Here is a 63,487-nt window from a genome sequence, read left to right on the forward strand (position 1 = left end):
TAATAGGATAGTATTTACTTCTCCTAATTTTTTCAGATTATTATATAAATATTAGTTACTTTAAAATAATCTTTCACAACTTTAATGAGATATTATGATCTTAATTAAAAAAAATGAGATTTAAATCCTATATTGATGCCTTAAAATTTAAATTGACTCCTGAATTTATAAGAAAATTACATTAGAGCTTTAATGCTAGTAAAATTACATTTTTTTTTTAAATATTTCAATTTGTAAAGCCGCAGCTATTGAATTAATTTTACACAAAATTTTAATTATTTGATATAAATTATTGAACGAGAATTTTCATATTTTTTAATATTAAGTATTTGGTAAGTATAATTTTTTAATGTGAGTGCTTAATAATTGTAATTTTAATTATAAATTAAAATGTTCGATAACTGTAATTTTATAAATTTAAAGATTAATTAGGTCAATATAAAAGTTGGAACTGCTACTAAACTTTCCTTATAATATTATGGATTAGTTCATATTTAAAGTATGTGAATTTGAAATTACATAAATAAAGGAAGAAGTGATTCTTTATTTTATTAATACGAAATGAGAAAGGAACAAATGACTTTATTTATATTATTGCAAATTTAATATTTTATCGTATATAAGGCTTGATTGTTGTTTCTGTCGTTGATTCATGAAAATAATGAACAATTAATATAATATATTCCATGAATTTGTAATTCTATTAATGAATTTTTATATATCTCATTGAATTATTTCTCTAATATATATTGATTTCAGGTAGAAATGATGATGGTGAAGTACAATTGAATATCTAAATCCTGTAAAATCATATACTTAATGTTCTATTAGGTCCACGATTAGCCAAGCATCTACAGATTTGGGTACTAAAGATGAAAAATGTAATCCAGTTAAGAACCTAACAAGCAGAAATTTTTATTTTCAAAGCATTCTGAAATTGTGAGGGATATGATTAGAAAAAAAAGTTTCAACCTCAACATGTTTGGCATGACGAAGTTCATGAAAAAGCTCGCGATCTCTCAATGACAGATCTAGAGGTGATCGGCAATGGTAGCCACTCCCTAATTTAAATTTTTTTTTTTTAAATTTACCTTATGAAATATAGAAAATCGAGTCGAGACAAATCAATAACGTACAAATTAACCCCTTCAAAGGTTTGTTCTAACCTTGATTATTATATATGAGAGTATTATAAAAAAATTTTAAAAACTATTTTAAAATTAGAAATGAAATTATTACTTGACACCAGAAAAACAAAGATAGACTATATATATATATATATATATATATATATATATATGATTAATGGTTAAATAGTTTCACTTAAATATTTGTTGTTGTTGACCAAATTAACAGGTTTATAAAATATTTGTCAAAAATAATAGCTATAAATACTTGATGACGAATAGAAACTTGAAATTTCTTAATTAGAGAGAGTATTGCATAAATTGAAGACCAATTATGCAAAGTACATTAAAATTCTTATTATTTTGTGAGTGGCACATTATAAGCAATAAGGCTCATAATTATCCTCACCTTTCACACATTAAAAAAAAACTTGAGTGGTTCCTCCCCAAGTATTACCATATCCACCTTGAGTATTACCATATCCAACTAGAGTATTTCCTCCTTGAGTGTTGCTCAATCCTCCACCTTGATTATTTCCACCCTGAGTATTACCATATCCTCCACCTTGAGTGTTTCCTCCTTGGGTGTTACCATATCCTCCACCTTGAGTATTTCCTCCCTGAGTGTTACCCCATCCTCCTTGAGTGTTTCCTCCTTGAGCAGACATTCTTCCACTAGAGAGACTTGAACTTTGCTAGAATATTTTTGTGAAATATTTTTGTGTCTGCAAACCAAAGGATTGTGAATCCTTATATAGACATATAGGAAATGAACTGTGACTTAGAATATTCTTATATGATTCATTGCTGATTAGATATGAGATGAAGAAGAGGTATAGTTAATTATTTAAGAAAGACTAAGACCTTACCAATGTTAATATTAAAATTTACTTTCTTTTATGGAGGAAATTGAATAATTATCTCAAAGTCTTTTTTTTAAAGGAAAAAAATTCTCAAAGTCTTGGTCTACTTATTTTTATTTATTTATAGATCATATATATTTACAGGCTAATGGCTCTCTCATTGCCTCAGCCATATTGTTATCCTAATTATTCCAAATTTGATTGGAGATAATTTCCAGAAACATGCATTCACCACTCAAGCGTGGGACCCATGCGCTTTTGTTTTCTAAAAAAGAAGGCTGTTTGTACGCTTTTTCTTCTCTTATAGATAGGATTTGATTTTCCTAATTTTTTCAAATTATTATATAAATATTGGTTACTTTAAAATAATCTTTCACAACTACAATGAGATATTATGATCTTAGTTACAAAAAAATGAGATTTAAATCCTATATTGATGCCTTAAAATTTAAATTGACTCCTAAATTTATAAGAAAATTACATTAGAGCTTTAATGCCAGTAAAATTGCATTTTTTTTTTTTAAATATTTCAATTTGTAAAGCTGCATCTATTAGAAATCACAATCCGAGAAGCTTTTATCATATCTTAATTAAGAATTGAAGTATAAAATGAAAGATAGACTGTTACTTTAGAATGAAAAGACATTATTACAATATTTGACATTTTATGAGAAGTCATTCTTTATTTGTTACTATCTTAATGGGTTATGCTTAGAAGGAATTTAACAATGTCACTTTGCAAAGTCTTGGTCTACATTTTGTAGATAATTATCATTAATGTCTGTATAAATAAAATTAATTAATTTTCACTTTGCAAAGTCTTGGTCTACATTTTGTAGATAATTATCATTAGTATAGTCACAGAAAATCAACTCTACTTTTAATGAAAAGACTTGATTAAGTGTGATGTTTGAACATAATTTTGGACGGTGTGATTATCTTATAAAATCTAAAGGGTAGTTTGTTTAGAAAGATTTAAAAAAATAAAATAAAATAAAATTTGACATTTTGAGTTCATTTGGTTCCTAAATTTGTTTAGAAAGATTAAAAAAACTATAACTTTTTAAATTGATTTAGCGCTTAAACTTATTTAGGAGAATTAATAAATTCCTTAATGGCCATACAAAAACGTTAAACGATTTATATTTTGAAAGAGATGGATTAGTAAATACTAAACATGATTAGGCAAAGTAATTGCTTTAGTCGATAGCCATCTACAAAATAGGCCGAGTCAATTAGGACAAAAAAAAAAGTAGAGAAAGATCGAGAAAATGTTTAATGAAAAGACTTGATTAAGTTAACATTTGCAGAAAATAAAAATGAGGTGATGTTTGAAAATAATTTTGGACGGTGTGATTATCTTATAAAATCTAAAGGGTAGTTTGTTTAGGGAATAAAAGTAACTTGTTTAGAAAGATTTAAAAAAAAAAAATCAAATTTGACATTTTGAGTTCATTTGGTTCATAAATTTGTTTAGAAAGATTAAAAAAACTAGAACATTTTAAATTGATTTAGCGGTTAAACTTATTTAGCAGAATTAATAAATTTCTTAATGGCCATATAAAAACGTTAAACGATTTATATTTTGAAAGAGATGGATAAGTAAATACTAAATATGATTAGGCAAAGTAATTACTTTAGTCGATAGCCATGAACAAAATAGGCCGAGTCAATTAGGACAAAAAAAAAAGTAGAGAAAGATCGAGAAAATGTTCAATGAAAAGACTTGATTAAGTTAACCTTTGCAGAAAATAAAAATGAGGTGACGTACGAAAATAATTTTGGACGGTGTGATTATCTTATAAAAATTAATAAAAAATTATAATTTAATCAATAATAAATTCTTGTAAAATCATCTCAAACCAGCACTAACAGCAAACTAATACTATTTTAGTTTAGTACAAATATCTAGAGAAGGATAAAGTTAGAAAAAAATAATTACTATTATTTTGTTTTTCTAAATAGAAAAAAATTAGTCAAAAACTGTCAAATTTATTACTCTATCAAGATAAAATGGAGTATCTTATTATTGACCTCTTTGCTTCTAAAATTACTCTCTTTGCTTTCTAAATAAATTCCCTCGTAAAATAAATTTGTTTAGGCAAAAAATTTTGCAGAATTTGAGAGGTTTATATATATTTTTTTAATGGTTAAATATTTTCACTTAAATATTTCTTATTATTGACCTAATTAAGTATTTATATTTCTTAATAATTATAAATACTTGATAAGGAATAGAAACTTGAAATTTTTTAATTAGAGATAGCATTGCATAAATTGAAGAGCAATTATGCAAAGTACAATAAAATTCTTATTATTTTGTGAGTCACACGTTATAAGCAATAAGGCTCGTAATTATCCTCACCTTTCACACATAAAAAATAAAAAAAATAAAAAAAAATAAAAAATAACACCATTCATTCCAGTAGAAATTACTTAAACATAGAAAATAAATATGCTTATTTTTTCCTTCCCCAGTATTACCATAAATACCATCATCTTGAGTGTTTCCTTATAAGTATTATCTGTAGCACCTCCGGCCTCCACCTTGAGTGTTTTCACCCTGAGTATTTCCCTTTCTTCCACTTTGAGTGTTTCCGCCCTGAGTATTCCCCCCTTCTCCGCCTTGAGTGTTTCCACCCTGAGTATTCTCCCCTCCTCCACCTTGAATATTTCCTCCCTGAGTGTTGCCCAATCCAGCTTGAGTATTTCCGCCCTGGATATTAACATATTTTCCACTTTGAGTGTTTCCTCCTTGGGTGTTACTACATCCTTCACCTTGAGTATTTCCTCCTTGAGTGTTTCCTCATTGAGTAGACATTCTGAGAGACTTGAACTTTGCTGAAATGTTTTTGCGAAATATTTTCATGTCTGCAAAACAAAGGATTGTGACTTGGAAATTTAATATTTTATAGATCATATATATTTATAGTCTTTATTTTATCAATACGAAATAGGAAAGGAACTAATGAATTTATTTATATTATTGCAAATTTATTTATATTGTTGACTGATGACTTATGTTTGTCTTGACCTATTATAGTTATTTATTAGTTAAACTTTTATTTATTAGTTAAACCTAATTAAGAGGTTTATATAGTTATTGTCGAAACTAACAGCAATAAATAATTATAAATAATCGATGAGTAATAGAAACTTGAAATTTCTTCATTAGAAATAGTATTGCATAAATTGAAGATCAATTATGCAAAATACACATAGTACATTAACACTCTTATTATCGTGAGTCGTACATTATGAGCAATAAGACTCACAATTAACCTCACCTTTCACACATAAAAGAAAAAAAAAAAAAAAAAAAAAACAACAACACCATTTATTCCATCCAATTGCAATTACTTAAACATAGAAAATATGCATATTTCAACCCTGAGTAGAACCACCTTGGGTATTGCCACCACCTCCGCCTTGAGTGTTCCCTCCCTGAGTATTGCCACCACCTCCGCCTTGAGTGTTTCCTCCTTGGGTATTGCCCCATCCTCCACCCTGAGTATTACCACCCTGGGTATTACCATCATCTCCACCTTGAGTGTTTCCTCCCTGAGTATTGCCACCCCATCCTCCTTGAGTATTTCCTCCTTGAGTCGACATTGTTTCACTAGAGAGACTTGAAGTTTGCTAGAATTTTTTTGTGAAATATTTTCGTGTCTGCAAACCAAAGGATTGTGAATCCTTATATAGACATATAGGAAATAAACTGTGACTTGGAATATTATTAAATTATTCATTGCTGATTAGATAACTGAAGTAGAAGTTATAGTTAATTATTTAAGAAAGACCAAGACTTTACCAATTGCAACATTAAAATTTATTTTCTTTTATGGAGGAAATTGAATAATTATCTCAAAGTCTTTTTTTTAAAGGAAAAAAATTCTCAAAGTCTTCGTCTACTTATTTTTTATTTGTTTATAGATCATATATATTTATAGGCTAATGGCTCTCTCATTGCCTCAGCCTATCTATATATATATATATATATATATATATATATATTGCTATCCCACTTCTTAAAGTCATAGGCAATATTTCAATTTGTAAAGCCACATCTATTGAATTAATTTTACACAAAATTTTAATTATTTGATATAAATTATTGAACGAGAATTTTCACATTTTTTTAATCATTAAGTATTTGGTAAGTATAATTTTTTTAATGTGAGTGCTTAATAATTGTAATTTTAATTATAAATTAAAATGTTCGATAACTGTAATTTTATAAATTTAAAGATTAATTAGGTCAATATAAAAGTTGGAACTGCTACTAAACTTTCCTTATAATATTATGGATTAGTTCATATTTAAAGTATGTGAATTTGAAATTACATAAATAAAGGAAGAAGTGATTCTTTATTTTATCAATACGAAATGGGAAAGGAACTAATGAATTTATTTATATTATTGCAAATTTAATATTTTATCGTATATAAGGCTTGATTGTTGTTTCTGTCGTTGATTCTTGAAAATAATGAACAATTAATATATATATATTCTATGAATTATTTTTCTAATATATATTGATTACAGGTAGAAATGATGATGGTGAAGTACAATTAAATATCTAAATCCTGTAAAATCATATTCTTAATGTTCTATTAGGTCCATGATTAGCCAAGCATCTACAGATTTGGGTACTAAAGATGAAAAATGTAATCCAGTTAAGAACCTAACAAGCAGAAATTTTTATTTTCAAAGCATTCTGAAATTGTGAGGGATATGTTTAAATGAATTTAGTTGATAAGAAAAAAAAGTTTCAACCTTAACATGTTTTGCATGGACGAAGTGCGTGAAGAAGCTCGTGATCTCTGAACGACAGATCTAGAGTTGATCAGCAGTGATGGTCACTCCCTAATTTTTGTCAATTCGTCAATGCAGTAAGCACATTTTTTGCGATCTCAATGTTCCCTCTTCCCTTTTTCACTTTTAATTACATGTTGTTTTCTTAAGAAATTAAAATTTAATTTATTTGTTGATTTTACTTGTTGCAAGTAAATATAATTTAATTTATATAATATAATTTTTATTAATTTTTGTTATAAATTATAATATTATGAACGGTTTCTATTATTAAATATAGAAGTTTTGTTCTATTTTAATAAGAAATCACAATCCGAGAAGCTTTTATCATATCTTAATTAAGAATTGAAATATAAAATGAAAGATAGACTGTTACTTTAGAATGAAAAGACATTATTACAATATTTGACATTTTATGAGAAGTGATTCTTTATTTGCTACTATCTTAATGGGTTATGCTTAGAAGGAATTTAACAATGTCACTTTGCAAAGTCTTGGTCTACATTTTGTAGATAATTATCATTAGTATAGTCACAGAAAATCAACTCTACTTTTAATGAAAAGACTTGATTAAGTGTGATGTTTGAACATAATTTTGGACGGTGTGATTATCTTATAAAATCTAAAGGGTAGTTTGTTTAGAAAGATTTAAAAAAAAAAAAATCAAATTTGACATTTTGAGTTCATTTGGTTCCTAAATTTGTTTAGAAAGATTAAAAAAACTAGAACCTTTTAAATTGATTTAGCACTTAAACTTATTTAGGAGAATTAATAAATTCCTTAATGGCCATATAAAAACGTTAAACGATTTATATTTTGAGAGAGATGGATTAGTAAATACTAAACATGATTAGGCAAAGTAATTGCTTCAGTCGATAGCCATCTACAAAATAGGCCGAGTCAATTAGGACAAAAAAAAAAAGTAGAGAAAGATCGAGAAAATGTTTAATGAAAAGACTTGATTAAGTTAACATTTGCAGAAAATAAAAATGAGGTGATGTTTGAAAATAAAAAAATAAAAAATAAAAAATTTTATGCAGGACAAATGAGTGGTAAAAATAATATTTAGTGACAGAATTTCAGCATTTAGTGACAAAAAATTCTATCACTAAATACTGAAATTTTGATTTTAAGCACCAACCCTTTATTTTTTTCTCATCTAACTTCTCGTTCATGTTTTTTTTTCTCCTTACCTTAGCTTTCTTCTCCTTAACTTAGCTTTCTTCCTTTTTTTTCCCTTCTTCATCATCATCTTCCTTTTTTCTTTTTTTTTTTTTTTCTTCTTCAATACCATCTTGTTTATATATAAAATTAGACATAAATATGAGTCGCGTAAAAGTTCTTTTAACTTAAAAGGTTTAATTGTTGCAATTCTAATATTACCTTCTTTATTCTCACTTGTATATATAGTAGTATTTAAGAAATAGTATTGCATAAATTGAAAATCACTAGAAATACAAAAAAAATTTCACTAGAAATAGTATTGCATAAATTGAAAATCACTTAAGCAAAGTATACAAATTACATTAAAACTCTTATTATTTTGTGAGTTACACATTATTAATAATAAAACTCCTAACCTACCAGTTGTGGCTGCCTATGTGAGAATAGCTATTGGGTTCGATCTCCACTAGACACACCTGCAGGGAAGGGTTAACTGTAATTAAGCTCCGAGCCAGATTAGGCGTCTCTCGTAATAGGGTTCGACACCGGTGGTTTACAAAAAAAAAAAAAAAAAAAAAAAAAAAAAAAACCTTATTAATTGCATCTAAATGAAATTGCTAAAACACTAATGGAAGACAACCGCAAAGTCTTGATATTGATCTGAGAAGTGATACAATTTGACACAAAATTCCTTCTTGGGCATTTTCACCTTGTAGATTCTTACTTGGGGTATCTCCAGCTTGAGTGACTTGAGAATTTCCGCCGTGAATGTTTCCTCCCCTAATATTACCACTTCCGCCTTGTATATTTCCTCCTTGAATATTACCGCTGCCTCCAATTTGAGTGTTTCCTTCCTGGGAGGCCATTGTTTCACTGAGAGAGAACTTGGAACTTTTGTTAGAATGTTTTTGTGTAATACTTTCGTGTCTTGGAAGTGAACTGTGACTAATCAGAAAATTGTGAATCCTTATATAGGCATATAGGAAATGAAGTGTGACTTGGAATATTGTTATATTATTCATTGTTGATTAGGTGACATGTGTACAAGGTATTGTTAATTATTTAAGATAGACCAAGACTTTACTGATATTAAAAAAAGATTCAATACATAAATTCACCATGGACTTTTTACGAAACATTTTGTATCACTCTTAACTTTTACTTTGACTCATTAAATACTTTAAATTATAAAATTAGACTTATAAAATATTTTATTGGATCAATTAAACACTTCATTTTGTAAAATTATATCAATTAAACACTTATTGAATACTTTAAGTTATAAAATTAGACTTATAAAATATTTTATTTGATCGATTAAAAACTTCAAATTGTAAAATTAGATCAATTAAATACTTATCGGATAGTTGAAAACTGTAAAAAATCATTGTTATATAAAATACAGGAAACGTGATTCGCAACGGAAATGTAGAAACCGACAGAACTGTTGCTAATAGCAACGGATTAGAAACAGTTTAGAAACGGAACAACACTTGCATGTTATAAAGCTAGAAACGAATTAGAAAGAGATTTAGAAACTTTATTTAGATACGGAAACAAATTTAATATCCTCCACCTTGAGTGTTTCCTCCTTAGATGTTACCATATCCTCCACCTTGAGTATTTCCTCCCTGAGTGTTACCCCATCCTCCTTAAGTGTTTCCTCCTTGAGTAGACATTCTTTAACTAGAGAGACTTGAACTATGCTAGAATGTTTTTGTGAAATATTTTCGTGTCTGCAAACCAAAGGATTGTGAATCTTTATATAGACATATAGGAAATAAGCTGTGACTTGGAATATTATTAAATTATTCATTGCTGATTAGATAACAGATTTAGAAGTTATAGTTAATTATTTAAGAAAGACCAAGACTTTACCAATTGCAACATTAAAATTTATTTCCTTTTATGGAGGAAATTGAATAATTATCTCAAAGTATTTTTTTTAAAGGAAAAAAATTCTCAAAGTCTTCGTCTACTTATTTTTTATTTATTTATAGATCATATAAATTTATAGGCTAATGGCTCTCTCATTGCCTATATATATATATATATAGGCAATCCCATTCATTTTCAGGTAATTTAAGCTTGAGAAATAAACTGGAGTTGGGTAGAGGAAGAAGAGGAGAATACTCTGCTCCTGCTTCCATGAGAACATCTCCAACAAATAGTGGCCTTCTTGTAGCAACAGCGACACTTCCTTCTTCCACTAGTGATAGCACTATGGAGGAATTGCAGGCTGCAATTCAAGCAGTAATTGCTCATTGCAAGGACTCCATTGCTGCTGAAGACAAGATCAAATGCTAGTTGTTTAATGTTAGATTATTTTTCCTTTTTCCAATTTTTTCGTATTCGATTTGTATTATTATTAATTATTTGTACACCTGCGTATAATTGAAGTTGTATATATAAATCTATGAGATAAATGAATTTGGAATATATATTAAATCAAGATAGTTTTGAAAGGATTAATTAGTATACATCTTCATGAAAGAATCAAGTCTTATGCTTTGTTGAGTATTGATATTTGAATTTTGAATGTTTAATCATTTTGACCAATTGATTATATATATGGTTTGGTTCTTTTACATGTATAATAAAATTAGAAATTATTAAATTAAAAAGAATGGTAGGAATTTTAATTTCTAACTTCTTATAATATATCATTTATACCTTGATCTAAATAGAGGTTACAAATTACATAGAAGTGAAGAGAATGATATCAATCAAAACATCAGCCTTACTATTTATATAAGACATCATTATATTTATGGTCATCTCATTATGCCATAGAAAGTTTTTAATGCTTAAAAAGTCTTTTCATTGTTGTTTTTCATTATGGTCATCTCATTTCGTATTGCTATCCCACTTCTTAAAGTGATAGGTATAAACTTAACCTAATTATTCCAAATTTGATTTGAGATAATTTCAGGAAACATGCATTCACCACTCAAGCGTGGGATCCATGCGCTTTTGTTTTCAAAAAAAAAAAAACAAAGAACGCTGTTTGTATGCGATTTCTTCTCTTATAAATAGGATAGGATTTACTTCTCCTAATTTTTTCAGATTATTATATTGGTTACTTTAAAATAATCTTTCACAACTATAATGAGATATTATGATCTTAATTACAAAAAAAATGAGATTTAAATCCTATATTGATGCCTTAAATTTTAAATTGACTCCTAAATTTATAAGGAAATTACATTAGACCTTTAATGCTAGTAAAATTACATTTTTTTTTAAATATTTCAATTTGTAAAGCCGCATCTAATGAATTAATTTTACACAAAATTTTAATTATTTGATATAAATTATTGAACGAGAATTTTCACATTTTTTTAATCATCAAGTATTTGGTAAGTATAATTTTTTAATATAAGTGCAATTTTAATTATAAATTAAAATGTCCGATATCTGTAATTTTACAAATTTAAGGATTAATTAGGTCAATATAAAAGTTGGAACTGCTACTAAACTTTCCTTATAATATTATGGATTAGTTCATATTTAAAGTATGTGAATATGGAATTACATAAATAAAGGAAGAAGTCATTCTTTATTTTATGCTTAGAAGGAATTTAACAATGTCACTTTGCAAAGTCTTGGTCTACATTTTGTAGATAATTATCATTAATGTCTGTATAAATAAAATTAATTAATTTTCACTTTGCAAAGTCTTGGTCTACATTTTGTTGATAATTATCATTAGTATAGTCACAGAAAATCAACTCTACTTTTAACGAAAAGACTTGATTAAATTAACCTATGCAGAAAATAAAAATGAGGTGATGTTTGAAAATAATTTTGGACGGAGTGATTATCTTATAAAAATTATAATTTAATCAAGATAAATGGAGTATCTATCACATCTTCCTTCTAAAATTACTCTCTTTGCTTTCTAAATAAATTCCCTCGTAAAATAAATTTGTTTAAGCAAAAAATTTTGCAGAATTTGAGAGGTTTATATATATTTTTTTAATGGTTAAATATTTTCACTTAAATATTTCTTATTATTGACCTAATTAAGTATTTATATTTCTTAATAATTATAAATACTTGATAAGGAATAGAAACTTGAAATTTTTTAATTAGAGATAGCATTGCATAAATTGAAGACCAATTCTGCAAAGTACAATAAAATTCTTATTATTTTGTGAGTCACACATTATAAGCAATAAGGCTCATAATTATCCTCACCTTTCACACATAAAAAAAAATAAAAAAATAAAAAAAGAAAAAAAAAAAAAGAACACCATTCATTCCAGTAGAAATTACTTAAAACATAGAAAATAAATATGCTTATTTTTTCCTTCCCGAGTATTACCATAACTACCATCATCTTGAGTGTTTCCTTATAAGTATTATCTGTAGCAACTCCGGCCTCCACCTTAAGTGTTTCCACCCTGAGTATTTCCCCCTCCTCCGCCTTGAGTGTTTCCACCATGGGTATTCCTTTCTCCTCCATCTTGAGTATTTCCTCCCTGAGTGTTGCCCCATCCAGCTTGAGTATTTCCACCCTGGTTATTAACATATCTTCCACCTTGAGTGTTTCCTCCTTGGGTTTTACCACATCCTTCACCTTGAGTAGTTCCTCCCTGAGTGTTATCCCATCCTCCTTGAGTGTTTCTGAGAGACTTGAACTTTGCTCGAATGATTTTGTGAAATATTTTCTTGTCTGCAAACCAAAGGATCGTGAATCCTTATAAAGACATATAGGAAATGAACTGTGACTTGGAAATTTAATATTTTATAGATCATATATATTTTAATATTTTATAGATCATATATATTTATAGTCTTTATTTTATCAATACGAAATAGGAAAGGAACTAATGAATTTATTTATATTATTGCAAATTTAATATTTTATCGTATATAATTTCATTATTAACGACTTATCGCATTATTTTGTTGATTGATGACTTATGTTTGTCTTGACCTATTACAGTTATTTATTAGTTCAACTTTTATTTATTAGTTAAACCTAATTAAGAGGTTTATATAGTTATTGTCGAAACTAACAGCAATAAATAATTATGAATAATCGATGAGTAATAGAAACTTGAAATTTCTTCATTAGAAATAGTATTTGCATAAATTGAAGATCAATTATGCAAAATACACATAGCACATTAACACTCTTATTATCGTGAGTTGTACATTATGAGCAATAAGACTCATAATTAACCTCACCTTTCACACAAAAGAAAAACAAAAACAACACCTTGGGTATTACCACCACCTGAAATTACTTAAACATAGAAAATATGCATATTTCAACCCTGAGTATCACCACCTTGGGTATTACCACCACCTCCACCTTGAGTGTTCCCTCCCTGAGTATTGCCACCACCTCCACCTTGAGTGTTCCCTCCTTGGGTATTACCCCATCCTCCACCCTGAGTATTACCACCTTGGGTATTCCCATCACCTCCACTTTGAGTGTTTCCTCCCTGAGTATTGCCACCCCATCCTCCTTGAGTGTTTCCTCCTTGAGTCGACATTGTTTCACTAGAGAGACTTGAACTTTGCTAGAATGTTTTTGTGAAATATTTTCGTGTCTGCAAACCAAAGGATTGTGAATCTTTATATAGACATATAGGAAATAAACTGTGACTTGGAATATTATTAAATTATTCATTGCTGATTAGATAACTGATGTAGAAGTTACAGTTAATTATTTAACAAAGACCAAGACTTTACCAATTGCAACATTAAAATTTTATTTTCTTTTATGGAGGAAATTGAATAATTATAAGTCTTTTTTTTAAAGGAAAAAAATTCTCAAAGTCTTCGTCTACTTATTTTTTATTTATTTATAGATCATATATATTTATAGGCAAATGGCTCTCTCTCTCTCTCTCTCTCTCTCTCTCTCTCTCTCTCTCTCTTTCTCTCTCTCTCTCTCTCTCTCTCTCTCTCTCTCTCTCTATATATATATATATATATATATATATATATATATTGTTGGCTCAAGTGTCAATTTTATCTTGAGATTTTGATGATTATACAAAACAAAATTTTACACAAAATTTTAATTATTTGATATAAATTATTTGATAGGTGTTATTGTTATAGTATTTTTAATATAGTTTTTATTAGGAATTTTAGTAGTTTTAATTACTTTAATTCATTTTATTTATGTTTTTGTGTAAAACATCCTTGAATCATAATTACTTTAATTAGTCGGATTTTCTCCCAGGAAGTATATATAAAGAGAAGGGTCATTCATTGTATATTCCATCTTTTTGTCCTATTGTTTTCTCTCTCTCTCTCTCCAAAACTTCAAGCATTCAAGATTTGTGTGAAGATTCAAGGAAGCCGTCCACATTATTTGTTAACTAGTTTTTATCTCTAAACTCTTAATCTTGTTTTTACTTTTCATCATTCATATTGATTATGGAATTATTATCAATTTTAATTGAGTTTTATTTAATTGCTATGTCAAACTAAACTCTCATACTAGGGATTTGATGTAGCTTAATTTTGATTCCAATTTATAATATTAGATTTGCTTTTCCTTGTTCATGATATAATTTATTATTGAACTTAATGCTTCCAGGCAGAGTTTCTCCCCTGGATTAATTTATTTCATTAATCACTATCGGGAGAATGGTTTTTGATCTAAAAAGGCAACAAATTACATGAGAATAATAAAATTGATGCGGAAGCTATATGGTTTGACTCATGGTGGGGTTTTCATAAGTTAATGACCTTAGGTTATGAATTCATAAAACAAACCATAAAACTTAATGATTTAATTCATGTTTGATTGCGCTATTAGAAGATAGGTTATTAGACCGGGTTAAAATAGCTAACAATACATCGGAAGAACTTGTTAGTGATTTTAGGGTTGTTTTCCCTACTTGAACAATTAAAATTGATTAACGAACTAATAAAATAAATTTTATAGAATTAAGTGAAGTTAAAATTCCTATTAACTTTAAATCCTTAATTTCTTTTAATCAAAAATTGCCTTACTTGATTTCTTGTTATTCTATTTTATTTGTTTAATTTAATTTCTTGAAATAATTTCCCTTATTGCTGTTTAAATAATAATAGGTTAATACAATTTTGGTACTTTGTATACAATCCCTGTGGATACGATACTCTATGTAGAATATAAGTTGAGACAAAAGAGAGTTTGAAAGAGGGAGAATACTTTTCTCATTGACAGTGTACCAATATATACAGCGGAAGCTAAAACTAATTACCTACAAAACCTCTAGTTGTTACAACCAAATCTAATTATACAATTCAAAATACAAACAATACTATGAATTCAAAATACAAAGTGTACAGCTGAAAGAAGAATGATCTAAAATATCTTTGCCAACATTCCCCCCTCAAGATGGAGGTCGAGAAGAAACTCCAATCTTGTCTCGAAAAATCTGAAATTTTGAACCCGTTAGAGACTTGGTTAAAGCATCAGCTAGTTGGTCATGACTTGAAACATGAGAAACCCGAAGATAACCATTTTGGACAAGGCCTCTCACAAATTACAAACCCAAATTATTTCAGCTGTTGTTGCCGTAACTGCCCTCTATTCCGCCTCGGTAGAAAAATGAGCTGCTGTTCGTTGCTTTTTAGAGCACCATGAAATTGGATTCTTGCCCAAAAAATAAAACATCAACTGTTGTAGAGGACCAATCATCTCTATTGCCACCCCAATCGACATCAGAAAAAGCATGTAATAATGACAGAGGTGATTGATTACGAAATTGAAGACCATGATCAATTCTACCTTTCAAAAAACGAAGCAACCGTTTGACCATGGACCAGTGTTCAGATGTTGGTGACTGCATATATTGAGATAATCTATTTACTGCAAAAGCCAACTCTGGTCTTGTGATTAACAAGTACTGCAGATTCCCTACCACCATGCGATACTCTGTAGGATCTTCCAATGTGGTGCCTGAATATTTAGTGATTGTGAAGGGTGAAGGTAAAGGTGTTTTGACTGGTTTGGAATCAAGCATATTGGTGCATGTGAGAAGATTCTTAATGTATCGTTTTTGAGACAACAACACCCCCAGCTGATTTGGAACTACTTCAACACCAAGAAAATATGAAAGGAAACCCAAATCTTTGAGAGAAAACTTTTCAGAAAGATTCTTAACAAACTGATCAACAAATGTGGGATGAGATCCTATGAGGATAATATCACCTACATAAACTAATAAATATAGGATGATATCGCCCTGATGAAAAATGAAGAGAGAGGTGTCAGCAAGTGAATTGTGAAACCCATAATCAAGCAAGTATGTTCATAGTTCATGATAACAGGCTCTTGGAAACATGACGTGGAAAATCTTTATCAATGAAGCCAGCTAGTTGAGACATATAGACATCCTCCGTTAAAGTGCCCTGTAAAAAAGCATTGTTAACGTCCAATTGACAAAGAGTCCATTTGTTGCTTAACGCCAGACTAAGAATAATCCGAACTGTAGTTGGCTTAATCACAGGGCTGAAAGTATCATGGTAGTCGATGCCAGGACGTTGATTGATGCCTTGTGCCACCAACCGTGCTTTGAACCTGGCAATAGAACGATTACAATTTCTTTTGATTCTGAAAATCCACTTATAACCAATAATATTTTGACTAGAAGCAGCAGGAACGAGGTCCCATGTGCCATTACCGACAAGAGCATCAAATTATGCACTCATGGCCTTACGCCATTTGGGATCAGAGAGGGCCTGTTTCACCGAATTTGGTTCTAGATCAATGGTGCTTTTGGTCAACTGAGCTGTGAGATTGAGTTTGGTTATGGGTTTCTTAATGTTGTTTTTGGATATTGTAGTCATGGTATGAAGGGGAGGAGGTGGTCGATTGGATTGGACAGTGTTGGGTGTTAAAAAAGTGTTGGTGGTGGTGGTTGTGTTGAAAGGGGGTGGATTCGGTGAAGAAATCATATACACGTCTACTGTGTTGTTGCCTTCCAAGGATGGAATGGGGATAGCTGTAGTCACGGAAGGAATTTTAATAACTGGTGGAGTCCAATTAGCGAAAGAGATGGATGGAGATTCTAATTTCTTCAAATGAGATATGGAAAAGGGATACATGGACTCCACAAACTGAACATGTCTGGACACTATTATGTTGGACGTTGGAATATGGTAACACAGGTAAGCACTTTGAGTGAGAGAATATCCAAGGAAGACACAGGGTTTGGACCGAGGTTCTAGTTTGTGAGAGGCATATGACCAAGTCCAAGGATAGCATAGACACCCGAAAATCCTAAGTTTAGTGTAATTGGGTTTGCAGCCAAAGAGTTTTTCAAAAGGTGACACAAGGCTCAAGGTTTTTGTGGGCATCCTGTTTATTAAATAAACTACAGTATTGAAAGCATATGACTAGAATTGTAGGGGAATGGAGGCTTGATGTAAGAGGGTTAGACCAGTTTCCATAATGTGTCTTTGCCTTCTTTCGGAGAAACCATTATGTTGAGGTGTATGTGGTGGTGTGGTTAGGTGAGAAATTCCATTGTTGGCCAAAAAAGATTTTAAGGCAGTGGACTCTCCTCCATGATCAGAGCACAATGTTTTAATTTTGTGCTCAAAGTGCTTTTTCAACAATTGACTTGAATCGAATAGAAACATCTTTAACTTCAGATTTGGCTTTTAATGGGTAAAACCAAATATATTTTGTGTGATGGTCTATAAACACAACATAGTACTTGAAATTATCAATTAATAAACAAGTGATGTCCAAACGTCGGAAAAAATAATTTCAAGCGGTTTAGTAGTAGACAGAGACGATTGCAAAAAGGAAGTTGATGAGCTTTATTGCAAGAACAAGCATTGCAAGAAAAATTATTTGAAACATTGGACTCTAAATTATTAGTTTGAACAATATGTTGAAGAATCAAAAACACAGGGTGACCTAGACGTTGATGCCAAGAAGAGGATGAGGCTTTGAAAGTTGAAAAAGCTAATATAGGTTGGGTGGTCGGTTGATTTGAAATAGACCATTCATAAACTCCATCCTTCATAGCTCCTTGGTGTAAAATTGTTTTTGTGCATAGATCCTTCACCTGAAAATGTTTAGGGCAAAGTTCAACAGAAACCTAATTAGTTGAGCAAAATTGAGAAATGAAGATTAAGTTTTTCTTTATGGAAGGGACACAAAGAATATTATCTAATTTGAAAGTGAGTTTGAGGTGGGTAAAGAAACAGAACCAGTGTGGCTTATAGGTAAACCTGTGCCATCTCCAATTGTGACCTCATCTGATCCTTGATAAGGTGAGTGTAAAGTAAGATTACTCAGGTCAACAGTAGTATGGTGACTCGCTACACTGTTTAATAGCCAACTTTGATTATTATTGGTTGTAACTACTGCATTTGCTTGAGGCTTCCATGAATTTCTTTGTTTATTTTGTGATGCAGGAAGAGAGTTAACTTGGTTTGGAATCAATTGGAAAGAGAGACAACGTTTTGTAGTGTGACCTTGCATGCCACACAATTGACAGTAGCCAAGATAGGGTCTAGGGGTTCTATTGTTTCGATTGGAGTAGGATCGGTTGTTTGGATAATTATTAGTGTTGTTGGTGGATCGGTAATTAGGTTGATTGCGGTTGTTGGTGATTGGTTTAGTGGCTACGTTTGCTGTTGCGGGGAAGTGAGATGATTCAGTATTGGCATTGGTAATTTCAAAGGTGAGAAGTTTTTCGTGAAGTTCTTCAAAAGTGATGGATGATTCTCGAGCTTGAATGGCTCGAGCAAGTTCTTTGTAAGCATCACCTAAACCTACAAAAACAATGTCAGTAACATCTTCAATATCCATTGGAGAACCCAATGTGGCCAGCTCATCTACTCGAGCTTTAATGGTATGTAAGAAATCTGTTATTGTCATGGAGCCTTTGGTCAAGGATTTTATTTGTGTCTTGATGTGTTTGATCCGTCCTCTGGATGGTTTGGCATAGGCGGCGGCTAATATATCCCAAGCTTCTTTGGCGGTAGCCGAAATGGCTATGAAAGGTATAATGTTGGGAGAGAGGGAGCCAACTATGGCATTGACAATTAACTGATCTTGTCTAATCCAAGATTGGTGAGATGGGTTGGGAGTGATATCCTCATTAGTTGTTGTTGTTGATGGAGGGCAAGGTTTGGATCCATTGATATAACCAAGACGATCATATCCAGTAAGAAGGGTTTGAAATTGAAGTTTCCATGAAGGATAGTTGCTGTTTATTAATTTGATTGGTGTTTGTATGGCAGTGTTAATGATGATTAAATTGGTTAAGGGGTCAGTATAATTTTGCACGCCATTATTGTTCCTGCTGTTAGCCATTGTGAGCCAAAAGGACAAAAGAGAAGAGAAAAAAAAATTGGATCAGTAGCTATTGTGCTCTGATACCATGTAGAATATAAGTTGAGACAGAAGAGAGTTTGAAAGAGAGAGAATACTTTTTTCATTGACAGTGTATCAATATATACAACGGAAGCTAAAACTGGTACAATTAAATCTAATTATACAATTCAAAATACAAACAATGGATACTATGAATTCAAATAACAAAGTGTACAGCTAGAAGAAGAATGATCTAAAATATATTTGCCAACACTCTACTCATTCTATATTACTTGTTATGATCTTGTACACTTGCGAAAATCACTATCATTATTGAACGAGAATTTTCACATTTTTTTAATCATTAAGTATTTGGTAAGTATAATTTTTTAATGTGAGTGCTTAATAAGTGCAATTTTAATTACAAGTTAAAATGTATATTCTTATATTATTCATTGCTAATTAGATAACAGATGAAGAAGGTATAGTTAATTATTTTAGATAGACCAAGACCTTACCAATGTCAATATTAAAATTTATTTTCTTTTATGTAGGAAATTGAATAATTATCTCAAAGTGTTTTTTTAAAGGAAAAAAATTTTTATCTTCGTCTACTTTTATATATATATATATATTGCTATCCCACTTCTTAAAGTGATAGGTTGTCACGACCCGAATCCATGGGCCGGACCGGCACTAAGGCCCAGATAAACTTAAGGCCCCCAAGGCCCGTAGTAAGCCTGAAACACTAAAAATTTACTATCTCAATATAATTTTTTTAACATTCAGCCCATACTGATTGGAAAATAAACCGCAAGATTCTATTAAACCTCGGCCCAAATTTAAAACATCTTAAACATTTACAAATTACCCTGCTTACAATACAATATTTATAATATATGCTCACAGAATGATTTCATCTATAATAATATACGACTAAAAATATACAAATCCTATAACTGCGGAGTTCACTAACAAATGAATACAGATAAGTCTTCGGACATTTATCTATTTAATAGATCGATACTAAAATTAGAGAACTCTTTTCTAACAGTGAAAGAGTAGAGTTATAGCTGGGATTTAGAAAGAGCTACTTCCTGAAAGATTTAAACAAAAGAGATGTGAGTTTGTTAAAGAATAATAATTATTGCACAACACACGCATTCACACAAATGTATAAATATATCAATCTAGTCATCCGACTAGTTATATGTTCACACAGCCAGTCACACAATTGGCATATCACCAGCACTCACAATTATTAACATCTTCACATAATCACATCACGTGGAAATTGGTCAGTGGAGTCACCGTAACCCCCGATGAGCTGTCCTCCCACATGGCTCATCCTCTCACGTGTGCACCAGGGAGCCGATCCCCCATACTGGCCGACCGGTCTAATCCTCACTTGACCAGCCCTCTCATTGTTTTTCTATCCTCTCTTTTCTTTTTCATACCAACAGGAAGCAACCCGGTGGTCTCCATCCAATCTAGATCATCAAGCGCTCACAACAGGAGGCCACCCTGCGGGCAGCGATCAAATCTAGACTGTCCGGTGCGCAACGACGAGAAGCCAACCTGTGGTTAACGGTAACGGTAACGGTAGGTGCACACGGGGGCGCCGATCTCCCATTTACCCGGCTAACTGTAATGGATCCATGAAACGGTAACGGTATATATAACGGTAACGGTAATCAGGATCCACATAACGGTAACGGTCTCACAAACCCATGGTGACCCACCTCATCCCAACTCCACACAAACAAAGCATAGCATTATCACAACACATCTAATCAAACATTGCAATTCAATGCAGACATATGATCAGTTACATATTGGAATGCAATGCATGATTAGACATTCATACTCAAATGCAAGCAAATAAATAAATAAAATTAACAATAAACGGCAACGATAGAGCAAATAATAATAATAATAATAATAATAATAATAATAATAATAATAATAATAATCAATAATAACAACAATAAATAAGTAATTGTATAATTAAATAAATAATGATGATAATAAAATAATTAGAGCACTTTATTTATTATGAATTAAGTTATAGAATTAATCTAAATAAACTTATTAATTATATTGTTAATTAAAACTAGTCTAAGTTTTATCGAAATTTCGGCAGCACCTCCCCTAAAAATTGGACTATCTACCTGCTCAAATATCACAATATTATATATATTTATCATTCAATGCACACAGCCCATCCGTCGGGCGATCAAACAGTTGAATTTCCCTTCCTCCTTAAACATCAACATTAACACCCCACTATCTCAACCACAGGTTTATAAATATAACGAAATTCAACCTGTTCCAACAATACTCATACAAGATTATTTGTTAAATCATAAGCTAACCAAACTAATAACTTATGATAATTAAATTGTTAAGTTGTTAAAACTCACTTTTAACAATAACTATTTGTAACTACTGTTTATTTAATTTCGATCATCTAATTATCTGACTAATTACTTCCAATTTGTCCTTCACGTTTCGACTTACGACAATTATTCCACAATGACTTATGTCCTAGAAGTTCAACATTAAATATATTAATTAGGTTGAATAGTGATTTTTAAATTATGTACTTAACTTAATATAATCACAATTTCTAACAAATAAATCCTAAGTTCCAATTCTCTTATGAATTTCCCAATTAAATTCACAAGCTTCCAACCTAATATATCAAAGTCCTTCGATTAAATACCTATTCGAAGTTAACTAAAATGTCCCATAAATTTAAATGTTGACATTTATAACACAATTAAATTTAATAATCAATTGATGCTTTATATGCAAAAAAAAAAAAAAAAAAAAAAAAAATTGAGAATTGAGTCTTGGAACGTACCAATTGAGAATCGGGTGACGATTCCATGCTCAACGCGAAGAAAAGAGAATTCTGTCTCCCGGGCCTCGCCGGAGTGTCGCCGGCCGGTCACCGGACCGCCGCCGGCCGGCCGCCGTGCACTAAACCGCCCAGAAAATTGCAAGGTCACCACCACCTGACTCCAATTTTCGCGAGGAGTCCAAATCTACCATCGGTTTGATGAGGCAGTGGCTCGTTTGGCCGGATCGACCTCCACAGCCACCTTCAAGCCGCCATCCATGGTGGTTCATCAAAACTCAAGCAAAATCACGTACCAATGGAGGGGAATTGTTCACGTGGAGGAGAGGAGTCGATCGAGACCATCTCTAGCACCTGACGTTGACAGAATCAACGGGATTCGCCGAAAAATCGAAGAGTAGCGCTGTCGGAGCAAACGAGCTCGATCCGCGCCGCTGGAGCTCCGTTCGTGCGAGAGGAGGCAGGAAAGATGATCCGCAGTGCCAGGTGAGTCGACCACCACCTCGTTCTCGCTGAACGGTGGCCGGAAACGAGACGGAGAGGAGGGGGAAGATGAGAGGCTGTCGCGCGCGAGAGAGAAGGAGGGAAAAGGAAGGAGAGAAAAGAAAGGAAAAAGAAAAGGAAGGAAGGAAAGTGGGCTGGGCCATTCCGGTTCGATTCGAACCGGTTCGGTCCGATTAGTGATCTGGTCTCATTTGTTCGGTTTTCGAGTTTTTCCTATTATTCGTGTGGTTTTCGATAAATCGATTAAATTTCCAGGTCCGGTTTGATTTATTTTAATTATTTTTATTATGTTTTGCAACCTTTCCTCCACTTACTTAATAATACAAGTATTAATAGTAATGATTTTAAATTTAGAATAATTAATTCATATATATATATATATATAATAGATTAATCCTGGTGTTTCACGTTATTCTCGAAAATTTTTAACTGTCCTCAAATCGAAAATTCCCGAATGAACTGTTTTGGGCTTAGGCCCAATTCGAAAATTTGGGCTCGAATTGGGACTATGTTACAATTGCAACCCACGCGGCCAAAATTTGCGATTTTTGATTTAATAAAAATTTAAAAGTTTTGAAAATAAAAATTCAGGGTGTTTCATAGGTATAAACCTAACCTAATTATTTCAAATTTGATTTGAGATAATTTCAAGAAACATGCATTCACCACTCAAGCGTGGGATCCACGCGCTTTTGTTTTCAATAAAAAAAAAACAAAGAACGCTGTTTGTAAGCGTTTTCTTCGCTTATAAATAGGATAGGATTTGCTTCTCCTAATTTTTTCAGATTATTATATTGGTTACTTTAAAATAATCTTTCACAACTATAATGAGATATTATGATCTTAATTACAAAAAAATGAGATTTAAATCCTATATTGATGCCTTAAAATTTAAATTGACTCCTAAATTTATAAGGAAATTACATTAGAGCTTTAATGCTAGTAAATTACATTTTTTTTTAAATATTTCAATTTGTAAAGCCGCATCTATTGAATTAATTTTACGCAAAATTTTAATTATTTGATATAAATTATTGAACGAGAATTTTCACATTTTTTTAATCATTAAGTATTTGGTAAGTATTAATTTTTAATCTAAGTGCTTAATAATTGCGATTTGATATCTGTAATTTTACAAATTTAAGGATTAATTAGGTCAATATAAAAGTTGGAACTGCTACTAAACTTTCCTTATAATATTATGGATTAGTTCATATTTAAAGTATGTGAATTTGAAATTACATAAATAAAGGAAGAAGTCATTCTTTATTTTATTAATGCGAAATGAGAAAGGAAGAAGTCATTCGTATATATATATATTCCATGAATTTGTAATTCTATTGATGAATTTTTATATATCTTATTGAACTATTTCTCTAATATGATTAAAATCATATTCTTAATGTTCTATTAGGTCCATGATTAGCCAAGCATCTACAGAAATAGGTTACCATATGAACACATTTTATTTAGATCTACATCTAAATTATTTTTTAATTTTCACTTTGTCAATGCTTCTTTTTAAAGAAATAGAATTATTACATTGTAACCCTCATTAACTCCTCTAAATAATTTAGTTTACCTAAATTTCAGCTCTAACAATGTACAGTTAGTCTAGAGTTAGTTAACATGAACTTCATTTTTACACTAAATAATAAGCTAAGGTTAGAATTTGTAATCAATCTTCTTTAATTTTCATTTCAGTCATATAATTAAATAATTTAACTAAAATACTCTAACTAAATTGCAGTTATTCTTTATTTTATTGTTCCTCCCAGTTTACTTGTTACAGAGCCATTACAGATTTTCAAATATGAATTACTAACGTTACAGACAGAAACAGAGCCAAAACAGAGCATGAACAGAGGATTGAGAAATAAATAAGAATTACTAACCTGAAATCAGCATCGTCAAAGATCTTTTGCACTCTCCATTTCTTAATTGGCCATTTGGACAAGATAGCATTGCCATACCCGGGTGTCCAACTTTCAGCAAAGACATAATTCATTCCTAAAGCAGAGGCTAAATCCGAAAGAGGCTTCATAGCTTTCTCCTCCTCTGCTTTCACATCTTGCAAAGCCAATATATCAGCATCATAAAAAGAAAGATTTGTGTACTAAAGATGAAAAATGTATTCCAGTTAAGAACCTAACAAGCAGAAATTTTTATTTTCAAAGCATTCTGAAATTTTTAGGGATATGTTTAAATGAATTTAGTTGATTAGAAACAAAAGTTTGAACCTCAACATGTTTGGCATGGCAAAGTTCATGAAGAAGCTCGTGATCTCTCAACGACAGATCTAAAGGTGGTGGCAATGGTAGCCACCCCTAATTTTAAATTTTTTTTTTTTAATTTACCTTATGAAATATAGAAAATCGAGTCGAGACAAATCAATTAGGTACAAATTAATCCCTTCAAAGGTTTGTTCTAAAGTTGATTATTATATATGAGAGTATTATAAAAAAATTTTAAAAACTATTTTAAAAATAGAAATGAAATTATTACTTGACATCAGAAAAACAAAGATAGACTATTATTACAATATTTGATATTTTTTGTAAACCAAATCTAGTACATAAAATATAAAAAGACTTGGATTGCATTTCACTGCAATTACAGTGATATCCAATGGAAATTTAAACAAAAGTAAGGCAACTTACATATATATATATATATATATATATGATTAATGGTTAAATAGTTTCACTTAAATATTTGTTGTTGTTGACCAAATTAAGAGGTTCATAAAATATTTGATAAACCAATTTGATAGGTAATGTCAAAACTGATAGCTGTAAATAATTGATGAGTAACAGAAACTTGAAATTTCTTCATTAGAGATAGTATTGCATAAATTGAAGATCAAATATGCAAAATACAGTAAAACTCTTATTATTTTGTGAGTCGCATATTATGAGCAATAAGGCTCATAATTATCCTCACCTTTCATACATAAAAAAGATAAAATAAAAAAAAAAAAAAAGAAAAAACATCATTTATTCCAAGTGAAATTACTGAAACAAACATGCATATTTTTTTCTTTCCCGAGTATTACCATAACCACCATCATCTTGAGTATTTCCTTCATAAGTATTATCTCTAGTACCTCCAGCCTCCACCTTGAGTGTTTCCACCCTGTGTATTACCATATCCTCCACCTTGAGTGTTTCCTCCTTGAGTATTTCCCCATCCTCCACCTTGAGTGTTTCCACCTTGAGTGTTGCCCCATCCTCCACCTTGAGTATTTCCGCCTTGGGTGTTGCCATACCCTCCACCTTGAGTGTTTCCTCCCTGGGTGTTACCCCATCCTCCACCTTGAGTGTTTCCTCCCTGGGTATTACCCCATCCTCCTTGAGTGTTTCCTCCTTGAGTTGACATTTTTCTCTCAGAAAAACTTGAACTTCGCTAGACTATTTTGTGAAATATTTTTGTGCCTCTCGACTTACGTGCTAATCAAAGAATTGTGAATCCTTATATAGGCATATAGGATATGAAGTGTGACTTGGAATATTGTTATATTATTCATTGTTGATTAGGTGACATGTGTACAAGGTATTGTTAATTATTTAAGATAGACCAAGACTTTACTCATATTAAAAAAAGATTCAATACATAAATTCACCATGTACTTTTCACAAAACATTTTGTGGCACTCGTAACTTTTACTTTGACTCATTAAATACTTTAAATTATAAAACTAGACTTATAAATATTTTATTGGATCAATTAAACACTTCAACATATAAAATTAGATCAACTAAACACCTATTGAATACTTTAAGTTATAAAATTAGACTTATAAAATATTTTATTTGATCAATTAAACACTTCAAATTGTAAAATTAAATCAATTAAATACTTATTGAATAGTTGAAAAATGTAAAAAATCATTGTTACATAAAATACAAGAAATGCGATTAGCACGGAATTTTAGAAACCAAAAGATCTGTGTCTAATATGCAACGGATTAGGAACAGTTTACAAACGAAACAGCACTTGCATGTTATAAAGCTAGAAACGAATTAGAAAGAGATTTAGAAACTTTATTTAGATACGGTAATATCTGTTTTTGAAATTTACTGGAATTCAAACGGTTTAGAAACGGAAATGTAAGTGTTTCTAAAGTTTTTCGGTTAAGCTTCTCCCATATATATATATATATATATATATATATATATATATATATATATATATATATATATATATATATATATATATATATATATATACACAAAAATATAATATAGTAGTACGCAAAATTCAAATGTAGTATACAAAATATAATATACAAAATGACCAGATGTAGTATACAAAATATAAAAAGACTTGGATTGCATTCTATGTAAATTAATTGCTATGAGAAGTCATTCTTTATTATATTTGCTTCTATCATGATGCAATGTGAAGGAAAACGAATGGGTTGTTTGCATTAATTAAATTAATTAACGGTAGGTATGTAATTTGTTAAATGGGCCGGTGCATTACTAATTAATTAACGACTTTTTTAAAGATAGAATTCAACATATGCGTCATAATTTAGATTTTTTTTTTTTTAGAAATTAAATTTATTAATAATAAACTCAAGTGTTACAAATACTGGATTAGATCAGACATAAAAATTACTATCATAATTAATAGAAAGTTTGTTGATCCTTTAATAAATCAAATGAATTATTGTTATTCTTTTAAATAATAAAATTAAAATTAAAATAAGCAATATTGGATTTTTCTGCTTAAAGATGACCTTGACCAATATAAATTTTCATAGTAGCAACTGGTCCTTTAATTGATTTGAACAATAAAATAACTTCTCCGAATCTTCTATGCTTGAATTGTTTTTCCAAAAACTTGTTGCATATGATGTACACAGATGAGTTCATGCCACTATGTCTTAATAGCAACAATATAGGAAGAAGTCGCACTACCAGACTCCATTAATTGAAGATACAAACTAGTAAAATAAGATCTAAATTCTCTAATCAAATAAAATCAAATATCATCACAAAGAAGGAACTAAATCCTCACGAAAGAAGGGACAAAAGAACTCCAAATACGGAGACAAATTAATAATAACAAAAAACAAAGAAAAAACAGATCTATTAAAAGAAAATAGATCTCAATTTAGTAAAAACAAATACAAAATTAGGAGCGAGAAGAAAAAAAAACATAAAAAGTAGGTTGTTCCACCACTTCCTGTGCCACCAGTGGATGTTCCACCGCTTCCTGTGCCACCGCTTCTACTACCACCAGATGTGGATGTTCCATCACTTCCTGTGCCACCGCTTATAGGATTAACTTTTTATGACACACTGTTTTAATCTCTAAAAACCAATTAAATCACTAAAAACTACTTAAAAAACTATTACCGATCACAATCTAAACGTGTAATATGGTTAATTATATTATATTATCCAATATTTTAATTCCTTGTGTCTTTGACAGCCTGAGGATTGCACATATCATTCAGAAACTCTGAGTTATGATTTTGAGACATACGTGAAGAAAACACCACTAAACGAAGTTAGGGAGCTAGTAAAACGACAATTAGAATGTTCAATATCAGACAATTGTAAAGAAAATTATCCAGAACACCTGCGTGGCTTACTTGAGGTTGAGGATAAGTTTAAGGATATAGTTCAATCTACAGTTGATTCAGTTAAGCAAGAACTGTCTGAAATTCGAGAGGAGATTCAAAAATCAAAGGAAGGAGAAGGTAAGAAATTCTATTTCAATGTGCTAAATCTTTTAACAGAAAATTATATACATGATATGTTTCATAATCTTTTATTTAATTTTAATTTTCTTTTGTAGGGTCTCCCAAACCAGAATCTGTGACTGAGAATTCTGGATGATGATAAAAAAGGGACATATACGTATTTGGGGGTGTATTTAGATTTCATTTAATTAAGAATACGTATGTTTTTTATTTTTCTGCTATCACTCATTCAACATATGTTTTTAGAAAGAAATAAAATTTAATTGATTAACGTGAAATATTTTTATTATGAATATTTTGTTAGCTTTGATTCTTGAAAATAAAGCAAGCACTAGGAACTGTTCAAGTGTGGATGGGCTTGGGTTGGGCTCAAATCCAGCCCGTCTTTATGCCGGTTCAAATGGGTTTGGAACCAACCGGATTTAAACATCAATGACCAGAAGCTGTATCCAAACCCGTACCTTATCTTTTTTTCGAATTCGAATATGAAATCTTTCAATAAAAAAAATTGAACACAGTTACTCAAAATTATTAAAATTATTTCACATTTAGAAGTGAAAGAAGAGTCTGACTATAAATGAGAATTTTTAATTATTTATCAATCTTTTAATCTTGGCATGAATAATCTGAATTTAATTGGACTTGAAAAATGAAATTCGTATGGATATATAAAAATTATCCTATGATATTATCTTTTTTTTTTTTTTTTTGAGTATTGGGATAGAGAGTATTCAAATCCAGATCTATTACTAGATCATATATGCACTTACCACTAGATTATGTTTCGGTGTGCAGCATATTATCTAATGGTTAAATCAAAAAAAAGAAATGGAACTTTTTATTTTCCAAATTTTGTTCAATCAAGATATTTTTATACCACTAAGGAGAATCGAACCAATATATGCTTTTAAAATTTTAAATTATAATCATTTCACCTTAAAAGATTTACCGAAAGGGATAAAAGTTTTTAAGAGTATAAAGCACTCTTCTTGATTAGCAATTGAAATTGAAGTCACAACAAAAAGATGAAAGAAGAGAAAAATTGCACACCACTCTCCACATTATATGATCAATTTTTTTTTTTTTAAATAAACATTTGAAATTAATTTATATATGTATAGAAACAAAACAATTCAAGAATTAAAAAAAAAAAGGATAGTTGGGAACACTGGACTTGGATATGAAATCAGAAATTGCCCAATTGTTGTGGGCCCATTGTTTTCACCTATTCATCAGCTAAATCCTAACCACTCATCAAAGGTTTCAACCTTTGGGCCCATTGGCACATGGGTAATCTCACAATAATTCAAAAATCACTGCCAAAATTCGTGTGTACCAATTTTTGTTCCAAGGAATTTAGCTTATGTCAAGGCTAAAATATAGCTAGAAAAGACCAATTTGAGGTTAAGAAGGTATTGTTTCGTAATAATGACAATTAAGTTTATAATTGCAAATCTTGACCACTAATTCTTGCCTCATACTACTAAGATTTTGGAAGCAACTCAAGTACAAAACAAAAGAAGGATAGTTCACATCAAATGGATTGGACCCCATAACCTCAATCTCAATAAAAGTTTAAGATTTAAATGTTTAAACAAATACATATAGATTGGATAATTAAGGATTTGTTTGAAGAGTTTGCGTAATTGTAATTGAAAGTATTTTAGTATATTAACGGGGTTAATTTGAGTAGAAAGGAGTCAGATTCCTTAAATAAGAGGTATGATTGATTATCATAAATGAAGAAAAAAACGCTTCCATCTTATGGGCTGATGTGACGCAAACAAGATTACACTTAGTCCAATAAGCTAAACAGGCTAGAAAAACCTATAGTACAAAAAAAAAAAATTATTATAAATGAAAGCACTATTCCATATTACTTAATTCACGTCTGAGCGTACTTCCGTTAAATTATCAAACCACACTAGTTGGTTCAGTTTTTAATATAAAATTTGATTTATACAAACTAAATTCTTTTTCGATTTAGTTTAATTTTTACATAGCTCAAAACCGTAAAAAATGATTAAAAACTAATTAGATTAGTTTGATTCAATTTAATGTTCTACACTCTTTAGTTTGATTAGCTTTTATTTCAAAATTTTTAATTTATCCATTTGTTTCTATTTGATTCAAATTTGAACCAAAATAACCATTCATATACCCTAATTTTCTTTCATAAAACAAAATATTCTCCATGTTCATTGTCTAATAAATTTAGCATATACATAGAAAATTCTCAAGAGGGGGATATGGGGGATGTCCTCTTCATTTCTATTCCAAATAATAGAAAATAGATTTTTTTTTTGACCCCATTCATGAGAGTTCCATATAAAATAAGGAAATCCCACCTCATTGTTTCATCCCTATCTAAAAATGGGAATTTTTGCAAATTTTGTAATGGGGAGGTGGGGTGTATAGGATCCTTCTTCCCAACAAGTGCATGTGGGTTAACATAATATACCTTGCTAAGGGGTCCACTAATGTGCAGATGTATGTATTATAGTGTTGGGTGTCTCATTCAAAATGATCTAATTTTTCTTAAGCTTTAATCAAACATAAGGGGATGCACATGCTGCTTATCAATGACTACTGGTCCCCAGGTTTTGAAAGCTACTAATAATTATCCAAATGGCAACAATATGATTTCAATGAACGGAGTTGGAAGTTTGAGTTCGAGTTGTTTCGATCAGAAGTTTTATCAAATTGATAATATTATTTAAAAAGAAGAACTATTCATATTATGTAATTCATAATTTTATTATTTCGGCTATTTAACTTCTATTTAGGAGTATTAAAATGGATTGGCATGTCAGGTTCAACATGAATCACCAAACATGCAATATGATTAGAGTTAATACGAACACGATCCATATAATAATTGTATCAAATATTTAAACAGAACACAACATTGGAAATTAAACGAGTGATACAAACATGATATACATAATCCGTTTAACCGAATGGATTATAAATAGATAAAAAAAAAAAATGCAACTAGTTTGATTAAATGAGTTGTATACAAGTCCTTGATATATTATTATATGTGAAATTACCATTTTACCCTTAATTAAACTGGTTAAACGAATTACGCGAGTCAACCCACGACACAACACGTTTAAACTCATTTAAAACATAAGAATCACTGGTTTATTATATGAAACCATTTAAACTTACCATAATCCGTTTAATTTTTCTTTCGGCAAATCATGTTAAAGTGAAATTATCATTTTTGACACCTCTAACTTCTAATAAATTGGGAACAAAATTTATTAAATATTCATAAAGAGTAATTCAAGAGATGAGGCACTCTTGAATTTAATAACGATTTAATGAAACAACAGTAAAGTAGCAAAACACCTTAAACGTTATGACCCACATGGATTAATGGTGGGGTTAACATAATTTATTTCATAAAACAGAATCTGACCTGCCTAGGTTGAATAAATTTAATCACATTTAATTATTAAGAAGATGTTAAGCTTTAGATTAGATGCAATGCAACAAACCAAATAACATAGGTCATAAAGAGAATTCCAACCAACCCTAAAGGGCACTCTCCCAAAATGGAGGACCAATTTTTTTTTTTCAGGGATGACATTTAGAAGAAACAAAATAGATAAAGAAGAAAATATTATTGATATACCACAAATTATTATTATTATTATTATTATTATTATTATTATTTGTTAAGTATTGATATATAAATATTATATGTTATATTAGAACTACTTATTCACTCTAAAAATTTTCAAAAAATAATTATTTTAATCTAATTTATTATATTTTCAAATCTCTCCATCGGGTTGAGTCAGATTGTAACCGCTCGTGTGCAGTTCTACGTCAAGTGTAAACAGAGTGCTGAAATTACAAAAGAGCCACTCCCATGAATTATGGAGCTTGGAAAAAAGGTGTCGGTTATAGGAAAACAGAGAGATAGAGATTGAATAGAAAGATGAATCAGAGCAGTAGCTATTGACCTAATTGTAGTGAAACGTGATTTCAGCTAAGCTTCTCTTCCTCTTTTCTGTTTTCTCTTTATAATAGCCAGCCCATTCTCACTTACTTCACCCTATTTGTCCTTTTTCTCATTATAAATATCAGTCAGTTCTAGCTCCCTTACTCTTCCAAATCAAACTCTGTCTCCTCTTCTCCATCTGAGCTTCTATTCTAGTCATTTCCTTTCAATAATGGCTATGAGGGTTTCTCTTTTACTTGCTCTCTTCTTGCTTTTCAATTTGTCTGTTTTTGCTGCTCAATATAGGGAAGGTAAAGTTCACACCTTTAAAGTTCAAAACCTCACTATCTCTACCGCCTAAAGATCTGTTTTTTTGAGTTGGGTTTTTTTGCTTTTTCAGTTTTGCTATAGGGAAAATCTGATCTGGGGTTTTTTTTTTTTTTTTGGCTTCTACATTCTTAATTGTATTCTGATATTTACTTCTCCTGCTTCTCTGTTTTAGGATTTCTTAACAATGGCAACTTTGAGGAGAAACCAAAACCCAGCGACATAAACAAGACAGTACTAAAAGGAAAAACTGCACTTCCTGGCTGGGAAATAAATGGACGAGTAGAATACATTTCTGCTGGGCCACAACCTGGTGGGATGTATTTTGCAGTGGCACATGGTGTTCATGCTGTGAGATTAGGAAATGATGCATCAATTTCTCAAACAATAACTGTAAAGCCAGGATCTTTATATGCCCTGACATTTGGTGCTTCAAGAACTTGTGCACAGGAAGAGGTTTTGAGAGTCTCTGTCCCTCCTTTGTCTGGAGACTTGCCATTGCAGACATTGTATAGTAGTAATGGTGGGGATACTTATGCTTGGGGATTTATAGCCAAATCTACTGTTGCTAAAGTGATATTTCATAATCCTGGTGTACAAGAAGACCCTGCTTGTGGACCACTTATCGATGCTGTTGCTATTAAAGAGCTCTTTCCTCCAAGGCCAACTAGATGTAAATTCATTACCAACACTCTGATTTGATGATTTATTTTGAGTGACTTGATTTGTTGTGGTATTTCCATGGTTCTGAAATGACCTCTTGCAGATAACTTGGTAAAGAATCCCGGATTCGAGGAAGGTCCTCATCTCTTTGTGAACTCATCCAATGGTGTTCTTCTCCCTCCAAGACAATTGGATCTCACATCTCCACTTCCTGGTTGGATCATCGAATCGCTTAAAGCTGTGAAGTTCATCGATTCGAAGCACTTCAATGTTCCTTTCGGACTTGCTGCAGTTGAGCTTGTTGCAGGAAGGGAAAGTGCCATTGCCCAGATCCTTCGAACAATTCCTAACAAGGTCTATGGTCTCACATTCTCTGTAGGAGATGCAAAAAATGGCTGCCATGGATCGATGATGGTCGAAGCATTCGCCGCTAAAGACACCTTTAAGGTTCCATTTGAGTCTCAAGGAAAGGGAAAGTTCAAGACTGTCAGTTTCAAGTTCAAAGCAGTTTCAGCCAGGACAAGAATTACATTCTACAGCTCATACTACCATACTAGGATTGATGACTTTGGATCCCTTTGTGGCCCTGTACTTGATCAAGTTAGGGTTTTCCCTATTGCTTAGATATTAAATTCTATTATCAGCCAAACTTTTATAATTATAGTGGGAGTCTGTAAAACGGTCTTTTGATCCAAAATTTTTTGTAAATTTGACCGTTTGAGACATATGCTTTGCTTTTGTATCCATCTAAAACATGTATTTTCCTAAAGGTTTGATTTTAAGTGAATGAGAGAGACGTCATTTTCTTACTTCTTTCTGTTAATGAGAAACAACGCACATTTCATATATAACAAAAATGGTATCCAGAGCATAAATTTATATTTTCCCACTGTAACAATAGCATAAAAAAAATTTCATAGATATGCATCATCTGATTCTTATTTCAATTGTCAATCTACTACAACACATTGAACTTTGTCATCAATATCAAGTGCATGAATTGACAATGGCCAGACCTTATGATGTAATTGGCCCCCCTAAAGAAAAAAGAAAATGGGAGAAAGAGAGAAGATGAAAAGAAAAAGATATCACTGCCATTGTAACTTTACACTATAGAAAAGCAAATAATGGATGACAGTTTGCTTAGTATGGAAAAGGTGAGAAAAGAACCAATTATGAAATATAGGAATGTAAATGTCTTCACTGACTCTCGTCCAAAGTACCCACAAGGCACTTCTCCAGTAAAAATTCTGCATTCACCCAAGCATGATATTTATCTGAAATGAAGCTAAGGATTGCAATTTATGCAATAAATTTCAATATCAAATGTCTACAACTAGAAGATCGGACATTCGGGCACAATGCGGGAGTAGATGCTGAGTTGTTGATGCTAGTTAGTTGATGGGACAAAAGATCACTGCTGTGTTATTGAGCATCCAATTCAAAAATAAAATTTTTAAAGACAATCCAAAATGAAATGTATATTTTCCCCTTTTAATCCTCCAACATTTTTGTCCTGCATATAAACCGTGACATTGGAAAAACCTTTGGCATGTGACTTGAGGTTAATTACTGGTAATAAACAGCTTCAAATTCAATAACCATCAAAAAGTAAATCCAGAAAAGGATACTGAATAAAGATGTACAATCTTTTCCCACAGCCTTCATCAGCATATCAACACCTGAAAAAGAAGAACCCATCAAAGCAAGCCATTAAACCTGCATGCAGGTTATATCATGAAACAAGTCTAAAACCATTGTTAACAGCTTTTGGAATAAATGGTGCCTCTACGGTTCTACCACTAAATTATATTTTCCGGTTTACTCTAGCATAGCTGACATTATGCATACTTTCATTGCCTACACAAATTTAAGCTAACTCATTAAAGACCATAAACAAAAGCATACACATGTATGACGAAGTATTGACAGAAAGGATCACAATCCCATTTGATAAAATGTTAAACACCACAAATCAATACAGCATAAGATCATGTCATACCTCCAGGATGAAACTTCATGTATGGAGACAAATTATACACACGGCCTTTTAGAACGGTCCACATGGAACCTTCACTCTGGTGTTGTTTAACTTCATTAATAGAAATAAGCCTTTTATTGGACTGTCCCTTCAATCCTGGAATTTAAGACAACAACAAAAAAGAAAGAATTAGAGCCATGGAGGAAAAGTTGAATAATACGACAATTCCCCCACACGTGACACCATAATCAATCAAATGTTCACAAGTTTACAACATTAAGCATAGCAGTGAACATATTCAAACACAGGGGAGAGTAGAAAAAGCAGACCTGTGCTCCTAAGAATTAGAAAGCACATTGAAAATTTTGAAACGGAAAAGAAAGGTGCATAATTTATTAAAAATTTAACCAGACATACATATTTGTCTATTTACACAAAAAGGTGCTGTTTCATACATACAGAAAGAACCTTCTGAACCGTATACTTGACAAATTCATAGTTGGTGCACTACAACAACTACAACACATAAGTTAAAAGATTTTGAAATATCGAATTTCTGCTCAACTCCTTAAGATACATTTCAATATGTAACATCACTCTGTATGCACACCCATGCAAGTTGACAGATAAAGAAGAGAAGCACTTGTGTCCACATAATGTTTTATTGGATTCATTCACAGCCTAAATTTGAAACAAAATAGCCTATACTTCATGTTCCAATAACAGACATGAATGAGATCTGTGACATTTCAAAGAAACCAACTTAAACTTAAAATGACTCTCAAGTTCATAATATCCAGGAACAAAAAATGGATATAAAAAAAAAAAAAAAAAAAAAAAAAAAAAAAAAAAAGAGACCAAAGTTTGCTACTATAAATGCATTGGAAGTATCAGTAGCATCCAGGAATGAAGTAACCCATTAAAAAGAGTACACGAGCATAGGAAAACTAAAAGTAAAAATGACAGAAATTTTATCAAGAAAACTGTAACTAAGTACCTGCAAGATCAGGATGAGTTTGAGTAAGCTTGAGCCAATCCATTTGGCTATATCCCTTTTCAAAGGGAACCTTGGCTCGAGCTGCAGGTTTCCTAGCAGAAATTTTCGTTTCTTGTGACTTTTTAACTGAAGTTCCAACTTCCTTAGATGCTGCTTGTCTGGACAATTCACTAGAATTTTTTAGAGATGCCGTATCAATAACATTGAAAGACAAAGATCCAACAGCTTCCTCCTTGGAAGAAGCATTATTTGGCAATCTTTCTTTCCAAAGGACACCACCACTGCTAATATCATCTGTTATAGCCATACTTCTGATATTCGAGGCAAGCTTCTTTGCTTCAAAACCATCTTGAGCAGTAGGCACATCCACCTAAATGCCCAAAAATGTCAGCATTAACACAATTTCATGAAAACAGATCTTGAAATCAGATAAAATGAAGTTAAGAGAAGCAGTTCATTATATTCAACTTACCTTGCAAAAAGTGAAATCATAGTCATTGTCCTTGTCCTTATCCATTCCACAATAAAATAGACTTTCAAATTAGTTCAACCAAGCTTCTTTCCCAAATAACACAACAATCAGCCACTCTTGAGCTCAACTGCTGCAATCAATGAACCCATATATATTCAATAAAAAATTGATGCTTTCTTCGAGATAAATTAAAAGGAAAAAGAAAAAGAAAAAAAAAAAAAAAGACCCTTTTAAGCATAAAGATGCAAAATTTAACCTTTTTTTTTTTTTTTTTTTCAATCGTGAAGAAAACAAATTGTCAATACAATCACCCACCTAATTCACTAATATTATTATCCATAACAAACACTATAGATAATTAGCAATAAGAGATCCAAAATTATATACAAAAGATCAATTCAAAGCCACTGAGGAAAGAGAAAAAGTGAGCAGGATAATTGGGGTTTAGGCTTTACTTACTGGTTTAATGCTAGAGAGAGAGATGAAAGAATCTAGAGTTGGAATTGGAGCTCTGATCGTGAGATTTAGAATGGGACGAAAATGGAGGTTTGAAATTTGGAACTGAAAAGTAGGCTATTGTACGAAGGGGAAGAGATTGGACCACGCCGTCGTTTTAGACTACTTTGCGTTATGGTAGGCATGCCTCACTGTTCGGTTTAAATCGAAACCAAATCGGTCAAAACCATGGCGTTAAACAGTTATGGTTTGAAAAGTGTATATTTATGGTTTGGTTCCGGTTGATTCCTTTTATCGAAACTCCTAATTTATTTTATTATAATTTGTTTTAAATAAATTTCAAAACTTTTTATTAAATTATTTTAGTATTTTCAAATATACAACTAATTATTATTATTTATTCAAACTATAAATCTAAAATAAAATTTTAAAAAGCTTGAAAATAATTATTCAATTTCAGTTCTAAATTAGAATAAAATTGAAATCGATAGTTCTAAAACCGTTTCAAATATCAATTTAATTTTAATCTTACATTTTTCATAACCAGAATCCATGATTTTGCATACATAATATGTATTTCATCTTTTTTAATATATTATTTAGTCCCTATTCATCAACTATTCAATTCTTCCATTCACTTTTTTTTATTTTTTCATTAAAATTTCTTATAAAAAAATGAAAATACCTTGTTTATTCATAAGGCTTAGATATAATATTTTCGTCTTTACAATTTATTTTATTGGAAACGTACAAAAAAAGTGAATAGAAGACTATTTTATTCATAGAAACAAATAATAAAATGAAAGCAGTGCATATCTAAAAACAATTATGACAATATGACGAATTTCGATATAATATAAAAATATAATGGTAATTTTTCTTTTCATGATTGAAGCAAAAAATCATTTTATTTTTTTTTCTTTTAGAAAATATTTTCTTTACATTTTTTTTGCTAAAAATTTTTCAACTAATTTATTTTTTATTAATTGATTACAAAATTATTAAAATATTTTTAATTATAAAATTGTAATAAAAAAATTTCAAAAATTTTGTTTAAAAAATGTATAAAATTTATTAGCCATCAAACAATGTACTAAATTGGAAACTTAGTACAACCTGATCTCTCGCTCACGCTAGGCCTTATTCTACCTTACCTTTTACTGGACCTAACTAGTTCGTACGTGGCAATGACTTCGAACGTTGACGCTCTGCTTTCCACGCTATCGTTTCCTGTTTTTTTCCCTCCTTCTCTCTCCACCGCTGTTCCTGTTATGTTTGTACCAATCTTAGACGCTGTTCTTTTTTTTTACTTAAAAAGAATTTTAACCTTCTAAGCAAAACTACTTTTTTTTTTTTTAGGTTGAGAAACTGGATTTAGAATCCGGATCTAGTGTCGGATCGAATGTACTTACCATTAGATTATATTTTAGTGTGCTTTAAGCAAAATTTTAAATGGAATACTAATCTATTATTGTATTATTATTAGATTTTTTTTTTTTTGGTAAACCACTCGGGATACAGCCGACTAATCCGGATTCGAGTTCTGCAGAGACTCATTATGGAGGTGACCCTTCAAACCCAATTCTCTCCATTCATAATGGAAGAATTCGAACCCTAGATATTGCTTCACGGATCGAGCACTTCATCCCACTGGACCAACTGGTAGGTGATATTATTAGAAAATTTTTACTATCAATTATTATTATTATTATTATTATTATTATTATTATTATTATTATTATTATTATTATTATTATCATATATTAAATTAGAATCAATTTAAAATTCAAATGAATCTCTATTTTAAATAGAGTTTAATATTTCTACAAAAGGTAAAGTTTAATCTAATCCCAATTCAAAAAAAAAAAATTGTACTTATAAATATTATTACTAGCATTTGTACTTACAAATATTGATTTTCTAACAAAGTATTTGGTTCGATTTGTAAAATCAATTTCACATTTGATTGACTGCGTTTGGCAATAATTTTTTAAATAGCTACTTTTAGTGTTTTGATTTGCTATTTTGTAAAGTGTCCGATAATATAGCATTTGAATTAACTTTTATATATTAAGATAGTATTTTATAAAAAGTTAATCGTTATAAAGTTTAATTTTTAACGTTTTATAGAAAACTATTGACTACTCAGCCCGTTATTTTGGTTGAAAAACAAAAAAATTAAATGCATAATTCACCAATGTACTTTACATAAAAAAATTTATTGTATTTTTAACTTTTATTTTTACTAATCAAGTACTTCGATTTATAAAATTGGATTTACTGGACACTTTAATTTGCAAAAATTTTTCTATTATACAACCTAACTTGTAAAATTTAATCAATTAAGAACTCACTAGGTAATTGAAAAATTTTAATAATCACCCATCAAATTAATATTTTATATATAAAAATTAAAAATAACAAAAAAAAAACTATTGTAACTAGTATATAAAAATATATAATATTATCAAAATTTATAGATTTAGATATAAATTTGGGATGCCACATGGGTGGGACCTTTGCACTTGCATCTGTCTTTGCCAAACTATTTAAAACCGTTTCCGAGGCTTTTTTACCTGTCGTCCTATAACATTTTTCTCTCCCTCTTAAGAGAGAGCCTCCAGCCTCCATCAAGCATACAATACAGGACCAGTCCCTTTCTCTCTTCTCTCTTAGCTTAGCTGAAGATTCTCCTTCTTCTTTTCATGTAAGTCTTTGCATTCACATTCTACATTCCTTTCAGGACTTGTTTTCCAGGAATTAGTTTCCTGTTGATTTCTGAACTGGAATTTTGAACTTCTATTACCTGATAATTCTGCTTAATTTTTTTTTTGTACTCTTATTTCCTTTAGATCTCGGTGAATATTCTGTTTCTTCAATATCTAAGATGTCGAAAGCCGGCGCATTCGATCTCGCTTCCGGTCTCGGCGGAAAGATCGAGAAAACCGAAGTTCTCTCCGCCGTCGAAAAGTATAGTCTCTTTTTCTATTTTTATATATCTAAGATAAAGCATGAAGTTTCAAACTGTATTGCATTATGTTTTTCTCTCTCTAGAATCAGAATCAGCATCGGGTTTCATTTTTTTTTCCTTAAAAAACTTAACTGTCTCTTTCTCTCTCTAGAATGTGGCAGAAACATGAATCACTCTGGTTATTGCTCTATAATAAGATGTTTGAATTGCTTTTTCTTTTTTTCTTTTTTTTTCTCTCTCTCTCTCTCTCTCTCTCTAACTGGAATAGGATTTGAAGTTCTTTCCTGGATTATGCTTGAATCTATGGCTCTCTGCTTAATTATACTTGGATATCTCCATATTCTCTTTGAATAGAATTAAATGTGTTTTTTTTTTCTTCATACAGTGATATTTCAACAGTCGGATTTCGCTATTGCATCTAGGGAAGTTTGTGTTCTCATGTCTAGCTGGAGTTCTTTTGTTTTCTAGATTAAGCTTAATTTTCCCTGAAAACAAAACCTTTAAATGTCTCTTTCAGTGATAATTGGAAAGAATTTATTTATTTATATATATATATATATATATATATATATATATATATATATATATATGAGTCTTTTCAAGTATTTATTCCATTCCATCGGAAATGAATGGTGTGGAATAAATACTTGAAAATATATATATATATATATATATATATATATATATATATATTTAAAATTTCCAAATGAATGGTGGAGGAACTGATGGAATGGAATAAATACTTGAAAAGACTCATTGATACAAAAGGTGTAGTATGGTCCCTAGCATGTTGGACGCATCATTTACAATGATTTCACGATGTACCTAAATTGTAGAGTGTTTATCTACCTAATCTAATAATACTAATGAGGTATCGCATTTTAATGTCTATTTGGGTATTTGATATTTCACTCATATTATATCTAGCGCCAAAGAACAAAGTGATGGTTACATTTACTTATGCCAAAACATTAAAGAAAAATTTGTTAGCCAGTTTCCTTTTTTTTATTTATTATTTTTGGAAAATAGACATTTACAGAAGAAAACATATGTGCTAGGGGCTTTAATGCTGGCAATACTGAATGCTTTATTTCTTTTTTATGGATTGCGGTAAATAGATGGTAGACTCTATTTCAGTGAAACAGAAAATCAGGGTTATTTGGTGTCATATATTTAAAAGGAAAATTAGACTTTTATTTATTTTCCCCCTCCTTTAACTTCTATAGTGTAACAGGTAGTTCAGTAGTTCATTTTCTCTTCAAAATAATCTTAATATGCCTCTGATTTTTTAAGAAAAAAATTAAGGCAAAAAATATGTCGATGTTATTTGTTTAAAAAAAAATCAAATTTCGTAATAGCAAATGAAATAAAAAAAAAAAAAAGAAAAGAAAAGAAAAGAAACTTTTACATGATTGACTGAAGCTTTGAAATAGCAATTCTCAGAAATATCTCCACAAAAACTCTGGCACTTACATATTCTTTTTCCTCTTGTCATATGTGATATTTCTTTTCCTATCTTATTAACTCAATTTCGATGAGAATTTTGTTGAGAGCTGTTGATCTGTCAAATGTAAAATGAAATGCAAAAGGCAAAATTGGCAAACGGTTGTTTCTGTTAAGGACTGTAATTTTAGTTTAATGGTGGCATATTATTCTGTTGAAATGTTCTTATGCACAAGTTTAAGTAATTTTCGGATTGAAAATGAAATTTTGTATATCATGAATTGGTGAGATGCATTCATGACCATTTAACTGCATGGCATCAATGATCATGGTCTGAATTTTATGGTAAACTTACTGCATTTTCCTGTGTGGCCTTTGATGATAGTTCAAGTTTTCAGTGCCTGAATTTTCTTAAAACTATTCAATTTGTATGAAAATCTTGTTTAATGGTTCAGATATGAGAAGTATCATGTCCATTATGGAGGTGCTGAGGAAGAGAGAAAAGCCAACTATACTGACATGGTAAAGAAGATCTAGCTAACAATCTCTCCTAAACTGACCTATATGTATAAATTAAGTTCCAGTAAGCTGCATTTTATTTCCTGCTGGCTATGTTATTTTTGGAATTTTTATTTTTATTTTGATTCTGATTTTTATATTCTCAATGCAATCATGTGATTTGAATCTTTGCATTGGATTGCCACATGTTAAATAGTCAGTTGATGACGTAGGCATGTAACCTTCTTTTATTTACTTCCCTTTTTATCTCTTGATAAGATGATCTAACTTTCCTAATTCCTATGCATTTATGCCATCCTGAAAGCAGAGGCCAATTCATAGCATGTACCATCCTGATTTTTTTTTTTTTCATGCTATACCTTGTACTGGTTGCTGCTCAAACAAACAAATTTTCTTCCAGATAGAACTCTGATAAAAGTTCATACATTACAACTGTTGATTTTCTTTTTGGTGCTAACCTTGATGACCTTTCCAAACAATAAAGTAAACACATAACTGTTGCCTCTTATGGCTTTCAGGTTAATAAATACTATGACCTTGTTACTAGCTTTTATGAGTTTGGCTGGGGGGAGTCTTTCCATTTTGCACACAGGTAACTTTTAATGGTCTTCTCCATTTATTGCTCAATTGCATGATAGTTATTTCATTAGTTCAACCTTATGAAGCTAAGCAAGTACTTATTATTTCAGAGTTAAAGGGGAGTCTCTTCGAGAAAGCATCAAGAGACATGAGCACTTTCTTGCTTTGCAGCTTGGTCTGAAACCTGGACAGAAGGTTTATATCCTATTATGGAACACGAGGAATTGACAACAAATAGATCCTTCTCCATTCAATTGGATTGATTTGTTGATTAGACCTTTCCTTTTTGTATAGGTCTTGGATGTAGGATGTGGAATTGGTGGACCACTGAGAGAAATTGCTCGATTCAGGTCAGAGGGCAAACAGTTTCCTTTCTCTAATATTGACAGTTAAAAATAGGTTCCACATAAAATCATTAACTTGAAAGCAAGTTTAACTGCATTCGGCTATGTGCATCAACTTGGATATTACTTTGTAATTGAATACCAGCATGATATCAGGTTACTATGATTATAAAACAACAGTGTCTCTTTTGTTACCAATTTTAGTGGAAAAAAGTAGGCATGTGACCAGTAGCACCTGATTAAACAAATAAACAGCTTCCCTTGAAGTTGCAAAGCTATTATTACTTGTTCTGTCAGCTCCCTACTATTATTCATACTTAGAAGGATAATTTCCTCTAGAATTTTTAAGAAACTTTCATTTACAAGAGGCTTTTGGCATCATTAATTTCTATGGTCATTTTTGTTGCAGCTTGACATCTGTTACAGGGCTTAACAACAATGAATATCAGATATCAAGAGGGAAGGTACATGCATATCCTTTCATTTATATGCTAATAAACAATGGTGCAGTCGTAGTTTTTGGAATTTTTAACTGGTAACTTTTTAAGGTGGATTTGAATTTATTGCATATGTTGTTTCACAGGAACTGAATCGGATTGCAGGAGTGGACAAGACCTGTGATTTTGTGAAGGTTGGTTCTACTCTCAGTCAAGTTCTTCATGGTGACCCAGATTTCAAAGATCCATAACTATCTTTGCTGCTTTGTGAATATTTTTTTCATTAGTTAAAACTTTATAAATGGTCATGAAATGAAATATTTTGAGATATGGTGAAATCCTTATTGTGAATCATTGTTGTTGCTGCTTCCTGATTATGCAGGCTGACTTCATGAAAATGCCATTTCCCGACAGTAGTTTTGATGCAGTTTATGCGATTGAAGCTACTTGCCATGCACCAGATGCAGTATGTCTATTGAAAACATTTTTAGAACAAAAGTCTTATAATTATTGCCCGTAGTTTTCTAAATGAGTATAAATGCTTGTCTTCTAAATTTTTGTTATGTTGTTGACAGTATGGATGCTACAGCCAGATTTACAGAGTATTGAAGCCTGGACAACGTTTTGCTGCATATGAATGGTGCATGACTGATTCTTTTGATCCCAATAACCAAGAACATCAGAAAATTAAGGTCAGGCATCTTAAATGTATTAAAGATATCCCTTGTTTCTACTGTCCTTTTAGATTTGCTTTCTAAATGATTTTTAATATGATGAAATTTTCATTTGGTAAAGGCGGAAATTGAGATTGGTGATGGCCTTCCAGACATTAGGTCAACTGCTCAATGCATTGAAGCTCTCAAAAAAGCTGGTTTTGAGGTGTGTTACAAATGTCTCTGCTCTCCGTATCTCATCAAGTTTTCTTTGTACTTGAGACAGAAAATCATGAAGTAGCATACCTTGCATTCGCCATTACATCTGATCCTCTCGAGAACCTGCAATAGCTCATGCATTAAGAGACCCTTTGTGTAAAATATCAAATAAATTATAAAGAAGTAATGGTAATTTTATTTTCTTTCACATGAAGGTCATTTGGTCAAAAGATCTTGCAACAAGCTCACCTGTGCCATGGTACTTGCCCTTGGACAAAAATCACTTTTCTTTCAGTAGCTTCCGATTAACAGCTCTTGGGAGGTTTTTCACAAAAAACATGGTAAGGACATAAAGTTTTGCCTGGTTCTAGTAACATTTGTTTAAACCATATTTTTTTTTGGAATTGACGAACCATATACTTCCTTCTTATTTGTCTCAAATCTCAGCAATTGTAATCTTGCAGGTATTTAACTGGTAATTTTTCCCCCTTGCAGGTGAAGGCCCTAGAATTTGTGGGACTTGCTCCAAAGGGAAGTCAAAGGGTTCAAGATTTTCTGGAGAAAGCTGCAGAGGGATTAGTTGAAGGTGGAAGGTGAGTTTTCCATTGGTCATATTTTCTTTGTTTTTAGATTCTTTTCTTTGTACTCTGTCTCTGTTTGTGTGGATGTGGGTTTGCTAATTGATGATATTTTTAAGCCTTCCACCGGAAGTATTGCTTTTATTTTCTCAGTTAGTTTTGTTCACAACATAGCATAGATATCGACAGCTAGGATCACTCCACACCAAGCTTTTATGAGCTAGGCCAAAGGCTGTAAACAAAATCCTCCTAGTTCTATGGTCTTACTCCTTATTTGGCATAAATGAATTTGAAGTATAGAATTCATTCACAAATGATAAAATTTAGTACAATTATATCATATTAAATAAAATTTAGTTTTGAGTGAAATGATTATATTTTCACACCAAACATGAGAACATGAAATTTTTACAAAATTTTGTAGAACTCATTTATACCAACCAAGTCTTTACACGAATGATTGATCATTTTTTGGCAGCAAGATAAGAGGCTTCCATAGTACTCTCCAATAAATTAATAAATGACTCTAAAATATTTTGCATATTCAATGGAAATTTGCTAATACTTCTCTCTCAGATCAATGACAGAATTGCTTTACTGTCTCTTTCAGGAGGGAGATTTTCACCCCAATGTTTTTCTTCTTGGCTCAGAAACCACATTCAGAGAGTCAGTAAGCTTTTATTCAAATTATGCAGCCTACTGCTTTAACTATTAAACCTTCCTGGTTATTCGATACTTGCTATGACAATGATAGGCAACTTCTATGCAATGATCCTGCGCGTTTAATTTCTAGCATCGGTTTGTTCCTTTTTTTCTTTTTTTTTTTGGTGCTATTTGCATGATATTCCATTAGATTTCTGTTTCAATGCGTGTTTATTAACCAGTGTAAACGATGTTATTTAACCATTTTAAGCTATTAAAATTTCACATTGTCGCTGTAGCCAGCATTTTTGTCTATATTTCTGTGTTCCCAATCTTTTATATATGAACATTTTTTTGTCTGTGAGTCATATGCTAGAATGTGACTCATTGGAATTTATTTTTTATTCTTCTGATTCAACTTGCCTCTGAGCTCTGATTACTACTGTCCATGAGTTTAGGAATTGACAATTTGTTTTTTTACTTCCATTTGGTCCTCGGGTGCCATCTTTGTCGCTCAGTTAGTTGGACTATATTCATTTCATGTGAATGTTCTGGAATATTCTCTAATAATGCAAATTGAGATCATCTTGATTTTATTTTTGATGTTGATGCATGTGATAGATCTTGGACGGTTGTGAACCTTTTGAACTTATCATCGTCTCTAGCAACTTAGTAAAGCCATACGGTAATGCCTTAGGTATATATAATTTTTGGTAATCATAAGATAAAAGCAAATATTTCCCTAAATCAGCTTTTATCGATTCACCTCTAATTCATATTCGTATTTTAGTTGCAAAATAGAAATGGGGTTGACATAATTCGTATTTGATTCGCACCGTTGCAAATTCTAATTCATATTCTATGGAAGAGAATGTTTTTATCAAATAGATAATCCTTGCTTAAAATCCATCTGTATAGATCATTTCTCACATGGATGCGGTAAATCTCATCATGCAAATGGATTTCACCTTATGTGATTGTGGTTTCTAGGTGTGCAAACGAGCCAGCTATATAAATGAGCCAGCTCGCTGGCTCGCAAATTATTCAAGCTTTCATGTAATTGTGGTTTCTAGGGTGTAAATGAACTAGCTATGCAAATGAGTTGAGTGGGCTTGTAAATTATTCAAGTTCAAAGTTTGAAAAAGCTTGGCTCAAATCGAACTCAAGCTCGAGTCGACTTGCTTAGCAAATAAGCCAAATATGAGCTTAATAATATTTAGTTCAAAAGCTCGTTGAGACTACCAAGCTTTTATTTGTGTGTGTATATATATATATATATATATTATTTTAGGCTTATTTGAGCTTTAAATTCAAAATTTTTTTAATTAAATTCGAGCCTCAAATTAAACTCAAGTTAAAATTTTGGACTTACTAAATTTCGAGCCAAGCTCCGAGCTCAGCTCGACTCCCTAGGTTTCAACTTTCAACATTACCTAAGCATCTTTGTCTTGCATTTACTTTGTGCATCCTTCACAAGACTTTGTCAAAAAAACAGAACTCAGGAAAGTCATAATCTTTTAAAAAAGAACGGGATACGTGAATGCCAAAGGAAAAGAAAAAAAAAAAAAAAAAAAACGAATCCTTTTTTATGTAAAGATCCGCAACCGCATACACACTTTGTGGACTCCGTGGCAGTAGTGGGGAGAAGGAGGGTTTCAACTACTTAAGGTCCACAATCGACAGAATCTGAAAAATCATACCAAGATTTTCTTTTCTTTCTTAGCCCCAAATGGAAGATCTCAACCATTCAAAAGTTATTAGGTATAATTATGAAATCCAAAACCATTTGACTAACTTTCAAAAGAAGAAAATAACAATAGTAATGAAAATTAAAACTCTTAATTATATTCATTCTTAATTTTTGAATGGAAAATAAAATTTTACAACTACTGAACAGAATATTGTTTGTGGCAATTTGAGTTCAGATTGCCTTAATTTGCACATCCTAAGATTTTCCTTATGTAATTAATTATTAATTGAAATAATTAAGAATTCTTATTGAACAACAGAGAAATATGAAGAAGAAAGACATGGAAATATGACATACTTTTATGTGAATAATAATAATGATAACAGAAAAAAAAAAAAAAAAAAAAAAAAGAGATTAAGTTATGATCACATTTGAGATTAGACAACAATAAGAATTTCATTAATCAAAAATCCCAAAACCTAGATTTGAAAAATTAATCTTTTTTTTTTTTTCCTCTCTTCTTTTTTGCATATCTAATTTTTTCTCCTCCTCTTCAATTTGCTAGACTGCATAAAAAATGAACTCCTTTGCATCCACCCTTATAGTAGCTTTTGGATTAGTGCTAAGGCTGGTGGTGCTTCCATGTTGGTGGTGGTTGTTGTGGTGGTCATCGGAGTTCGCCGGAGGATGGTAATACATGCGAGCAGTCTGAGGGCAATGAGAGTGAAATCTTGCAACTATTCTTACCCCAGCATCCAACATCTCCATATACTTTCCCATATCTCCGTTTCTCTCTCTATATTATTCCAAGAAAATAAAAATTCTTTCCTTTCCTTCAGTTTCTTGGAAAAAGAAACACAAGGGAAAGGAAAAGAATCTCTATTCTCCTTCTCTTCACGAAAATCTTCTTTTCTTGAATCTTTATTCTCTTGGAAAACAAACAGAGAAAGAAAGAAAGAAAGAAAGAAAGGAAAAGATAGACAGAGAGAGAGAGAGAGAGAGAGAGAGGGAAGAATTGCTAAAAAACGTCAAAAACGTAAGCTGCCATGAAAATGTGAAGAGAGAATTAATGTTTTGGTCAGGGAAAACAGAAGCCACTTCTTTATATATAGGACGTAGGAGCTTTTTCTACCTAAGCTTCGCTCTTTCCTTTCACATTTATTGTAATTATTTCGTTGTTTACTTTTTTCCTGTTCACATTTTCCATATTTGCTGGCTTGATTGTTAGGTAAACCCATTAGTTTGCATATTGTGACTTTGTACTTAATTTAGGCTAAATTATTAAAAAAACCTCAAACTTTGTGAATAATTTCAATTTTACCTTAAATATTATGAGGGAGATATTTAATAACCTAATTTATAAACGAAAATCTGATAAATAGATTCCAAATGAAGGGCTTCAACGCAAAACTTCTAATTACCACTTACTTCTTGAAAAAAGCATGTAAGTTTAGGGCGGCGGTGCCGGTGGGTGGTCCGGTGGGGGCTACGAGGCTAGTTTTATTATTTCTATTATGCCCAATAAAAAATAATAGTCCTTTCATAGTTCCATTTCCATATATTGCAAATTTGAAATTATTTCATTTTTTATTTTTTGCAAGAGAAAGTATAATAAATAATTTGAAAATGGAGGACCTCAAAGCAAATTGCAAAACTTCCGATAACCGCGTTACTTCTTGCAAAATGCGCCTAATATTAAGTTGGGGCATCTATTTATATATATAATTCTGGAGAAAAAAATGTGAGTTGGCACCCTATTCTTCAAGCATTCTATTTTATCTTTTTTTAGAAATTTTTGGATTTTTTTATTTTTTTATGTTTTGATTGGATGGTTATATTTTTTTAATTTTAAAATTAATATTTAGATAATAGCAATATATTTTGTAATCTAATCTAATTTAACAATTATTTTATTTTATCTGGTATTTAATTTTCATTTTTCAAAATTTAAAATTTTTTAAAAATAATTTGGCTTTTGAAAATTTTTAATTGGAATTTTTGGATTTTTTTTCTTTATTTTTCTATATTTTGATTGGATGGTTATATTTTTTTAATTTTAAAATTAATATTTAGATAAAGGCAATATATTTTGATATCTAATCTAATTTAAAAAATATTTTATTTTATTTGGTATATGATTATTTTTTAAAATTTAAAATTTTTTAAAAATAATTTGGCTTTTGAAAATTTTTAATTGGAATTTTTAAAATTTTTTCTTTATTTTTCTATATTTTGATTGGATGATTATATTTTTAAATTTTAAAATTAATATTTACATATAGCAATATATTTTGAATCTAATCTAATTCAAAAACTATTCTATTTTATTCAGTATTTGACTTTCATTTTTTCAAAATTTAAAATTTTTAAAAGGTAATTTAGCTTTTGAAAATTTTTAATTTATACCTATGTCCTTATCTATATATAATCATAGTTATTGGCTTAAATGAACAAGATAATTATTTTTGCATAAAATATATAGTTAGTTTGTTTTTAATTGTAGACCTATATAGTTACTACTTTGCTTTCTTTCTTTTGTTAGTTTGTTATATGTTGAATTTTTTTTTCTTTCTTTTGTATAGGCATCGGTTAGCGTATATTTCACACATTTTTGCTTATAGCGGATAAGCATCAATCCTCATACTCCTTATTGGACTCAATATCTATTAGCATCATACATTTTCAAGAAGAGCTTTTTACTTTCGTCATCGTTCTTACCCAGAAATGATATTCAATTGTGTATGATTGAAGTTATATGCTTAAAATGGTTCCACTTGATTTTGAAACTGGCGATTATTCTTTTTTTTTTTAAATCTTAATATGTACCGTTGTTTTAACATCAATTTATCTTTATTAATTTATGTTAATATTAACTTTTTTCCATTTTTCAGTATAGCTTCAAGCAGAAAATAAAATGTTAGGTTGATACTAATAAAAACTTTCGCGTTTACAACATTGTTTTTTTTTTTATTGTGGTGATGTTAAATGATTTAATTTTATTGGTGTATAAACCTAAACTTACAAGATTGGCTAAATTTCTCAAACCGTTAAATGAAAATGAAGTGATCATTGAATGCAAAATTTGGTCATTATTATATATATATTCTAGATTTTATATTTTTAAAAGAAACCATTAAACAAGATTCTTAAAATAGTTTTTCATTTTTAAAACTGTATATGTATGACTATATTTATTGTTCACACTTAATTTAAATTTTTGGACTTTATTTTGTAATTAAGAGATCTTTTTGTCTTTGTTAATTTATTAGTAAATGCAATTTATAAATTATAAATTTATATACATTAATAAAACAATCCTTTTAAAAAAATAATAATAAAGCAACCCGCGCAATGCTCGAACCTTCGCCTAGTTCTTAAAATGTACTCTTTGCCTCATCTATTTATGGCATTAAATAATTTTTTTATTTTTTGTGTTAAGTTAATTTGAAAATACAATTTATTTTATTTTTTAATAAAATAAAATTATAATTTTGCTTGAATGAATGAATTTTTATTTCATATGAAATAATTCATTGATTTAGCAATAAATTTTGAACTTTTGAATTACAAAATTAATGGAAAGAAGAGGTGAATTATAATTTAAACATGAAAATAATTATAGATTTTGCTGATTAATTACAGGATCTTTTCATTTATTATGAAATTAAATAGATATAATCTAACCATTCTTTGGAAGATACGAAAATTGACATTAGATATTATTTATTTCATAAAATGAGCAACCAATAAATAGATTTTCATTATTATTGTTGTTATAAAGTCGTTATTATTAAACGGATTTAACGGTAAATTCTCCACCATAGGAACGTATCTCCCGCCTCTTTCTATTTCCTCTAGAATCAGCTCTTGGGCATCTCACAGAAATCAAACCCTAACCTCTAATTTGTCACTCCACCCTTTGCAATGCAATTGCACACTCTTTCCTTTACAAACCTTTGCTGGACATATTCGATTTCGGTACCACTCACAACCCATTCGACAAAAATCCTCAAAGAACCCAACTTTCGATCAAACGCACCATTTCTCACTGTCCAGTCAGCGAAATTGCTTCCTGACTTGGTCTATGAGGGTTATCAGAGAAAACGCGAGAAGGAATTATCTCGGTTTTTGAGAACAGATGCTGCTATAAAAAATATAGACAACAAAACCCACTCCCAGAAGTATAAAAAGCTTTGGCCTAGAGCTGTTTTGGAAGCTCTTGATGTTGCAATAAGAGAGAATCAATGGAGATATGCTCTTAAGGTTGGTGGTTTTTCAGTTGCTTGGCTTGGTGTTTTTTTTTTTTTTTTTCCTCTTTTTTTGGGAGAAGGAATTTTATTGCTTTTGTTGCTTTGTTTGTATTAAAGAAGTTAAGCTCGAATTAGTATGTAGAGAAAGGTAAGTTGCATCGAAAATACATCGATGGTTAGTAAGCACTTTTTATTGTGGGTTATAATGTTTTGATGGTTAATTTGTCTCTTTGCTTCTGATCTTTTCTTATTATGCTTCATTTCAGATGCTTCGATGGTCAATTCGCAGTGTTTTCAAGTGTTTTGGAAGTTTTTCTTGATTAATTTTTGTGTTAGTTATGGGTTTCTGGTTATGGTCAGTGATGCAATATTTCTTATGGAAATCTTCATGCTTCTGGTTCTCTTTCCATTTCTCAGTGTTTGCTACTACATATAGACAGCGCCAAATTGGAGTCTAGAAAAAAAAAAAAAAAAAAAAAAAAAAAAAAAAAAAAAAAAAAAAAAAAATCAAAATATGACATGTATTATTCGACCCAAAAAAGAGTTGAACTTTCCGTGGTTATTGTGTGATTGCTATATTTAACTTCTGCATCTAGCAATTTCTTGCTAATTCTAAGAAGTTGATTGCTGCCATTTAATTTATGAGTTGCAACATTTTATCTTAGAACGTATGAATGCCTTCTGAAACATTTTCAAGTCCCTAACTACTTTTCGAATGACAACGTACATCTTATGTTAGATATTTGGGCTTCTTCGTAAGCAACTGTGGTATGAGCCAAGATGGAAAACATACACAAAGTTATTGATGATGCTTGGCAGATGCAAGCAAACTTGGGAGGCTCGCTTGCTTTTTAGGAGCATGAAATCAGAAGGCCTCCAACCCACTGTTGAAGTTTACACTGCTCTTGTAAGTGCTTATGGAGAAAGTGGGCAATTTGACAAGGCATTTTCTACTGTTGATGAGATGAAGACAGTCTCTGACTGCAGACCAGATGTTTATACATATTCTGTCCTTATACAATGTTGTATTAAACACTATCGTTTTGATCTGATTGGAAGAATTCTTGCTGAGATGTCTTATCTGGGAGTTGAATGCAACACCATTACATTCAACATTATTATCGAGGGATATGGGAAGGCTGAGATGTTTGAAAAAATGGAGAACTCATTGACAGATATGGTTGAAAGTGGCAGCTCCATTCCAGATACTTCCACATTGAATTCTGTCATTGGGGCCTATGGTAATAGTGGACAGATTGAGAAGATGGAAAAGTGGTATTCTGAGTTTCAGCTGATGGGAATACACCCAGACATCCAGACATTTAATATCCTGATGACTTCTTATGGGAAAGCAGGCATGCACAAGAAGATAAAGTCTATCTTAAAATTTATGGAGGAAAGGTTCTTCACTCCAACTATTGTTACTTATAATATTATTATTGAAGCATTTGGAAGGGTTGGTGATATTGAGAAGATGGATGAGTACTTCGAAACAATGAAACACCAAGGAGTGAAGCCTAATGCTATTACCTACTGTTCTCTTGTTCGTGCTTACAGCAAAGCTGGGCTTATGACAAAGGTTGATTCCATTTTGAGACAGGTAGTGAACTCCGATGTGGTATTAGATACCCCTTTCTTTAACTGCATCATCAGTGCCTATGGTCTGGCTGGTGATATAGAAACTATGACTGAGTTGTTTCTGGCAATGGAGGAAAGGAAATGCAAGCCTAATAATATCACTTTTGAAACCTTGATCAGAGCCTTTAAGGCCCAAGGAATGACTGAAGTTGCTCAACAATTCGAAAACAAGATTCTTGCAGCAAAGGAAAATTCAGGTATCTTGTGATGCGTACATTCTATTGTATCCCCATTCACCTCAATTAATTAAGTGTTCAAATTCTTTTCTTTTCTTTTCTTTCTCGTATTATATTTGGTGTTTCATACTGTGAGCATTAATGTCTGTTCCAGAAGTATGCTACTAGAAGTATCCCCATTCAGCCTGAAAATGCTCGTTTCTATATGGGATTTTAAAATTGTGATGACTGAATTTCTTACTGAAGGCAATGTTATTGTGTTTGCTCAGGTAGGAGGCGTTATTATGTTTACTCAAGTAGAAGGATGATTGAAGCCTAGCACTTGCATTATCACAATAAAGGTGAAAATCAAACCTTCAAATGACAACAGTTCAAATAGCTGAGATGAGAACTTGGAAAGCAATTTTCATTACTTGTGGCCACTTTTGTCGCTGGTAAGACCAGGGCGGAAGTTGCATGAGCTGAGGTACTTTGATCAGAGATGCTCAAGATGTGTTGTTACTTGATAGAGGAATTATCAGCTAGGACAGGAATTATTCAAATCCGATAGAAATGAGTCGGTTTAGCTCGGTTTTCAGTTAAAAACTGAGAATTGTCACCACTACTTGGATTCATGTCTAACTTGTACCTAACCGAACATATTTATGACTCATAGGTTCGTGCATTTGTTAAATTGGGTTGGGTCAAAAATCATTAGCCCATTGATATGGATTGAATACTTTAAATCAACTAATTTTTTTTTTCAACATTATTTGTACTCGTTAATTTTTACTAACTTAATTTATATATGTATAATTTTTTATTATTTTTTTATTATAAATTATAATATCATGAATAATTTATATTACTAAAAATCAATCAGCATTAACAAAGTAGAAAAATATTTTATAAAATACTAAAATAACAAAATTTCTTTAAGTCAGGATTAGCTTGAATTAACTCATTACATTTTGAATTTGTATTATAGATATTATATATTATAAATAGATAGCTCTTATAATATTTAATATATTAATTATTGTTTTAGAGCATTGTTTATAATTTTAGCATTTTTTATTTTTTTATTTTTGCTAAAGTATGTGAGCATATAATAAATTTTATGGTTGCTTTTTTTGATAAAAAAAATTCTTTCAATGTTTTATCTTTTATATATATTTCTAGTGAGTTTTATTTTCTATTTTATATCAAACAATAGCTTTTATAATATATTTCTTAATAGATATAATACATTACATTTATTCTTTGTAAAATAATATTCTGATCAAATTAAAGATTTAATAAAAGTAATAATAAAACAATATTATATTCTTATCATCCATATTTAGTATGTACCTTATGTATTATATAACCAATCAAAATCAAATTACTTGTATCTTTCAACGATAAAATTAAAATTATTAAAGATATTATATTTTTACCATATTTAATAGAGATCTTATTAAGTATAATATATGATTTCTTAGTTTATCCAATTGAATTTAGATTTATTCAGTGGAATTTAGATTTAAATAGGAATATAATATAATCAATCCAAATTAAACTATTTTTATCTTTTCAACCAATAAAATTAAAATATTTCAAGATATTATATTATTACCTTGTTTAATAGATACCTTATTAAGTATATAATATAATCTTTTAGTTTATCCAATAAAATTTAGATTTAAGTGTCAATCAAGTGATGGTCTGATTGGTCTTCTCACTTATGTAAGAAATGAGAACTTTCAAGTTCGAATTCTCTCGACTGTAGCTGTTTTCATCAATTTGGTGAGCCAAATGTTATTTCTGTTCGTAAAAGTTTTCAATGAATTAAAAAATTTACATTTAAATAGAAAATTAATATAACCAATCAAAATTAAATTAATTTTATTTTTTCAACCAAAAAAATTAAAATCCTTAAAGATATTGTATTCTTATCATACTTAATATATATCTTATTTAATATATAATATAATTTATTATTTTATCCAATAGAATTTAGATTTAAATAGGAAATTAGTATGACAAAAACTTTTCTTTATTTGTTCAACCAATAAAATCAAAATCCTTAATGATATTATATTATTACTATATTTAATATATATCTTATATAGTATATAATATAATTTTTTATTTTATTCAATAAAATTTAGACTGAAACAACAAATTAATATAACAAATCAAAACTAATGGTGGGTTATTACTAGTTTAACATAAAGGAGCTACATCGTTTACACCCTAGTTGCAATAAAAACAAACGACACCATTCCCATTCCTGTAGCATATCGTTTGCCTTTACACATTGTCGTTCAGCCACAAGTAAGCTTAGCCAAGTGGAGACTGACTATTATTTGTTAGTAGGGCTAAGAATACTTCAAAGGGGTTGAACCAATTAAACCGATGAAATTGAATCAGTTCAATTCGAGTTGGTTTTCACAACTGATAAATATGGTTGGAAATACTCTTGATAATACCAAAAAGAAAATATAGAAATTTTTTGAATTTTATTTTTATTAGAGTAGATTTCTCTTCCCTTCATTAATTTCCCTTAGATGGAAATACTTAGGATTCTTTCTTTATATAGAGCAAATTTTATCTCTCTTTATTTCCATTGATGGAAATACAAGATTCTTTCTTTAAATACCAAAATATAAAAACAATTCCAAAATAGTGATGACCAAATATTCTTTCTTTAATTTCAAATATTTAATTTGTTTTTATCTAATACTCTTCAATAGAAATTATTTATCTACACCGGATTTACGATCCCATTTATGGTCAGAAATACCATTTATTGGTTTAATCCATAAGTAAAACTATGGACCCGTCTAGGTAACTTTTTCCGCCTTCTTATATATATATATATAGATATATATAGTACCAAATACCAAAATATGATAAAAACAAGTTTGGCTATGGCAAGAGAAGGAGTAATTCTTGCTATTTTGATGCTGATGGCAATCTTGGTGCTTCATTGCAAGAGCAGCCATGGGGCGAAGCCTCCGGCTACCTATACTGTTGGAGATGGCTACGGTTGGTCAATTACTATAAGTATGGAAGCTTGGGCTAAAGGAAAAAAATTTTATGCTGGTGATATACTTGGTATGTATAAATTTTGATAGCAATATTGCTCCGATAGTTTTCAATAAATAATTTATTTTTGAAAAATATATATTTTTAAATAACTCATTTTTGCAGTATTAAAAATTAATTAAACATATTAAAGCCTTTAATTTATAAGACGTGAACAGGGCTGATAGATAATGGTGGCTAGACTTGAGTAGAGGTGATCGATAATGGTGACTAGCAGGGCGGAGCTAGGACAATTATTTTAGAAGGACAAATATAATTTTTCTTATATTTTAAGGATCAAAATGTAATTGTTTATAAAAAAAATTTTTTAAAAGAAAATTTCTTGAGGTGGTCCTCTTCTCCGGCCCTAATAAACGTGTATTTATAAGATTATTATAATTTTTATCGACAGTATTAAAAAATATTTTACTCTTTTAAAAATAAAAAAATATGATAATTTTTCCTTTGTTTCAAACATTGGAAAATCTGGATTTTCCCCGAAAACAAACGGAGCCATAGCCTTTGAATTTCAGATTTAAACTAATTAAATAACTTGCTATATTGCAGTGTTCAAGTACGATTATCAGGACACTGATGTGGTTGTGGTGGATAGAAAAGGATTTGAAACGTGCACAGTTACACCAAACGCTACCGTATATGAATCAGGATACGATAAAATCCAGCTTCGTTTTGGACCAAATTATTTCATATCAAGTAATCCTGACAATTGTCAAAGTAATATGAAAATGGCAATCAACGCCGCCGCCCGCCCGCCTGCCCGCGGTGCTCGGAAGATCAATCCCAATTAGTTAGTTTTATTTGTATTAGTTTGTTATTACGTAGAATAAGCATGTGAAATATCGAAGAATAATAAAATCATTCTCATGATTAATAAAATTATTTTAAATATCAAGTCTTGAGTTCTAATTCATTCGATTAAAACTAAAATAAAATTTTGTTAGTTTCTATAAAAAGAAAATCAAGCCATAAATAAAAAATATATCTTAAATATTTGTATGAATATTGATTAATTAAATTTGAATTAATTCACCATATAATTACAAGTGAAACTTAGGAAATATTATATGAAAAAATTACAATTTCTTCATTTTAAAACTATTCATTTTTATTTAATATATTAACAATTCTTAAAAAAATATGAGTATATTAATTATTTTTGATTCATGGTTTTTTATATTAGATAAACACTTGATTATTAAGCAAATTAGATTGAATTAGCACGTGGGAGATAAATTAACCAAAACAAAGGCCAATACTGTCTTTTCACATATTAAAATAACATAGTGGATGGCACCTATGTGTACATCTGCGTAAGAAAAGGATGTGAAAGGAATGACACAATGGGTATGGACAGAAAAAATCAAAAAAATTCAAAACCAAAATAATGTCAACAAGACCTTTTCTCAGTCAAGATTTCCAAATTTCTGTGAGATAAGCATAGAGATGGAATTGACATTACCACTATTTACTGAGCTAGAAGCAGAAGCTTCCATATGATAGAGCAATCAATAAAATGAATATGGTTCAGTCGGTTGAAATTAGCTGTTTTGATAGCTTATAGCCGTTTCAGTAATTTTTCATAAAACACTAAAAGTTAAATGTTACATAGGTTAATTTTTTATAAAACATTACATTAATCTTTAAAAACGAGTTCAAGCGATATATTACTAAATATTATAAAAAAATAATCAGTCAAAACGCTAAAAGCTATCTAAGAAGTTGTTATCGAACGCAGTCTGTAATCTAAGATAGCTTGGTGCAATAGTTAAAGTGCACTAGATTTCACCTTAGTGATCGCATAATCGAGTCGTGGAGTTAACATCTTAAAAAAAGCTTTTAAACATTATCATTTCTCCATTCATCTATCTAACCGAAAGGTGGGAGGAAACTCTTGATGATAAAAAAAAAAAAAAAAAAAAAAAAAAAAAAAAAAAAACTTATTACATACTCTAATCATATGACCAAAATTTCAAAGACAACCCATTAAAGAGCATCATTACATGTATGAAAATAGGAAAGCCTTAGAACTTGACCAATGCAATTTCCCCTCCAACCCCAACGGCTTAGGAAATAGGGTACTAGAAGTTAGAGAGTCGTATGTAAGGACTTTGTTTGGTAAAGTTGCATAACTTCATTAGATAAATAGTTTTAGAGTCATATGAAATTATTGGACTTTGGAATATGAAAGCACATTGATCCATTTCTTGGACTTGCGGCTAATAGTAAAAACCAACTCGAGAATCATTCAACACCATCATTAGTGATCATTGAGAGCATACATATGAATGACGAGAGAAGAGGATATTGTGATTTGGACAAACGTGTCATATCAATTTGTGAATTGTGTACTGTTTTGTGATTGTGATTCATGTGAAAATGCCATGTCCATATGATTTAGAAAATTTCTTTTTTTTTTTTTTTTTTTTTTTTATCATCAATTCATCATTATCTTTTCTTCTTTTCATGATAGAAGCTTCAATAGCCTCAAGACCCCATTTCAATTTTGAATTTTTTTTTTTTTGTTTTATTTTTCTTGCCAGAACATACTATTATGAGGGAAACTTACTATTCCAACTTAGGTTAAAAAAAAAAAAAAAAAAAACACTTTTTTAAACAATTATGGGGGAATCCTAAATTTCATACACGAAAAATTTGTAAAAAAAATTTTTAAATTTTGAATAGAAAACTGACTGACTTTAACAAAAAATTGGATATTCCGGTTTTCGTAGAAAACTTTTTTAAAAAAAAAGCTGTTTTAATTTTTTACAAGTAAATAACCCCTTAAACTTTGTGCCAAGTGGCAGAAAATTTAGCAGAACAAAATTGGATTCTTTAAAATTTTCTTTCTTTTATTCCATTATTGCCAGCATATTGCCACAATCAAAGCCAACTGAATGGGCATATGCTATATGTCCATATTACATCTTTCATATTCATAACTTAGCTTCATAGCAACTTGGCAATTTTCTGATCTCTCTTTAATGATAATTTTTCTCTTTTTCAAGCCACCATAATAATGCATCTTTGAATCCAGGATTTGGCTTGTTGATGGGTTTAGAATCAAAGGAAAGGACCAACTACTTGCTAAAGGTGAAAGGGAAGTTTGAATAAAAAGGAATGTTTTTTTATTGCTTTTTTTATACTTGCGCGATCGAAGTATTCAAGTCTGTATCTGTTATAACGGTTCAAAGTAAATCTGACTAATCCCTTTAGAGACAAAGGGGCTAGTCGGAGAAAGTTTGCGTTGCAGATGTAGAACTCATGATCTAAGCTATAATAATCAATCCTGCAAGTGCTTTTTACCACCGAGTTAGTCCATTCGGATTTTTTTTTATTTTTATTATTCCATCTTTCATTTTATGCTTCAAATATTCATAAGACTGTCCAAATGGATACATGATTAAGCAAAACCATGACAAGTCTCTTTTGAGGAACAAGAACACTTGTCACATCCCATATTCACATATTCTATTAAATTTTTTTTATATATATTTAATTCAATATAAATCTTAATTAAAGTAAAAATTTAAAATTCAATAATATTTCTTTTTGCCGCCTAACTATATAATTATAAGTAAAAAATTATAATCAATAAAGCAAAGTGAACCCATTTACCACTTAATATAATGATTATTTTTGTCAAGTGGAATAATTCAAGATAAATAGTTGAAGATAATTTCAACAAGAAACAATTTTTTCCTAGCCTAGAATGATTCCATCATTAATAAATATTTTCTTAAATAATTGAAATTATAGATTTTTAATCTTGTTCTTCTTAATTATTCTTTGTTCCTTTACTCCAAAGAATGTTTGTGGTAATTTTAATTGGATCAACTCTTTGAATGTGGACCAAAGAAAGTCAAAAAAAGAAGAAAAGCACATATATAGTTCATTCACCAATTCAAGAAAATATTTCCATCTCATTGATAAAGAAATACTTAGTCCTAATCAATTTATCATTATTAAGATTCAGAAAACAAAGTATAATGGCATTTTTCCTACCCATATTGGTTTATTGGATGAATTTAACATCACAAAAATTTTCCATCTTAAAGCAAAATTTTCCCACTTCAAGATTTCAACAAGAAAATCAAGAATGTTGCTTTCCCTTCAATTTAATTAAATCAAACCTTTTAAGTGAAGGAATGTGGAAATTTTAATTTTCATATGTTTCTCTAATTCTTCTTTTAAATTGATTATTTCGTCTCAATATATAAGTTGATTTGAGTATTTTTAAAAAGTTATAAATTATATTTTTCAATATTAGTCTTATTTATATTAAATACAATAAATATCTTCATAAGTTTATTTTTAGTTTTGAGATAAAGGATAATCTAATTAAATTATTTTGATTTTGTTATAATTTAAAAGAATTAATTATTTTCTTAATATCCGTGTAAAAATCTTAAACGATTTATATTTTGGAACATAATGAATATATTCTTTCAAGAAGAATAGCACTTGCACTCCCATATATAGACAGATCAGCCTATATTCCTTCTTCCCATAGAGAAGCAAATATATACTTTGTGACTTCTTGAGTAGTAACTATTCACTAGAAGAATATTGCTTTTTAATATATACTTGTACCATGAATATAATCCCTTGCTCTTGGATTTATATTTTAAAATCATATATATTGCAATAAAAAAAAAAAAAAAGAAAAAAGAATTTACTATGTGAGGGTGATGTGGATGGGAATGAGAATGTCTTATCAAGATGATGTTTTTGTAGGTTGTGAGCCATTTCTTATAGCTAGCATTTTATTTTAATTAATTACTATTTTTGAGGTTTGGTATTATCTTTTCTTAATGGCCTTTTTGGGAAAGATTTGAGATGTCCAATACATTTTCAACTTGGATGTAATGCTTTAGAACAAAATTAAAGTTAATCTATAAAATTATCATTCTAATTGCACTCATTCCATTCTTTTTTTTATCTATTCTTTTTAAATTTATCCTTATCTTTTGCCAATTAAATACAGTCTAATTTATCTTTTTACTAGTGTGAGAAGTAGAAGATCTCGAGTTCGGGTCCTCTCGACAATAAGAATTAAGGGAATGATTACCTCTATTATATAGACTATCTCTTTTGCCAATTAAATATGGTCTGATTTATCGTTTCACTAGTGTGAGAAGTAGAAAATCTCGAGTTCGGGTCCTCTTGACCATAAGAGTTAAGGGAAGGATTACCTCTACTATATAGACTATCGTGTTATTTCGACTCATTAAACCTTCTAATAAATAAAAATTATATGATAAAATATTTAATATCATTAATTTCCTCTCTCTAATCTTATCCTAGTGGTAAAATAAAACCATGTAATATATATAGTGGGAATGTTCCAAGATTTGGTTCTCCATTGAAGCAATTTGATCTCTAAGACAAATTGATGGATTTGCATCTCTTTTACAAAGAAATCAAGAAAGAACCTTTTTCTGGGAAAATGCCAAGAAAATTTTTTATCACGCATTTCTTTTGCAAATTGTTGGTGAAGTTCCGAGAAGGCTCAAACACCTCTTTGTTGAAGTATGTGGATAATCCCACATCAGATAAATACAATTGTTTCTAGGGCCTCTTTGATTTGATTAATTGCTCTTAGGGCCCAGATTCTCAACACTCTTACATAAAAGTACGACTCACCAGTTATTGATTTTGTTTCTTTTCTGATTAAAATACCTTTTTTTAAAAAAAAATATTTATTTTTATTTTTTAAAGAAAAGACACATTCTTTTAAAAGGAAAAAAAAAAAGAGAGAGAGAGAGAGAGATAGCTTCATAAGAGTGTTGTCGGTGAGAAAAATGAAACCTATTTTGTGTTTGTTACGTGTTGAGTAAATGCTCCATTGATAGTGGGAAAATTGTCATTTGTCAAACAAATTTTGATAGCCTATTGGTCATTAATGGTTACAGAAGTGAGTCAACGTGACACTTAATTTTGTACTTATGATATCTAAATGTAATTTTTGTTTAAAATTATTATTTAGTACATTAAAATAGAAAAATAGAATAACAAACCAAATAAAGATCACAAAAGTGCATATATAAAATAAAATAGTTTTAAAATAATTAGATCGGATTTATAGAAAAATCATGATATATATAAATTTTATAATAATTATAAAATATAGATATAATTACTATCTTATATGTTGAAATTTGCATTTTTACAATCAACATATCATTAATTGTTAATTTATTTAATTTTATTTTAATTATTTTTTTTTAAATATGAAAGTTTATCCAATAACATAAAAGGACAAATATAGTAAAATCTAATTAAGTAGTATTACTTTTAGTTAGTAGGTGTAAGTGATCAATTCATGTCATGTCCAAAAGAAAGGTAAAAAAAATAAAAGATTGCTACTAAAGTCAATTTAGGTTTTATGATATAAATGATTGATTTTAAACTAAGAGTTTAACATTAAATATGTGTAAATATTCATTAAATAAAATAAGAAATATAGTCATTTACCAATTATATTATATATTTAGTAAGTTCATTTTATTTTATATTAAAGTAATTTTATTTTAATAAAAGCAGATTAAAATTTTGAGTTGAATGTTACACTTAAAGTTAGAATTTCGAAACTTGAAACGACAACCGTTGAAAGTGTTTTAACTAAATATTATTCTCGGTCTTATTATGTAAAGACCACGCAAAAAAGAAAATAATTAATTACTCTCAAATAAGAAGAAAAATATATAAGCAATTAGCCAAAATATAATAAGAATTTTTTTTATTAGAATTTTGAAACTTGAAACGACAACCGTTGAAAGTATTTTAATTAAATATTATTCTCGGTCTTATTATGTAAAGACCGCACAAAAAAGAAAATAATTAATTACTCTCAAATAAGAAGAAAAATATATAAGCAATTAGCCGAAATATAATAAGAATTTTTTTTAAAAAAAAATAGAATCCATTGGATGGGACCCATGGTATACATGTCAGCTAATGAATGGTTAAATAACCGGCAGTTTTGGAGGTCGGTATGCAGAAGATATGCGCACGTTTTCCTTATTGAGCACGTGCCAGCCACGTGTTTTATAAAAACGTACTTAATATGAGTTTGTGTTT

The 63,487-nt window shown here is 30.2% G+C and overlaps 5 protein-coding genes and 1 long non-coding RNA gene across 8 annotated transcripts; 4 read left to right on the plus strand and 2 right to left on the minus strand.

Annotated features, from left to right (window-relative positions):
- Positions 1-8,260: 8,260 nt before the first annotated feature.
- LOC149495196 (uncharacterized) lies at positions 8,261-9,693 on the minus strand. The gene is made up of 2 exons (XR_016321391.1): positions 8,560-9,693; positions 8,261-8,445 (listed from the first exon to the last, which is right to left on the minus strand). It is a non-coding gene; the product is annotated as an uncharacterized LOC149495196 (long non-coding RNA).
- A 22,597-nt stretch (positions 9,694-32,290) lies between these two features.
- Positions 32,291-34,099, plus strand: LOC105628728 (DNA-directed RNA polymerase subunit beta (Protein of unknown function, DUF642)). Its single transcript, XM_012210203.3, has 3 exons — positions 32,291-32,611; positions 32,803-33,300; positions 33,394-34,099. The coding sequence occupies exons 1-3, from the start codon at positions 32,533-32,535 to the stop codon at positions 33,912-33,914; spliced, it is 1,098 nt and encodes a 365-aa protein (XP_012065593.1). The 5' UTR covers positions 32,291-32,532; the 3' UTR covers positions 33,915-34,099.
- A 94-nt stretch (positions 34,100-34,193) lies between these two features.
- RLF (reduced lateral root formation) lies at positions 34,194-37,360 on the minus strand. Of its 2 annotated transcripts, none has more exons than XM_020677196.3 (6): positions 37,200-37,360; positions 36,741-36,870; positions 36,269-36,638; positions 35,293-35,427; positions 34,922-34,972; positions 34,194-34,567 (listed from the first exon to the last, which is right to left on the minus strand). In XM_020677196.3, the coding sequence occupies exons 2-6, from the start codon at positions 36,783-36,785 to the stop codon at positions 34,491-34,493; spliced, it is 678 nt and encodes a 225-aa protein (XP_020532855.1). In that variant the 5' UTR covers positions 36,786-36,870; positions 37,200-37,360; the 3' UTR covers positions 34,194-34,490. The 2 variants fall into 2 exon arrangements, with proteins under 2 accessions (XP_020532855.1, XP_012065594.1); XM_012210204.4 differs by having other exon boundaries at positions 36,741-36,867; positions 37,200-37,353.
- Positions 37,361-39,743: 2,383 nt separating this feature from the next.
- Positions 39,744-45,896, plus strand: SMT1 (sterol methyltransferase 1). Its single transcript, XM_012210207.3, has 14 exons — positions 39,744-39,903; positions 40,049-40,166; positions 42,066-42,132; positions 42,648-42,721; positions 42,819-42,903; positions 43,003-43,058; positions 43,462-43,516; positions 43,636-43,683; positions 43,872-43,955; positions 44,065-44,181; positions 44,285-44,368; positions 44,577-44,702; positions 44,857-44,954; positions 45,550-45,896. The coding sequence occupies exons 2-14, from the start codon at positions 40,084-40,086 to the stop codon at positions 45,611-45,613; spliced, it is 1,041 nt and encodes a 346-aa protein (XP_012065597.1). The 5' UTR covers positions 39,744-39,903; positions 40,049-40,083; the 3' UTR covers positions 45,614-45,896.
- A 5,142-nt stretch (positions 45,897-51,038) lies between these two features.
- LOC105628731 (LOW protein: PPR containing protein) lies at positions 51,039-54,140 on the plus strand. Of its 2 annotated transcripts, XM_012210208.4 has the most exons (3): positions 51,039-51,534; positions 52,261-53,356; positions 53,605-54,140. In XM_012210208.4, the coding sequence occupies exons 1-3, from the start codon at positions 51,196-51,198 to the stop codon at positions 53,652-53,654; spliced, it is 1,485 nt and encodes a 494-aa protein (XP_012065598.1). In that variant the 5' UTR covers positions 51,039-51,195; the 3' UTR covers positions 53,655-54,140. The 2 variants fall into 2 exon arrangements, with proteins under 2 accessions (XP_012065598.1, XP_089578653.1); XM_089722527.1 differs by lacking the exon at positions 53,605-54,140 and having other exon boundaries at positions 52,261-53,367.
- A 2,077-nt stretch (positions 54,141-56,217) lies between these two features.
- ENODL22 (early nodulin-like protein 22) lies at positions 56,218-57,299 on the plus strand. The gene is made up of 2 exons (XM_012210209.2): positions 56,218-56,416; positions 56,954-57,299. Exons 1-2 carry the CDS (start codon positions 56,230-56,232, stop codon positions 57,193-57,195), a joined length of 429 nt encoding a protein of 142 aa, XP_012065599.1. The 5' UTR covers positions 56,218-56,229; the 3' UTR covers positions 57,196-57,299.
- Positions 57,300-63,487: the final 6,188 nt, after the last annotated feature.

The sequence above is a fragment of the Jatropha curcas genome, chromosome 6 (genome assembly GCF_041381405.1).
Source record: "Jatropha curcas cultivar XTBG-Jc1 chromosome 6, XTBG_Jcur_1.0, whole genome shotgun sequence".
Taxonomy (NCBI): Eukaryota; Viridiplantae; Streptophyta; class Magnoliopsida; order Malpighiales; family Euphorbiaceae; genus Jatropha; species Jatropha curcas.

Coding starts and splice junctions, on each gene's coding strand:
- LOC105628728 (XM_012210203.3), top strand. CDS start 32,533: ATGGCTATGAGGGTTTCTCTTTTACTTGCTCTCTTCTTGCTTTTCAAT. Junction 32,612..32,802: donor TGCTGCTCAATATAGGGAAG/GTAAAGTTCACA, acceptor TCTCTGTTTTAG/GATTTCTTAACAATGGCAAC. Junction 33,301..33,393: donor TCCTCCAAGGCCAACTAGAT/GTAAATTCATTA, acceptor GACCTCTTGCAG/ATAACTTGGTAAAGAATCCC.
- RLF (XM_020677196.3), bottom strand. CDS start 36,785: ATGGATAAGGACAAGGACAATGACTATGATTTCACTTTTTGCAAG. Junction 36,639..36,740: donor ATGATTTCACTTTTTGCAAG/GTAAGTTGAATA, acceptor TTGGGCATTTAG/GTGGATGTGCCTACTGCTCA. Junction 35,428..36,268: donor AACTCATCCTGATCTTGCAG/GTACTTAGTTAC, acceptor CTTAAATTCCAG/GATTGAAGGGACAGTCCAAT.
- SMT1 (XM_012210207.3), top strand. CDS start 40,084: ATGTCGAAAGCCGGCGCATTCGATCTCGCTTCCGGTCTCGGCGGAAAG. Junction 42,133..42,647: donor AAGCCAACTATACTGACATG/GTAAAGAAGATC, acceptor TATGGCTTTCAG/GTTAATAAATACTATGACCT. Junction 44,369..44,576: donor TCAAAAAAGCTGGTTTTGAG/GTGTGTTACAAA, acceptor TTTCACATGAAG/GTCATTTGGTCAAAAGATCT.
- LOC105628731 (XM_012210208.4), top strand. CDS start 51,196: ATGCAATTGCACACTCTTTCCTTTACAAACCTTTGCTGGACATATTCG. Junction 51,535..52,260: donor AATGGAGATATGCTCTTAAG/GTTGGTGGTTTT, acceptor ATCTTATGTTAG/ATATTTGGGCTTCTTCGTAA. Junction 53,357..53,604: donor TGCAGCAAAGGAAAATTCAG/GTATCTTGTGAT, acceptor GTGTTTGCTCAG/GTAGGAGGCGTTATTATGTT.
- ENODL22 (XM_012210209.2), top strand. CDS start 56,230: ATGGCAAGAGAAGGAGTAATTCTTGCTATTTTGATGCTGATGGCAATC. Junction 56,417..56,953: donor TTATGCTGGTGATATACTTG/GTATGTATAAAT, acceptor GCTATATTGCAG/TGTTCAAGTACGATTATCAG.